At 34.0% G+C, this 69,698-nt stretch overlaps 4 protein-coding genes across 4 annotated transcripts in view; 2 read left to right on the top strand and 2 right to left on the bottom strand.

Annotated features, from left to right (window-relative positions):
• Positions 1–10,673, bottom strand: part of LOC128220790 (sterile alpha motif domain-containing protein 9-like) — a 14,837-nt gene extending 4,164 nt beyond the window's left edge. Inside the window, exons 1-7 of the mRNA XM_052929334.1 lie at positions 10,598–10,673; positions 9,175–9,280; positions 7,416–8,053; positions 6,940–7,221; positions 6,212–6,416; positions 6,046–6,104; positions 861–5,164 (exon numbers count right to left, since the gene is read on the bottom strand). Coding sequence (XP_052785294.1) covers positions 861–5,164; positions 6,046–6,104; positions 6,212–6,416; positions 6,940–7,221; positions 7,416–7,995 — 5,430 coding nt within the window. The 5' untranslated portion in view covers positions 7,996–8,053; positions 9,175–9,280; positions 10,598–10,673. The remainder of the gene's footprint in view (positions 1–860; positions 5,165–6,045; positions 6,105–6,211; positions 6,417–6,939; positions 7,222–7,415; positions 8,054–9,174; positions 9,281–10,597) is intronic.
• A 16,011-nt stretch (positions 10,674–26,684) lies between these two features.
• LOC128219346 (coiled-coil domain-containing protein 1-like) lies at positions 26,685–29,075 on the top strand. Its single transcript, XM_052927155.1, has 2 exons — positions 26,685–26,873; positions 28,671–29,075. The coding sequence occupies exons 1-2, from the start codon at positions 26,685–26,687 to the stop codon at positions 29,073–29,075; spliced, it is 594 nt and encodes a 197-aa protein (XP_052783115.1).
• LOC128220317 (autophagy-related protein 16-1-like) lies at positions 28,595–48,094 on the bottom strand. The gene is made up of 15 exons (XM_052928676.1): positions 47,985–48,094; positions 45,868–45,982; positions 44,666–44,771; positions 43,974–44,047; positions 43,122–43,212; positions 42,034–42,194; positions 41,159–41,224; positions 39,894–39,969; positions 38,774–38,879; positions 37,880–38,022; positions 37,430–37,550; positions 35,332–35,505; positions 33,160–33,244; positions 32,367–32,513; positions 28,595–31,264 (listed from the first exon to the last, which is right to left on the bottom strand). The coding sequence occupies exons 1-15, from the start codon at positions 48,079–48,081 to the stop codon at positions 31,171–31,173; spliced, it is 1,656 nt and encodes a 551-aa protein (XP_052784636.1). The 5' UTR covers positions 48,082–48,094; the 3' UTR covers positions 28,595–31,170.
• A 4,768-nt stretch (positions 48,095–52,862) lies between these two features.
• The window catches only part of LOC128220792 (autophagy-related protein 16-1-like), a 25,432-nt gene continuing 8,596 nt past the window's right edge, over positions 52,863–69,698 (top strand). The window contains exons 1-12 of the mRNA XM_052929335.1: positions 52,863–52,998; positions 56,619–56,749; positions 57,457–57,571; positions 58,446–58,551; positions 59,047–59,120; positions 59,722–59,812; positions 61,568–61,728; positions 62,570–62,635; positions 63,530–63,605; positions 65,877–65,988; positions 66,808–66,950; positions 69,484–69,604. Coding sequence (XP_052785295.1) covers positions 56,638–56,749; positions 57,457–57,571; positions 58,446–58,551; positions 59,047–59,120; positions 59,722–59,812; positions 61,568–61,728; positions 62,570–62,635; positions 63,530–63,605; positions 65,877–65,988; positions 66,808–66,950; positions 69,484–69,604 — 1,177 coding nt within the window. The 5' untranslated portion in view covers positions 52,863–52,998; positions 56,619–56,637. The remainder of the gene's footprint in view (positions 52,999–56,618; positions 56,750–57,456; positions 57,572–58,445; positions 58,552–59,046; positions 59,121–59,721; positions 59,813–61,567; positions 61,729–62,569; positions 62,636–63,529; positions 63,606–65,876; positions 65,989–66,807; positions 66,951–69,483; positions 69,605–69,698) is intronic.

The raw sequence follows: 69,698 nt of genomic DNA, 5'->3' as shown, positions 1-69,698 counted from the left end.
TCAGCATTTACTTTTGTGGATTTCTCGGCATCAGATATTTTTTAGGCTGAACAAGGTTGCTCTTAGCCTGAATTAAATTATACGACAATCGCATCCATCCGTCCGCCATATATTCTGCATTTACGGAATCTGGACGGTTTTACTAGAAGCCATTTTTAAAAATAATGTGTTCACTGCCTCTCCTTGAAGGGTATTGGATATTACCAAAACTCGGGCCGCCGTACGAAAATACACTTTGTTATTCGCATGTTGTGAACGGTTTAACAACATGTTAAAGTTAACTTTTGAACCAGTGTGTTAATATAAGGAAACATCTTCTATTCATGATAAAGATTTGAAATAAGTAGTTCATAATCAAAATCTAAATTTGATGAGTAAAACGTGATGTTTCGTGTAGGTTTCCTGAATAGAATGTTTAAAGAGATGTGGTTCTAACAGTGATTAAACCGAAAGTAACAAAATATGCAAATTCTTACTGTGTTTGACGGCACAATGTCAAAAAAGAAATTTCGTTAAAATATTGTACATGTTTTGATTCTTACTAGATACCATCTAAAAACATTTCTTGTTTTAACTTATCTCCTGTACTACAATTTTGCAATGCAGGTACCGCGGAAAATTTCATTGCTTTGTGGTATTCGGTGAAACAGGAAGGTAGATTTTGTTATTGTTGTTATTTTCGAAAAAAAAACATGTGGTTATACAATTTGACACTCGTCGGCATATAATACACAATTACATTCAACTCGTTCAGGAAATGTGTAAGTGAGTTCGCAAAAGTCTCGCTTACTAACATTGTTCTGGACTCGTTGAAAAGAAGTGTGTTTAATATGACGAGTCGCGACATATCCTATATATACCTGATGGTTGATGTGATTTCCAGTTCTGTCGACAACACCTTCTAATCGAACATACGTCTCGTTTCCGATTGTATGGTTCCAAATGTCATCGTCCATTACTTCCACTCTTGATTTACCTTCCTTTTCTCTTTCTTTTCTCCATGAATCTCTTATCATGTCCTGATCAACGAAATCATATCCGGGGTTGCCTTTTGCCAACGCAAAATATGTCGCTGCTTTAGTACGCGCTGATTCAATTCGTTTGGATACGAACCTCTCATCGTATATATTCTGCCATTCGTCTATTATTTCAGACAGGTTACCTAATCGACTGATCTTTGAGAAGTATTTTTCTCTTCGGTTTGGCAATGGCCAGTGAAGTAAAGCAAAGTACATATATGGTTCAATATAAACATTCCCACTGTTTCGATTTTTCTTTCGTTGTAGTTGCAAAAGTTTGTCGCTTAAAATTAACATGTATCCATATATGTCAACACTCTCATCAAGGTCATGCATCCCTCTCCGTTGCGAAATATCAATGATGTTGTATGCCAAAAATTTCATCAAATCTTTTTCACGGGCAATAGCTTTGGCAGATGATATCTTCCTTATCACTCTTTTCAAATTGTTCGGAAATCTTCTGTACGCATGTTGCATCGATTTAAAAGTTTCAGCCACCATGAATTTCTGATCCTCTTCTCCGTAGATGTATTCATACGTTTTACGTAAGTCCACTGCTTTCTTCTCATACTCCTTTTTACTTAAGGAATCTTTAAACGGTCGTTTTTTCATGAACAACTCATACTCTATCCGGATCAATGTGTTGGTCAAGTGGTTGTGTTGCTCACCTTCCCTACGAAACGTATCAATGTCTTCTCCTAAGTGATCAAACACATCGGTCTCATATCCATTCATGAATTTGTAAAACATTTGCTTATCACCGACTATTTTGTCCACATCCATAATATTTTCTAAGAATGAAAACGCTGTGTACAATTCCATGAAGTAAGAGGTCATGTCATTTATTACGTCGAGTTCCTGAGCTCTTCGAAAATGTCGAAGTGCTGTCAATGCCAATTTTAGAATATCCTGAATCTCACCAGAATAATCAATCTCTGCAGTTTTCTTTAGTACCTGTTCCATCTGCGATTTGTAGATTTGGCCGTAGGTATCAAACAATATGGATTTATATGGCACGCCACTATTCACTGCAATAGCACGTTCAATGGCTTCTTCAGCCTGTGAATAGCATCTGAAGGAGATGCATAGCCTCGCCAGATGTTGCCCTACGTAGGGGTTGTTTGAAATTTCGAAGCAGTATTTCATCAACTGGTATGCCCTTTTGTAAGCATCTTGCTTTGTTTCTTCTGGTCTGGTATCTATTAATGAATGGATGAGATTTGAAAAGTCTCGTCTTTCTTTTGTGTCCCCAGTCCTAGTTGTTGGTCGAGTAACAAACAGACCGGATATGGTATCTCTGAAATCAGACACTGCTTTCTCCTTCTCAGATGTATTTGTAAGCTTTGCTTTCAAAAAGTCTAGTAAATCTTGAACAACTACCTCAAGCGTCTTTGAATGCTTCTTCATCAGAGCTTTGAGAATTTCATCTACGATAACAGGTGATATTATTGTCACCCCACTAATCCCCTTCGTTTCTCTGTACTTAAGCAGAAGTTCAAGTGACTCTGTTGTTCTAACATTCCAAGTTTGTCGATAGCCAAGAGCTTTTCTGTGCCGTAGGTCAACTAAGCCGACTGGTTTTCCTCTCAGAAGCAGTTCATCAATATTGTAACGCGAACTCGATGAAGCGACACATCCCATCATCTCATCAAAAACACTTGTAGGAATTGCAGTACTAACATCAAACTTGCAGACCAACGAGATATGTTGCAGAGGCACCTCCTCTTTTTCTTTCAACCCTTCCATTATGTTATGCACTGTACTTCGAATATGTTCCTCGTTGAAGTTTTCCTTCATAACATTGAATGCAATGAGTGACTGCAAGTCTTCTACGTCTTTTGCGCGATCTTCAAATCGTGATATTTCTATCGCACTAAGGGAATGTCTTAATACATTACGTTTATTTTCATAAGACTTCGCCATAGTTATTCTTGACACCACGATAAGTATACAGAAGAGTTTTCCCGACTTAGACCCTCTTTTATATGACATAAAATCAAGATTGTCTTTAAGCACTTTGATGTCTTCATCCGTTTTGTTATCGGCTAGAATCAGTACCGGTTTGATGAGATTGTCGTCGTTCTCGCCGAAATGCCTGAATCGAGCTATTTCTTTTGCTGTCTTTTTCTCAACTACTCTTGTGACAATACAAGCTTTAAGTGCCTTCGAAGGATCATTTGTAAACTGACTAAAGTGCCAAATGAGTTGTTTACCGAGGGTTGTTCCTCCAGCCCCGTGCTGATGGAAAATATCTATGATTTCATACCGGTTTTTATCGGCTCCACTTTTGATCACGTCTTCAATATGACTAACAAAGTATTTAAGTAGATCCCTTTTGCAAACCTGACCCTTAAAGAAGAAATTCCACCATGAAACTTCGTTTCCTTTATAATAACTCTCTTCGGCTTCCTTCTTTTTGCTCTTTTGTTCATTATGACTCATCTCACCGAACTGGGCCACGCATTCGTCCCCGCTTATCAATTCAATGTCTGATATGTTTTCCTTTTCTTTCTCCAAAACTGTCATTAAAGTCACTGTTCCATCCCCTGTGGGTAATCTATAATGAGTTTTGGGGTTTCGTACAAATATTGCACTGAAGGCTTTTGCTAACTGACACCAAGAAAACCCGGTGTAGAAATTTAACTCGATGTCTTCATTTAAAAGCTCACGGACTTCATGCTGGAGCAATTTTACATTTTCTTGCTTGTCTGAAATAATACTGGTTCTGTCTTTGTATTTGCAGCAGAAGTCAAAGGCAATTCTATAAAGTGGGTCACATCTTTCTAGCTTTTGAAATATCAAGAATATAAACAAAATGCGTTCACCGTATGACATAACAAAATGTTCAACTGCATTGTTGAAACCCACGTAATGTGACTTGAACCATTTGTCGGAACCACCGTGGCAATCAAGCCACGCTATCTTTGATCCATCAACGCAGAATGTATTTTTATCCTGAGTGTTGTAGATATCAAAAACCAATTTCCCGTGTTCAATGTTGTTTCGAAGGTTTGTTGAATGGTCAAAATTAAATACAGCGCTTGCAGACAGAAACACAGATTCCATTGAAGACAATTCTGAGAGTAATTGTTCTGAGTCATTGGAATCGGAGTAATTTCCACAAATGATGTGAGGAAAGAAATGCGGGGTGACATATTTATTGCCTGAAGTCATTCGTTTCGCCAGATCTGATAAACGAGTTCTTACTGCCGTTTTTAAATGCATTTCAGATCCGTCAAGCATTCGCCTTTGTTCAAATGTATACGTAAAATCTATTTCTACTTCTTTCACTTTAAGTTGATTAATTGTTTCTATCGAGTCAAGACGGCATTCAGACGGTGTTTGCAAGAAGCATTTTTGCTGTTGATTTCCCCAAGGTGGAAAGTTTACTTGAATAAAGTTATCTTCAAGGTACCAGGAACATGGCTCAATATCAAGTTCTATAACGTTCTTGTCATTGGTCACATTAATTATTTGTAATGGACTTAGGCAACGCAAAATGCGTTTCCATTTGGAGCCAAAGCATCTCTTGATGCACGTGCGAAAGGTTGATTGGAGGGAAATGTGGTCAAAAAGAGAGCAAGGGACACCAACAATTGTCCCCGTGTTATTTTCCTTTGCTTTGATTCCAAAATGAAGTGTGCCATTTTGTCTCCCATTAATACTAGCACTAATGAATTTTATTGCTTCACTCATGAAGAATGCATGACTCAAGTCCCTTCGTTTTCTCGGATACACAAAATGATGAACAGTGTCAGTAAGACCAGCTGCATCATTTCTTACTGTACTTGACGCCGCATAACCATGTTTAACAGCAGTTTTGAATGGGCGAAATGACGCTAACTGGTCGCTCATTTTCTCGTTGCTTTTTTTAAGAACTTCCTCTTTAATAGAAATCAAGGTTTCTTTAATACCAATGCTCAAGTTATATCCCTCACTCTCGAGTTCAGTCTTGAAATGATCTAGCATTGTCTTTGATGGAATCATTGCAAACACTTTCGAAGAAATCATGCCATTGGTAATTATGTTTGAAATTGTGTTCACTATTCCATTCATCCTTGGGTCATTTGATAATTTCCGGACTTGCGTTGTTACAAACATAGAAAAATCTTCACTTTTCATATTCGTCAGCGGAAAGTTGTCATCTGAAATAAGGCTAGCGTAAATAAACGCAGAAAAAAAACCGTTACGAATATGGTATACCCTACCAATTGAATTTCCAAATGTTGTTTAATCCGATCAAGATATGTATGAATAGAGAGTTGGTTTAGTAACAATAATGACATTGAAATCCATAGTCGCCTATTTTTCAAACAGTAAATTGTTTTTGTTCAGAATGGTTTATAAAGCTTAAATGAAAGTGTAATTTGACAACCAATTTCCCATAATTGTAGCAAATATTTAACCGGCGAAAATGTCAAGATCATGTTGTCGACAAAAACATGATACTTTCAGGGTGGTTCTTCAGGTAGCATTGTTTTGTTCGATTTACCTTAAAAGATCGAAACAATTAAATATTTGTTTTTTAAACAAATTTAAATCGCTCTAAGTTTATAATTTTGTGTTTAAATTTATATTCGTCGTTGTTTATTGTGTTTTTACCTTAGCTCCGTAACAAAACAACATACATTTTTCGTCAGGTATAAAATATCGAAATAACTCAAATGTTCGAATATAAATATCATATAATGATCCTAATTAATGTATGCTCTGAAACGTAAATAAACAGGCACTCTTTCCGAAGACCACATTTGATATTACTTTCGGAATATATTCTTTACATTTATTTTTAACCAAAAGCATAAGTGATTCCCCTCTCAGTGCTATGATATTATCTTTAATACTAAATAAAATAGACACGCAAATGAATATTTTGATCTGAGTCTTTTGTTTAACTTTCACTGCATTAAAATCATAAACTTAATAGTCGAGATTTTAACGATTTATCTTGTCATGATCAATATTTCTCTTGAACGTAATTCTTACTTGGACACTTCAAACAAATAAAAAATGATCATACTCTTACTTTCAAGTTCAGATTCATCGTATGTGTTGATACTGCTCACCCAATTCAAACCCTGAAAACTAATAACGAAGAAAAATTTAACAATAATGTCGGAAAATCTGAGGAAAATAACTAATACACTTTCTGTTGCAAATACAGTACAGAAAATATGAAGTCTAACGCTAACCTGCTGAAGCTGTCCTCGAAGACAGTGTCTGTGAACTCGGCCAAAACACAATCTCTGACTGTTGAAAAAGGGGTTAAACAACGGCGCGCATTTTCTATGTATTCATGCACATCTTCACACTTTACTCTGCCCATGGGACTCTTTTCGAGCGACTTCTTGAGAATATCTCGTATTGCATCTCTCTCCATTTTTTTCAAGGTTTTGCCTGAAAAGACACCAACAGATTGATTGAATTACAACTAGTTGACTATTTTATCATCGTCAAACTGAACGTTCATACTGCAACGTCACTATATAGTTTGCGAGGTCATTGTGTCGTTATCAATGCACAACGAATGCATTTCGATAGAAAACTATTCTCTGTGTTGTCCAGTAAGCGCAGTGGTAAGCGCAATCGCTTCTCACCTAGGCGACCTGGGTTCGATTCCCGCACTAGGTGTATGTGAGATTGGTTTGTGGTCACCAAGCCGGACAAGTGGTGTTTTTCCGGTTACTCCGGTTTCCCCAAACAATACAAGAACACACTCTCGCGTAAGATTTTGTCAACGAGAATGATTAATATAATGGTGTGATAACTTGTTCACAACCGTTGCAACATAATTAAGTTTAAACTATACTGTGTTTATATTTAAACTTGCATATAATACAAATTCCTATTTTAATTTATATTATTCACATTTCATTGTTCCTTTGCGTAAACAAAGATCATATCATAATCCAAATACTACCTAAATTTGGCTGATTCTTGCACAGGATAGTTCCTAAACAATTGTTCATCTCACTGATGCAGTCGCAAAACAGCAAAACACGTTCGTGCTCTTCGTTCATCATGTGCATAACAAGAATGTATGCTTGGTCTTCGAAGTTGTGTTCACTGGTTACCTCCCTGTGAATCTCTTCGGTTATTAGTCCTTTATCAAGTAAATTCCTTGATAAAACGTCCACATCAATGTTTCGACCTATTTCCAACGCATATGCTGATAATCTAAACTTCAATTTCGTTTCTTGAACTAAAATTGTTAAACAAGCATGCAGAATTATGTTATCATTTACACAAAGTTAATCATATTTAGAAAATTAGATATCAAAAAGAGGATGCATTTATTGATTATCGGCCATTAAAACTTTAAATAATAGCTAAAATATCGTTTAAGATAACTAAACACTTTTTAAGTTAACAATAATTAGAAGCACAATCCCATACCGTTTTCGTTCTCCGAAGCCTTTAAGAGTTTATCCATTGCAGCCTCGTTCTGTAATGACAATATCATGTCGCAGCTCACCTTCGATAAAAGTTCATTCCCTTGCAATCTTTTGATGCAAATCTCGATCTCTTCTGCTCTTTCTTCCGTGAGTGCTGTGCAAATTGAATGAATGACAGTTTTTGTTCTGTCAAAAATATCATTGGATGTAAGTCTATATTTAGGAGCGTGCGCCAGTTCATTCCTTATGACTCTCAATTTATCAATATCAGCGTCTTCTTGAATGCTTAGAGGAATGAAATTTTTCAATATATATGTAAGAAGAGTAACGTCAAGATTGTCGACGGTTGTGGTTGGTGCATTCAGTAACTGGAATTGACTAGCAGCAAGTATTCCTCTCTTTTTATGAGCTTTGATCTCCGTTGATTTTGAGGCAAGAAACGCTGCTAACGAGATTAAGCTTGCTGAGAGTTTATTTTCAACCAGTTTTCTGAGGACATCGCTGGCAACGTCGACATTGAGTTGGTGTGCTTTTGAATACAGTAGAGATTCGTCTTTATCTGATAACACTATACTAGCCATTGTGTCTTGGTCTGTCTTCTACTTCTTTCTCTTAAAAATACTGCTATCTTCCTTTATTCTGCGATGTAGAAAAAGTAGTAACTCGAATATGAATGAGTCAGTTTTTACTATATGCTACATACTATGTATCTTACTACTAAGTTTAACACGCATACTGCGCATGCTTCACAACGGCTTTAATTCAGTCCGTGCTGTATTTAATGCGTTGTTACGTTGAGTAAATACCAACAGAAATTTGCAAACGAAAACAGGAAGAGTTATCTATGACAAGATAAGAATGTTTAACATAAAAGGATTTGAAGTTGCTAAGAATCATATTAAGTTGAGCCCATGAATATCCTGTAAATCGTTTATATATTAATTGCATGATTCTTCATATTGTTCATGTTTACTTTATAGTGCATACTTTGGAAGATCTTGAAGCTAAGTATTATTTTAACCTAATATGTTCACTGTTTGCAATCTAGATGTTTTGAAGCATTGACAAGTGGTGGCGTAAAAACACCATCGCTGCGCGGTAACAAAAATCACGACTTCAAGCCGTTTGAATGTTGAGTATGACTGTTATATTTTGAGCAATATTACATGTTCTTGGTGTCAGTGCATAATTGCAATGTTAACGTACTGTGTTTATTTGATTGACAGGCACGTAGCATTTAGCAAAGTGTATTTGCAAAATAAAAATTCATTAATAAGCATGACGTCTAATCTGCTTAAAGTGACTCCACAGTCAACCCGTAAAGTTCCAAGAAATGTAGCATTCTTAAAAACAAACCTTTAACAGTTGTATAAGAATTCTGCATTACTATGAATGTCACGGATCTATAACATAAGGTCCCCTTTCGTATGATCAAGCTCACACATTTATGTGAGCCCTTCGTCGCTATGAGTGTTACTTAACAAAATGACATAAATTTATTGGCGTAATGTATTGTTCCCCCAATCTCATTCGGATTGTTCTAATTAACCGCTTTTAAAAAAATATAGTCTAAAATTTGATTATTTGAAATACTACAATCAGACAAGACAATATTGAAGAAAAAAAATTATATAGAAAAAAACGTTAATTGCCTTAAAATTACACAGTCTGACACAACGGGCGGTGCGAGTCTATTTTACCCACAGAAAACTGGGGGGGGGGGGGGGGGGGCGCGCTCAAATGAAATAAACTATACAAACCTAATTAAGCTTGCCATAGTTCCAATTACAGCATTCTGTTATTCGAAAAGTTCCCTTGTCCGTTAAACGGCTCAAGTTTCTCACTGGGTTGTTATTTTACACAATCCTGAAATCAAATTACACGATTATTCACTTCTGTTCTATACGCATTATAAATAAGCTCATATTGCATCTTAAGTGGGGTGACTCTAATCAGAGTCAGAAAGATGCTTATAAAAGAGAGTAGGTAATAACAACAAGAGTCGAACAAAGGATTGTATATGTCAAAATGTTCAGCAAAGTTTGTAGTATCTGAAACTTTTAACTTGAGCAAATAAAACTAGTACGAAACCTACTTTTTGTTATAAAAGAGTTTTAAAAAGTAACTGGATATGGATAAAAAATATGACTGAAGATAAGAAGATAAAAATAAACGAGTTACTCCATTTTTGCTTACTTGGGTATTTTGACATTGAAATGACATCGTTCAGACGTCAATAATGTATATCAACATGGTTAAAGTATGAACTATATACAAGGCATTCATTGTTTAAGATAAACAGTCCCAAAACCTCATACAATTATTTTAGAAAAAATCAAGTTGGTGACCACCATAGGTTCAATGTGTTTGAAACATGATTATAGACTTTAAAATTATTTTATTTAACCAAAACATATGGCTTTAAATGCAGAAATATACACTTACAAATGGTGCCACCACATCATTCATTTCATAAAATTAATCATAAATAAACTTAAACTGACGTAAAACAAAATGAAGATAAATTCAAATACAAGGACATTTGTCGTACATTAAATGAAATGGCGCTGACCTTCAAATGGTCAAATGTGTATTTTTGTAGTCCATTTTCGGAGGAGTAAAATCCTTAATAGCATTTACAATGAAATAGCAATTCAGGGTGGCCACCCGGACGCCATCTTGGTAGTTATCAGCTCGCACCACATATTTGCACTCTATACACCACTGTCAAATATTTTTGAAGGTCAGACACCAATAATTAAATTCCCTACTAGATCCGCGAGATCATATCAGGCTGGAAATGTACAGAATCTTGGGCAATCCGAATCTACGTAACCACACCCTAGTCAAATGCATATCACGGATCAATCGCAGTACTTAAAAAAACAACTTTTCATCTCGTACCTGATAATTTTCCGTCTAAAATACTACAATTTAGATGATTGTTACAGAATGCATGCACTGATCTGAATACCTGTAACAATTGTATTTGCTAGAAACTCCTTGAGCTGAATGCAATATACTGAGTTCTGCTGAATATTATAAATTCTTATACAAATTATAATAAGGACATTGAAAATATTATCACAGACATTTATAATTACGTGTGTTGTTTATTTTGTTTCTATTCAATGACAGCAAGATGTTTGTAGAAAAACTCTAAAATAAAAAGTTCTATTTTACCTGCTGTAATAAGTCCATTATCTCTATTTGTGCACGGCAAAAGATCCGTTTTGTCTGATCAATCCGTATCTCTGAGTCATATACACAAGCAGATATTTGTCAAGTGCCAAAACATTGCATTATTTTAGAGTGGCCGCCTCGAAAACAGTATATATACTTAAAGATGTTTAACGAAGCGAATTCATCATATTAGTTTCAATAATTTGACCAATTTTTATAATTTGTTAAGTTTTCATGGAATATTCTTATCTTAAAAAAAAATCACACAATTAATGTCCATTATATTAAATAAACGCAATACTTTAATAGTTATTACTTTTATCACATTTTTCTCAATATTTTCCTTACTTCACGTTGTCACTATCACGGACCTATAAACCTAGTCCGTGTCACTATCTAGGGCTATTTTTGGAAAGCTATTTGTATCACGGACCTATAAACCATGGATTGGCAACTCTCGTCTGTGTTTATGCGATTAGCTCAAACTCACGCGTGCAGCGCGATTTCAATCCGAGATCTTACCGTGGTTTATAGGTCCGTGTTTGTATGGGGCTTTTAAATTGGTGGACCAAACACATATTTTGCACGAGATAAAACTTTATCATTTGGTTGAAACATCCTGGAAACTATTTCAGTTATATATATTAAAAAGGAAAGTTTTTAACACATTACGAATGACCACAAGGCATTCATGTTGTTGTTGCATTTGAATTAGTTGTTTTCTTACTGCGTATGTACTTTTTCACTGTAGGATTAAACTTTAAATGTTACCATGCTAACAAAGAAGACTCTGAAACGCATGCATATTTCGAAACCCTTCTTCGTTAAAAGTGTGAATACGTCCAACCCCTCCAAAGGGTAAACCCCGGTAATTAGAATAAAACGTTTAAAACGTCCAACCCCTCCAAAGGGTAAACCCCGGTAAACCCCGGTAATTAGAATAAAACGTTTAAAACGTCCAACCTCTCCAAAGGGTAAACGCCGGTAATTAGAATAAAACGTTTAAAACGTCCAACCCCTCCAAAGGGTAAACCCCGGTAATTAGAATAAAACGTTCAAAACGTCCAACCCCTCCAAAGGGTAAACCCCGGTAATTAGAATAAAACGTTTAAAACGTCCAACCCCTCCAAAGGGTAAACCCCGGTAATTAGAATTAAACGTTTAAAACGTCCAACCCCTCCAAAGGGTAAACGCCGGTAATTAGAATAAAACGTTTAAAACGTCCAACCCCTCCAAAGGGTAAACGCCGGTAATTAGAATAAAACGTTTAAAACGTCCAACCCCTCCAAAGGGTAAACCCCGGTAATAAGAATAAAACGTTTAAAACGTCCAACCCCTCCAAAGGGTAAACCCCGGTAATTAGAATAAAACGTTTAAAACGTCCAACCCCTCCAAAGGGTAAACCCCGGTAATTAGAATAAAACGTTTAAAACGTCCAACCCCTCCAAAAGGTAAACCCCGGTAATTAGAATAAAACGTTTATTACCAACAGGCTTAAGATTTCCCTATAATCGCATTCGACATGTAACTCTGCATTTGGTTGGAGAAAACACAAACTCATTATCTTTATCTAGTTTAATACTTATGTGAAAAACTACAGAAACAAGCTCAGTAGCCAAAAGTTTAAACATAAACCCCGTTTAATGGCACAGGGTCAACGCCAAAGACATAGAACACAAAAACAAAAAATCACAAACAAGAAACATAGAACAACAGCACAAAACTCCACAAACTTTATACTATATAAAAAACTAGGTAAGTTTATCAAGGACTTTTAGGTACCGCCTTGGAAGGGTCAGTAAAATGTAAATTTACTGGGGGTTTAAACCAGTTTACTTGCAAAAGCCTCACTCTTATCCCAACAATCTTGAATAAAGAAAAAAACGTAAAAGGTAAATCTTATCAATTATATTATTATTATTATTATTATTATTATTATTATTATTATTATTATTATTATTATTATTATTACTATGCAAGCGCCGGAAATTCCATAACTAGGCTTTAAAGTTTCCCGTTAACCAACCTAAAACACATAGCTGTATTGCTACATTTCTTAAGTGTTTGTTCAGTAGGCTTTATCACATAAGCAGTTTTTTTATTGTTTAAATCATATTGAGCAACTATAAAGTGGCTTTCATAAAATATCCATAGACAATGGTCGGTAATCCTGTATGAAATCGAATTATGAAAGATCACAGAATATGCATGTTTTCGTTGGTCCAATACAAGCTTATAAACTTCAACGTGAACATTATTTCATTTTATTTTATTTTTAATGTTCAGATATAGAACAGAACAGAACACAAGATTATTTCCACACATAACATCACACACATATATACATAAATGAAGTAGACTATGATAGTCCATGATCATTTTTCAGTATTAAACATTTGATTGGCGGTTTATTTAAGTGTTTTTAACTAGTTGAGCATATCAGTATATTTTATATGGGTCTGAGTTATGGGGACTCAAGAATATACAATGTATTGAAACTATTTATGTTAATGCGTATAAGAGATTTCTAAATGGGTCACCGAATGCTTATGCCGATGCAGTATTAGCTGATCTAGGAAGATGTTCTATGTATATAATGTCTGCACGGCGCTGTATGAAATATTGGATAATAATTTTGAGTTTGAAGAATGATAGCCTTTGTTCTATGACCATTTAGGCTTTGACTCTTTGGTGTCAAATGTAAAGAATAATTTGTATGTAAATGGTTTTGGATATGTGTGGGAGCGACAGAGTGTGGGTAATAAAAACACTGTTTTTCTATCAATATGTTCAAAGGCTTAAGGATCAGTATATGAAAACGTTTTCTCAAATAGAAATTTGTTTTATTATGCTAACTTTAAAAATAACAATGAAGTTGAATAATATGTGTATGTTATAGATATTAAAACAAATAGAAGCTGTTTTGCAACATTTAGGAGTTCACGTCATAATCTCATGATAGAAAAGGGAAGGCATTATAGAATCGATAAAGAATATCGCTATTGTCTATATTGTGAATGTATTGTAGAAGACGAATTTCATTTCCTACTTGTTTGTCCATTGTATTCAAGTATACGCGTTAAGTGCATACCAAGTTTGTATTACGACTATCCAACCTTACAAACATTCTACAATCTGTTGTCATGTCAAAATGAATTGATTATAAAAATACAGCTTTATTTGTATACTATGCTTTTAGTTTGGGAAATGAATCTTTTACAGATAACAGTATAAGCACCTGATAGTATTCGTATACTATTTATATAAGTTATAAAGTTTACTATAGCTAATACCTAAATTTATAACAACCTTGTTCTGCTAGATATGTGTATGTTTGTCTAATATTGTCATGCTTAAGTTTGAATTTGAATGACCAGTTATATCTGTTGGAATGATATATGCATTTGTTGTACAAATGAATGGGCCGGAGGCCATATATCATAATAAATATATTTATCCTGTCACTTGCATAGAAATCGGTCCAATAACAAGGTGCCGTGTAAATTTTAGTTTATTAGGTCAGTTGACCACGTGATGTCTATCTACAGTCAGTTGGTCATGTGACCACGAAATGGGACTATTTTCTATTCTGAAATGTCAGAGGAAATGCACAAATAGTGTTCTAGTATCTTATCAATAGTCCGCCAACAACTGACCTCAACAATCACTCGCCCATCACTCTGCATAATAATGACACTGACAAACAATCAATCGACCAGAAAATCTACATGTGACGTGAAAATCTTACCCCACCCGCACATGCTAGAAAGTGTGCAGCATTCAACGATAGTTAATTCCATTTCTGTGGTGAATGACAAAATCTCACTTACAACTGAAATGAATTATCTCTTTGCCTGTGCAGTTCTGAACATCCAACACTATCACCATAAATAAAATCCATTTAATATGTGGCGATTGTTTGTAAACACTCGTGATCTTGAACCGTGACCTGTGTACTGACTCTGTGACTTGCGGAATAATTGTTACATTATCAGATAATGTTTGGTGACTGAACCGTGTTTGTGCACTTTTAAAAGCTTTTTTTATGCCTTGAATTGAATTTTTCATATTAAAAGGCAATGACTTTGACTATAAGCGTATTGAAAAAAGTTGAACAATTTTAAGAACTATTTGGGGGGCGAATTAAACATGGATACCTATTATGCTGACGTCACCAGTGAAAAAACAGTTGTCCCCCTTATTTTTAAAGATACTTAATAATTTTAAGGTAATTTATAGTGTTAAAATAACAAAGTAACAGGGTAAATAGAATACTAGGTTAGTGCCGTGGATGGAGAAAGTTTATCTGGCTCGGCTACGAAACTTATCAATTCCTCCGCCTTGCCAGATAAACTTCCTCCATCCACGTCACTAACCTAGTATTCTCTATATCTATCTATAACACAATAGGTATAATAAGTTTGTAAATATTTAAATTTATTTGGTGATCCCTGATGGAAAACTGAAGATTTATAGGTAATCTACCCCCTTTCCTAAAAACCAGTATCTTTGTGTTGAATTGATTAACCTTAAGTTTCCATTTGTCCTTTAAATATATTAATGATCACTTGCAGTACTTCTGCTACATTTATAGCAAAAAATACAATATCGTCTGCTTATAAGAGTAGAAATAACTTGTCGACCCCTTTGGTCCCTTTGAGATGTAATACTTCCTCTTGATCGTTAATATACAATGAAAATAATAACGGCTATAGACATTCGCCTTTACGGACACCTAAATGACTTTCAAACACTGCACCTAACTCAAGTTTTACATTTATCGCGTAAAAACGTTTTCACTTTGCCATGAACATCTAAAATAAAGACACTATCTTTTGAAACACAAAAAGGAACGTTAGTTTTTTTATTCATTGTATGTTTGCTGCATTTAAAAAGTTCAATAGATTACTAGTATTTCATTCTTATTAGCTCAAGTTTTAAACTATAACCATTTTGATATATCCGGATTGCCAAAAAATGTAATGGTCTTATTTCAGTAGTACATAGTACATGTACATTTTCCAAGAATAATTTTTTACTAGTTTTCATATTTATATTAAAATATTCATAGCTGCAATCGCCTTAAATTACATGATAAGGTAACACTTGCAAAAGGTTCATCAGTGGTACACTATTTACTAAATAACTGCTTCCCGTAATAACCAAATACTTGTTTTTACTTTTTGCGATAGCAAAATACCACATTATCATAATTCAATAGTAAAGGGGCACACTAAAGGTTGATGTAAAACATTTTATTAAGTTGAATGCATTATTATGTTTAACACTTTTGTCTTTAATGATCAAAACAGCACATGATTTGTGAATGGATAAAAAATACGATAATGGGCGCTTTTTCAACTGATGTATTGTGGCTACATAACTAATAATTGAAAGAGAAATAAAAACATATATAAAGGCTAATATTCTTCATATCTGTACAGAAATCAAATTGGTCTTCTTCTTCTCTGATGTTTTGTGGCTACATAGCTAAAAAAAATTATTATTATTTTTATTTTTATTTTTTTTATATTTTTTTTGGGGGGGGGGATGTGGTATCATTAAAGTCCACACATGTGCAAAATATGTAATGACTTCATAACCAATGCTACTAGAAATTTTGGATAGTTTTTAGTTATACGTAGCTGATTAGGCACAATATTGCATTCTCTTAGTCATATTTTATCGGGATATTGTCGATAAAACCATAATGCAAAACGATCAATGACAGCGTTGCACAATAACAAATCCTACAATATTAAATTTCTATAAGTATAGAGTTATTCAATACACACGCACGCGTTTGATTAATTGTAGGTCAAATCCTTTATACTAGTATTGGACTAATATATATTTATTTGTCGTGTTATGCGCAATGGGAGACATTTTCAGTTGTTGTCGAGGTAAGTTTACTTAAAGTGTTTCAAGAGATTCACAGTTGAAATAAATGTATCTTCGTACTCTAAATTACACTTTTAACTTCCTTTCTCACTTAAGAGCATAAGGAAATTCTCATATTGTTTCTTAAAGGAACTCGTTCATGGTTTGTAAAATACACTTTTCACGAAAAAAGAAATATGACGAAATAGTGTGTGGTAAATCATTTCGAATGTTAAACGGAACAGACCAGATATTTTATTAAGACTTGTACCAAGTGCATCATATTCTTAACTACAAATGAATAATAAATAAACAAACACATGGTATAACATGGTTAAAACTAAGATACTGACAGCTGGATGTTGATAATTGCTCAAATATTGTCTTTGAAAACCACACTTTTGAAAAACGTTAGCAACGCGATTTGACACAGCGTTGTTGCATCATTGGTTGTATAAATTTGTAAAAAGTTCCGAAAGATTTTATTTCGCAACGTACATGTATAACGTCTTGCTGGTAATTATAACCTTGACATAGTTCTTTTTAAAAAATAACAAATAAGACTTGGGTGATAAAATAATTTACATTTACTTTAAAAGCTATATCTGAGATCAATAAACCCTCAAAATGTTTAAATGTATATGTCTATCTGGAAGGTTTGGAGTGAATAAAACATGTCGTTGTTTAATGATAAACCAGATCAATAAACCCTACTTCATGGAGGCGATAGTGACGGCTGTCTCGTAATCTCGGTACTCACAGACTATCATTGTATTTATTCAATTTTGATACAAACATATTCAATGCAGTTTTACCACTTTAACAGTTAGATAAGATAAATATGGTATTATAAGCTCATTTACAGGGTCCGTGGCAAGGCTGTTATCTTACATATGAAAGTTAAGATAAATATGGTATTATTAGCTCATTTACGGGGTCCGTGGCAAGGCTGTTATCTTACATATGAAAGTTAAGATAAATATGGTACTATATGCTCATAAACAGGGTCCTCGACAAGGCGGTTATCTTACTGGCACCAGATTTTCAAACTCATCATTTCTTTTAAAAATCTTACATCTTACACCACCATGTAAGATGAGTTATGCGCCACAACGCGCTACTTCTTATTTCTTTTATTGTATGGTTTATGAAAAGTACATTATTTCATTTCAATAAAGCGCAATCAATTATAAGTATGCAATTTATTTAAAAAGATAATGAACAATCGTAATAACGCGATTTAAATAGTTACTATTTGACATCAATAATGATTTAAAATTACTGCGCTTTATGACGTCAGTAAACAACGTTTCACGCGCTTTTTGGTAAAATGTACAAAAGTGCGTTTTTTACCTCAATTCTTCCACAAATTGATAATTTTAGATATGCAAGAAAAAAATATCAATCATGTTTTTCCGGTACTGAAAGAAAAATTGGTCCTTCGGTCACGCTACGTGGCCGGTAACTCGGTAAACCTCTTTACCGGCTTACGCGCGTGCACTCGGGTCGTATTTTCTATCCGTACCGGACACACATGATAGATACTTATATTTATATGGTAAAATTAACAGCACCTAGCCGTTTGTTTTCGAAATAGTTTTCAGTAAGGTTAAGGTAGTTCGCGTAGAAGTTTGTTTCCGCAAGTAGTATGCATAACCAGCATACTGTTCAATGAATGATAAACATAGCAACTGTTGTATTCATTCCAAAAGCGTTAACTTTTTATATTACTTCGAGTGCAAAACATACTCGATAGCGCCACCACTAGGGCAACAGCGCCACCACTTTTATAAATATGTGCATTTTTCCTTTTTAAGAAGTGCTTATTAGTTTTGTTGTGTTCCGGCATAAGTACTATACATAACAGTTATGTTTGCATGCGTGAGAATGTTCTTACGGGGTGTGTAAGCACCTAAATGTTCTTGCTATGCAATCAGATCACAAAATATGCACAAGTCCGATTCGGGAGGAAAGCTCCTGACACCACAGTTTGCAAAATATTGAAACGAAATAGTAACCAGCCTACAGTATAAGTGTTCTTACACGGTACCACATTCTCCGATTTTCGAAATATGTCAGTAAAATGAAATTATCAAATAAAATATAAATCATACTCACGTTTGTTCATGTAAACATAGGGCACAGCTTCACCACAGAAGTGTCGACAGCTCTTTTTCTTTGCACCACCGTAAAGTGGTGGAGCTGGCGTTTACAGGCCGTGTAGTAGTATAGCTTGCCTTCAACATAATTGCCTTATCCAAAATCTAATTTTGCCAGATTGCGATGCTTCTAGTTTAAAACTGCACACTCATAGACTGACCGTTCTGTCATTTTTTTAATATATTTTTTGTTATGGAATCAAGGAATCTTTACGCAAATATCTGAAAGGCAATGATATAAGACTTGTGATAAAATGTCAGATTGCAGTTTTTGATATTTACGTTCGAAAATTAAAGTTTTGTGGCTAAAAGCGTTACTTACATTTTAAGAAAAATTAGTTTTTCAGCAAACAACATCGATTTTCGAACTTACATAAGAAAACTGCGAGCTATTCTTTGTCAGCAGTCCATTTTTTAACTTGTTCGTAGACATGTACGCAAAAATTAGCTCAATGTATAACAAAAATCAAAAAAAGTTATCAAACAGTCGATCTGTGAGAGTGCAACAAGAGACCTCCAATTTTGCTGAGGTTTTAAATTCAGTGGTATATTTCTTACACTATTATGACATGCGTTGTTCTGTGTTTGACCCTAACAAACATGAACGAGTTTCTTGGGGTGAGAAGGTATATTGAATTTAATAATATTATGATTAATTGCAGAAGATGACGACGAAAATACCTTTTCGGATGCCATACACCAACCTACAGGCAAGAATGGCACATTTCGTGCCCCGATTTCTCTTTATATCTTATGCGTAACATGTTTTATTAATGGTACACAATAAAGGTTGATGAAAAAATGCATTTTCATGTTTAACTCATTTGACTTAAAATGTAAAGACCAAAAACAGTACATGATTTAGGTACATATAAAAATACTAACCTTTATAATGTTTTTTTAATGAATACATGTAGCTAAGTGGCCACAAATTTTTCAGTTTAAAAAGTGCCAAAATATCGCTAATATTTTTAATCAGTACCTAAATCATACTAGTTTGTTTTTGTTTTATTTTGATCATAAAAAAACATGATAATGCATTAAAATTGAAACTTTTTTTGGCATCCACCTACATTGTACGAAAATACGAATTATATTTAATTTGGCCAAATAACTTGCTAAGACTTCATTGTATAAATCAAAACTTTTTTATGTTTACAATAAAATTCCTTATAATTATTTAAAGGGGGATTTTTCGCAGGTTATACCAAACAAAAATAGTGAGCTGAGCTTGATCCTGTTACAAAGGACTTGAAATTGCTGGATAATTTGAGTCGTAGGCTGGTGTTCAATATTCAACTCATGTTAATCTTATGGTCATACATCATTAACTTCATTCACTCTATTGGTCAGTTATGAATAACAATAATAATAATAAAATCCGATAAGCTACATCGTTCTTAAATTCAATTGAGACCAAAAGTTAATATCAGCCAAGGCCATCATCATAATCACAAAATAAAAACTGTTTTTACTTACATTAAAATTTAATTATGAAAACGAAAACGAATCCTTAGTTGTTATTTGTTGATAAGATATTTTACCCAAAGTAGATAATTTAAAGTAAATGAAGAAAACACCTTAAAAATAACCGCTTTTCCATGATCAAGTTAAACATATTGTGTGTAGTATAATATCTGGCTCATCTGGCTTACTTTGCTGAATCTGAGATGAGAAACAAGTTTGTGGAAGAAGTTCTTCTATGTTTAGGTTTGGAAAACAACCATGGACAAACTGCTTCGGACCTGGAAAAAACAGTGAAAGAAGGTATGTATATTCTGTGTACATTTATCTGTTTTCGTTTACTTAACTTACCTTTTCGCTATTCAAGTGATACTCTTATTCGGGCGGGAATTAAGGTAAACACTATTGAAAAGAACTCACTTGATATTGATTCAAACCAATTCAGGTTATAAAATAGTTCATCCTTAATAGGAAATAAAACTCGATCATAACAAAAAGAAATGGTTGGAAATGTAACAGCGAGTTGAAAAAAGAAGGCACCAATTTAAATCAGTCTTGCAGTTTTATAAAAAGACAATAGTAGTAACATTTTTCAAATTATCGTCATTGAAAGTTATACCGATATATTGGTGCCAATTAATTGCGTACATTTAACATGGCAAATTAATTCATCAATGTGAACTATTTTCTAATGTAATTTTCTAAAATAATGATTTGCATTGTTTTCCAATATATGAATATGGTACCATATAACTTTAGCGGAATTGATTGTTTTTCATATATTTGATAGACACCATCATTCCACAAAGATATGATCCATCCGCTACCGTACCAATGCATCCACGACCACAGCCACATCCCAATCCTCAACCACCAGTGCCACCAGCACCTATAGTGGACGTGCCAGTCTCAAGTGGACCTGCAATGCCCATGCCAAACTATAACAAATAAGGTCACAATGAGTGCAGATTACAGTGGAACAATTTATGACGCAATAAGTGTATAGATACAGTAACTGTGATTTGGAAAAGTAGTCCGTTTAATGTTTGGTCGGAAAAATGGTCTGTTTAATGTTTGATTGGAAAAGTGGTTCGTTTAATGTTTGGTTGGAAAAGTGGTATGTTTAATATTTGATCGGAAAAGTGGTCTGATTAATATTTTACCTGAAACACTGGTCCTTTTATGTTCGATCAGGAAGTGGCTCATGTTTGATGTAGTAATACCTATAATCAATGCATGTGAGGTGAAAAGGGAAACTTGGAGAATAGTTTTTTGTCAATGTATGACTAAAATTATATATTTTGGACACACTTTAAATAGCAATACTAATGCAGTGGAAAAAAGAAACAGCCGAAACAATACGCAGGGCATGTAAAGACGTTAGTTCATTGTGACAGTGTGTAATTTGGTGAAAAAAGTTCGTTTCATGTTTGAACTCACAAAAGGAGTCCGTTTCATGTTTGAATTGACAAAAGAAGTCCGTTTCATTATTATCTTACAAAAGTAGTCTATTTCATGTTTGATCTGACAAAAGTAGTCTACTTCATGTTTGATCTGACAAAAGCAGTCTATTTCATGTTTGATCTGACAAAAGTAGTCCGTTTCATGTTTGATCTGACAAAAGCAGTCTATTTCATGTTGAATCTGACAAAAGCAGTTTATTTCAAGTTTGATCTGACAAAAGCAGTCTATTTCATGTTTGACCTGAAAAAATAGTCCGTTTCATGTTTGAACTGACAAAAGCAGTCTATTTCATATTTGTTCTTACAAAAGTAGTCCGTTTCATTATTGATCTGACAAAAGTAATCTATTTTATATTTGTTCTTACAAAAGTAGTCCGTTTCATGTTTGTTCTAGCAAAAATAGTCCGTTTCATGTTTGATCTGACAAAAGAAGCCTATTTCATTTTGATCTGACAAAAGTAGTCCGTTTTATGTTTGATCTGACAAAAAGCAGTCTATTATATATGTGTTCTTACAAATGTAGTCCCTTTCATGTTTGATCTTACAAATGTAGTCCGTTTCATGTTTGATCTGACAAAAGTCGTCCGTTTCTTGTTTGATGTGACAAAAGTAGTCCATTTCATGTGTGATCTAAAAAAAGTAGTTTATTTCATGTTTGATCTGACAAAAGTAGTCTATTTAATGTTTGATCAAACAAAAGTAGTCTATTTCATGTTTGTTCTGAGTAGTCTGTTTTATTTTGATCCGACAAAAGTAGTCTTTTTCATTTGATCTGGCAAAAGTGGTCTATTTCATTTTGATCTGACAAGAGTAGTCTTTTTCATGATTGATCCCACAAAAGTAGTCCGTTTCATGTTTGATCTGACAAAAGTAGTCCGTTTCATGTTTGATCTTACAAAAGTAGTCCGTTTTATGTTTGATATGACAAAAGTAGTCCGTTTCATGTTTGATCTTACAAAAGTAGTTTATTTCATGTTTGATCTTACAAAAGTAGTTTATTTCATGTTTGATCGAACAAAAGTAGTCTTTTTCATGTTTGATCTGACAAAAGTTGTCCGCTTCATGTTTGATCTGTCAAAATATTGCAAACGTTTGCTCTGAAAAAGAGGTCCGTTTTATGTTTGATTTGAAAAAGAAATGCATTTAATCACGTAGTCAGTGGTTTCTTTTAATCTGGTAATAGTTGTTTGAGTATAAATGCTGTATATACGTTTAAGTAAAATATGTGTTGCTTGTGGGCCACTGCATGTCATTGTGTGCAAAAGTAAATCATTGGTCAAACAGTTATATACGGATGCCATTATTAAGACATAGCTCATACAGTCATAGGATAGGATCCCTTAGGAGTGACACATTTCAGCTGACTCCAGATGAAGCACCCAGAGCCTGGTCGGCACAAAATAAACCGGGACATATTACTATATCTTCTTTTTATTTGGTTGTAAAGCCCTTTGCTGTCATTGTCGTTGTTACTCAGACGTTGTTACAATGTCCTTTGAGAATGAGTGTTAATTTCCCCTGGAATGCGTTGTTCAAGCTATAATACACCCAAAAGTTTGTTCCAACACCAAAGAAACAAATGCAAAATAGAAATCAGCCGATTCGGAATATAATCCTCTGGTCAAATGGCATCACTATCAAAAGATGAAACGTAACGATAAACAAAATATATTCTTTCTTTATCATTGTTTATCATTTAAGGGCTCGATTGTCGCCTTTGTGAAAAACAGGGGGGTTCAGTTAGATTTGCCCCCACCCCCATCTTATATATAATTCATCGCTTGTAATGAGCTACATGCTCAATGCTGGTTGTTATTATACCTTTCAATTGACTTGTAAATATTTTATTTTATTTTGTCAATAAATAACTCATGGTTTTATTATCAAATGAGTAATTATTTCCTCCTCTTAACCAAGCCTTCTACAACTGACCAGGGACAACTGGCTTAGAAGAGACAGGCTCCCATTGAAATCATATTAATATCTTTTTTAAAGCTGCACTCTCACAGATTGACAGTTTTGATTTTTTTTCAGTTTTTGTCTCAGAATCAGGCCCCAATTTCTCAAAACTTCTTAAGTCCCTTATAACAGGATTATAATGATTTTAGCTGCAAAAATGTTACTTCTTGAACGTTAATATGAAAAAAGTGCAATCTGACAGCAGTCTTAAATCCTTGGTTTCACTACATTTTTGTAAAACTTGGCTCATTTACATAAAAACAAGAGATGTCACAAAGACAGCGCGCTTGACTATTCCGCCGCTTTTCAGTGTAAGGATTGAAAAGTTTTGGCGAAACATGCATGGATTACTGATAGGTCTCAATTCAATTAATCAAGTTGTTTGTGAGATATTAACCTAGTCCAATAATAAAGGGCCATTATTTGCAAAATAAAGTTATCTAACTTGGTTGTTCAAGTAGGTTCGGTGGTTGAATACCATTGTTTTAAGTCTCAATGCAATACATCAAGTAGTTGCTGAGATATTAACCTATGTGTGCTTACATGCAAAACTTTAACCAGAATTTCTAAGTCAAATAATAAAGGCCCATTTTTGCATTATGTTCTTTATCTAACTTCATTAATTTAGTAGGTTAGATAGTTGGGAATAGAAATCCAAAGTTCCAATGCAATAAATGATGTATTTACTGAGATAATGACTTAAAGGCGCTTACATGCAAAACGTTAACCAAGGTGTGACGCCGACGCGGACGCTGAAGCTAGGGTGAGTAGTATAGCTCTTCTTATTCTTCGAATAGTTCGAAACGGTCAATCTGTGAGAGTGAAGCTTTACGGCTTTAAATGTTCTTCTCAATAGAATAAAACAAAGAACTGATTATTATGCATTTTATTCATCTCTCATCGATACAGTATAATCATAATAGTTATATTATCACAGAAAATAACAAAATAGACAAACATTAGAGCAAGAAAGAAATGCTAGAACAAGATATTTACATGATTTAATATAATCTAAAACAACATTATAATCAACAGATAAAAAATCTTTAACAACATCAATTTCACCTATTAGCATACCAGACCATCTTCTTGATGAATATTGCTTTGAAAAGCAATATAACTTTGCTTTAAAGCTGCACTCTAACAGATTGAACGTTTTGACAACTTTTTTATTTATTGTCTTGTCTTGGAACCAGCCAAATTTGGCGAAAATTCATGGAAACTAGTTATATAAGACTGCTGAAAAAAAATTAGATCGTAGATTTTTATATTTTATTTCAAAAATTGATGTCTTATGCATTTTTCTTAAACCGTGTTTAAGCCATAGAAAATAAATTTCGAATGGAAATATGAAAATCTGCCATCTGATTTTTTGTCAACAGTCTTATATCATTGGTTTGCAGATATTTATGCAAAGATTGCTCTTTCCAAGACAAAAATTAAAAAAAAAGTTGTAAAAATGGTATATCTGTGAGAGTGCAGCTTTAAGCTGGTTCATTAAATTATGAAAACTTTTACAAGTGAAAGAAGTGGGAATATTTACAAGCAATACAAATGTAAGGGACCTGAATTTCCCCAGGAATTCCAAAGTTAGTGGGGAGAAAAACATTAAAACGCTTTATATAAGTCTTGAGGTACAATTAATACTTTGCAAGAGTTAAAAACACGTCATTTTTGGTGTTACATGTATAAGGAGTTCATTAAATTTTACAAATGAATATTGTCTCACAAATTTTGAAATTCCATTAAGATTTTAACTGAAGTCTTGTGTCAAAATGTTCAGGGCTATTTCAAATCAATAATCAAAAAAGATATATCAGGGCCATGATTACGAACAGACTCAAGTTTTAAGTTCAGACTCAAGTCTTAAAACTGCAAATCTTCTCTTCATTGCAACTTCCCTTTTAGTTGAGTTTTTATGATGAAATTTTGTGAATTTTTATTTCTATTTGAAATTAACTATTATTAACACTTATTCTTGTAAAACTAGCCTAAAAGAAGATTCTCTATTTAATTGGGGTGCTTTTCTGAGTCTGAGGTCTGACTTAGACTTTAGACCGTTAGTAGCCACTGCCCCATGATTATGAACGGTCTCAAGTGTGACTTAAGACTTAAGTTACACAACTGCAGTTGTTCATTGTTCAAAGTTAGGATGATGGAATTTGATGAACTCTATTAATATTTGAATTTTAACAATGATCTAATGTACATCAAAGTTTGTAAAACCTTCCAAAAAAAGAAGATGACTCTTTGTAATTTGAAAAAAGCATTTTTTCTGAGTCTGATTCCACACTCTGACTGTTTGAAGTCACTGCCCCAGTCTAGGTTCATACTCAAATGGCAAAAGCTTAATTTCATTGTTACGAGTTTTGATGATGAAATTAATGAATTTAATTATTCAAAATTGTACTATTGTACCATGAGCTACAATGTTTTATAAAAGATTTCTCAAGACTTCTTTATTTCAAGATAATTTTATGTTTGTTAGTAATAGTGAATGTATGATGCATTGCCATGACAACGGTTTAAACAATGCACACTGATTTTTAATGTTTCTTTGTAATAATGTTATATTGCCATGAGAATGGTTTATACAATGCACACTGAATTTTAATGTTTTTTTGTAATAATGTTGCATTGCCATGACAACGGTTTAAACAATGCACACTGAATTTTAATGTTTGTTTGTAATAATGTTGCATTGCCATGACAACGGTATAAACAATGCACACTGAATTTTAATGTTTATTTGTAATAATGTTGCATTACCATGACAACGGTTTAAACAATGCACACTGAATTTTAATGTTTGTTTGTAATAATGTTGCATTGCCATGACAACGGTATAAACAATGAACACTGAATTTTAATGTTTGTTGGATTCAGTTTGAGAAATGCAGTGTATTTCACTGAGTGAGTAACAAAAGAAATATTTCACAAATGGCTTTGTCACGGGTAAAAAATTTTCTTTTGGTGTTCACAAAGTGATATATTGCAATTCTTACATTGAAACAAACAATTTTGCATTTCTTTTTTTCATGCATTTAACTTTTCTTCTCATTTCATGCATATAATGCAACGAAAGGAATTTAATGGATATTAAATAGGAAAACTGTGCGAAACACCAACCAAATGATTTCATACCGGAAACAAAGTGAAATGATGTCTTACCGGAAACAAAGTGAAATGATGTCATACCAGAAACAAAGTGAAATGATGTCATACCGGAAACAAAGTGAAATGATGTCATACCGGAAACAAAGTGAAATGATGTCATACCAGAAAGAAAGGGAAATGATGTCATACCAGAAAGAAAGTGAAATGACGCCATTGCATTTTCTTCCCAGCATCGTAAGTGCTTATTTTACCATTTTTACAACAAAATGGTTTAATAAAAAAAAAAAATATATATATTTCGATAAACACACTTTTTCAAAAAGTGAGTTTATCGAGACATAATATACAGTTATATTTCAATTCATAGAATAGATTGAATATCAAAAAAATATGCAATGTTTTCTCCATAATTGTAAGCTAATGTGCCTATTTTGCCAACAATGGTAATTCATATGATCTCTTTTCAAATCAATATTTCCATGAAGTAATAAGATCTATTTTTAAAGTATTGATGTCGTTTAAAGTATTAATGTCGTTTTTTTTTTCATGATTTTTATGCAAATCCAGTTGCAAACTGAAAACCCAGCCAAATTATGATTGGCCAAAGTTGGCAAAATGTTTTGTACAGGACTATATGGTGGAATCATTTTAAATAATTAGTGGTCAACATATTCTTTTGTCAAATGAAAAGGCAGTATATTTCAAGTTTTCAAATACATTTATTTCTGTTGATCAGCAGTCAGACATTATTGATTTAGTGAAATATATAAACAGAGGCAGGTCCATTTAGAAGGAAGTTTACATAACAAAATGTAGACCACTAAAAAAGTTAAAGGTTGCATCGCATCAAATCAAATTTTTTGTGTAATTACATACAAACAACCTTAAATCCTTAAAAAATTAACTCAAGAGCATAATATTATTTATGATATGAATTATGTATGGATTAAAGCTATACACCAAGTGGAACCATTTGTTGTAGATTTTTAAAATGAATTAAAAATAATGAGCAAAACACTTCAGCATTTAGACAGTCTGAGGGGTTATGAGTTAAGAATCTTCCATGGCCAAGAGTTAAAGATAAGAACATCCCAACCTGAGCGTAAGGTCTTTTTGCAGAATACTCTGCACGAGGGTTGGGATGAACCAATCATACACAAGGGGCCATGGTAGATGCTTTTATTTCCAACCCAAGTTAAACAAAATATAGTTGAAATATAGTAATATTATTTTCGTGTCCATAGTTTAAATAAAAGTAAATCCATACAGGCACTTTTTTATTTTTGCCCAAGGGCAAGATAAGGCTTTCGAGCATGGCCAAATATTTTGATCAACTTATCTTGGGTGGGAGAAAATAGGTTCTTAGCCACATCAAATAAAAAAGCAGTCAGAATTTCAGAGATGTGATAACCAGACAGCTGAAGGGCTGAAACAATTTTGGTGATAGGTTTTGATGGTGCTTTAGACCCCTAATGGGGGTCAAAGGGGCTAATTCACCCTGCCACCTGGTAGTGATCATCTAAAACACTTGTAAGAAAATTAAAAAAAACAAATATACAATAACAAAACTTTTACAGACGCCGAAAATATTCATTTCAACCTTTAAAACTTTGTGTCTAATCCATGTCTTACAAAGTAAAAAATATGCAATTTCTGAAGGAAAAAACAACAACAATACATGTCAACAAAATATGGTGGTCACAACAGCATAATTTAACAAGAGAGCCACAAGCAAACGCTCCTCTGTTTTTGAAATCATTCAAATAAAGGGCATTAGTGGACAGTCGACCGAAAAAGGGAAATAACTCAACAATTATTCAAGTCAGAGTTATGGGCCTTGTTTACATACACTGTCACTGGTAATATAGCATGTAAAAGTTTCATGTATTGATTTTAAAAGGTTATAATGGATTTGTATAATATTTTGCTTTATTATTCTAAATATCAAGGGGCATTACTTAGCAATAATTAATGCCACAGTTATCAGGTTGTATGCATATTGTCAATAAAAGGTTTTGTGTTATGGCAAAGGTTCAAGTTTTGTTCTATGACAATAATGAAACAGACAACGACACTGACAACAATACAGACAATGTCTCAGACCATGACATAGATGATGACACAGATGATGTCACAGAGGTTGTCACAGACCATGACATAGACGATGAAACAGACGATGTCACAGAAGATGACACAGACAATGACACAGATGATGTAACAGACGATGTCACAGAGGTTGTCACAGATGATGTAACAGAAGATGACACAGACAATGACACAGACGATGTAACAGATGATGTCACTGACAATGACACAGACGATTTTACAGATGATGTCACTGACAATGACAAAGACGTTGACATAGAAGATGCCACAGATGGAGATGCAGATGATACCACAGATGATGATACAGAAGATGACGCAGACAACACCTAGGCTATGACAAAAACTCTACTTTTTACATTGATAACCAGAAGAGCTAAATTTCAATGTCAATCAGTGATGAAGATCACTAAATCTTACCCTCAAAACCCTCATGAGTCAATACATTCCGTATAAAAATTAGCAACATGAAAAAGCCTTGGAGAAAAAATATATAGGATAGAAAATAGCACACTTTGTAATACATTTCAATGAACACATCAACATGAATGTCATGTAATTGAACAGGGCCAAAATTCACAATATCTGGAGAAGTGAATTCTTGAATGTTTCGAAATATCTTTAATATAACTATTTTTGACAAAAGATGTGTGGTCAATGTTGAACAGGTCTTTTGGAACAGATACGGCTTTTTGACCGTTATTGATCTAATAAGAGCCGATTTACAACAAAATTAAAATATACAGTTTTGAATCTTGAGTCTGAAGCACAGGCCCCAGACGGCAGTGAAAATGAGGAAAGTACCCTTTTCAAGCCTTTTTCATACATAATTATATCAAGCACTTGGAAAACTTGCGTTTCTTCAGTAAAAATATCATTTAAATCTGAACAAAACCTTAAAATGCTAGCCAATATGACAACTACATGTAGTATCATGTGAAATAATTTTCAAATTTGTAATTTGTCTTGAAATAAGGTCCAATATGGAATATCTATTACCAAACAGATTACATTGTACACAAAACTTTGCTGAGTAATATTTGACAACACTATCAAGATTAATTCAATCTTACCAAAAATGAAATGGTTACAATAATGTTAAATATAGATGCCTTTTGACCCCATATAATTTCAGTATCAATTTACAGGTAAATGCTTTATCTATCAAATGGGTTTTCTCCGGGTGCTCCGGTTTCCCCCACAACACAAGACCACACTCTTGCACAACATCTTGCCAATAAGAGTGATTTAGTATAAGTTATCAGAACTTTCTAGACAATTGTTGTAAAAAATATAATGTTTAAATAAATGTTTAATGAAAAACAAACTGAAATTGGAAGTGAATTGATTCATGTCAAAATCGTTCAAGGCCAATTTATCTGTCTTTTCTAATCCTCAAACACAATGTGATGTAATTCATTTCTATACAAATAACGTATGAATGTTTGTTTTATAATCAAATAAGGCCAAAAAAAAAAAAAATGTTTGTTTAGGGTAACCTTCCCAAAATTTCTAGGTAGGGTAGGTAGGGATTTTTTAATTTTTTTTTCAAAATCTGTCGTAAGTTCAGAGTGTTTTCTTGCACATGGAAGTCTTTCCTACATTACTGTCATTACCTGACTTTGTTTTATCATATAAACAATAATTCTGATTAAAACCTGCATTTATCCGCCCTTTGTAACTCTCTATTCGCTAACAAATTATTTTTTTGCTCAGAAACGGAAAAAAATAGTTAGGGTCGGCACATTTTTAAAGGTACGGTCAGGGTTTTTTTAGGCCTAAATAAAGTTTAAACTAATAAACCTGTCTTGTCAATCTCTTCTGCAAAGGAGATTTATGAATGCATCTATTTTAGGTATATTCTTTATCTGCATATAAATCCCTTTCAAACAAAACCAAATTAACCCTTAGGCTGCTGATGGCGATTTTAAAGGCTTTGCAAACAGCTTGGAACCAGACCAGACGCCGAGTAACTCAGCGCCTGGTCAGGTTCCAAGCTGTTTGCCACTCAGTCAATATATCCACAAAGTTTTAAGTAAATTGAAAGAAATTTAGAATAAACCAGACGACATTTTTGAGCAGACGACAATTTACCCAGCATGCAAAGGGTTAATATGGGGTCACCAAGCATCCAAATATCACATAATTGTTAATCATATACCTTCAATAATTTGGCAAGATATATTTCCATAAAACATGTGGCCATTCTTAATCAGAAAGGACTTTCAATCTAAAAACATATTATATTGATGAAAGAATGCTTGATTTTATAGTCATCCTTAATTAATTGAATAAAATACTTTTTATTAAAATCACTAAGTGATGTAATTTTAAAAAGCTTTATTGTGGTGCACAAATGTGTTCCAAACCCATGAAATGTGAGACTTAAAGCTGAGTCCATTTGTGTATGAGATCAGAAGAGTCCTGGCTAGATGTCTGACCATAGAACAACTTTCTTCTGTTTCTCGGAACTGAGAATGTACGAGCCAGCTGGATGCCAGGAACAGGCCAGGATTGAGTGCCTGAAAATACATATGCATACTTTCTGTAGGAATATTATATCTTTGATATTATATATTGACAGGGCAATATTGTAAGCTACGAGGTAAGTATGTGACCTGATATGGGATATATGGAGCACAGGAAACCATATCTGATGAGAGCAAGCTTGAACCCAAATATGGTTTCCTGAGCCCCGTATATCCCACAGCGGGTCACCCAATAACCCTGTAATGTATAAATCACGTCGACAACCTGTTTACATAGATTAAGATGCCATTTAATCATCTCAATCGATAAATAGACCAGATCTTGATTCAAAATAAGTGACCCAATATGGAAAAATATGGGGTCACCGTGTAACCAGTTCTTGACCAATGGTGTTGTGTCATTCATGTTGCAGCATGATATACATGTTTGCATGAAAGATTGAAATTAACAATCACAGGCCAAGTGCAGAAACTGCTAACAAGATTTGCCAATTTCTTGTTTCAAACATATTAATACACCTATAATCACTAATTTGCAAAACGATATGGTATGAGTTTGTTATGAGACAGTATACTGCTTCGACCCAATACTGCCCAAATAGACCCTGTCATACATTTCTGTGTTCATTGATAATTTTGTTTAACTAAACTAAATGGTAATAATAGCAAGACTCGACTACCGACAATACATAGGTGTGTTCCTTAAGATATACATGTATACATGAGGTATTGAAATTAACAATCAGAGGGCCATTGCGAAACTGGTAACAAAACCTACCTATAGTTTGTTTTTAATAAAAAATATAAAACCTACAAACACATTTGCAATATGATGTACCATTTGATATTTTGACTATAAGATTACATGTACGCAGGAATAATTAAAAGTTACAACCACTGGTTACCAGAAGGCAATAGCAGAAACCATGCTTACTTTTATCTCGTTAAAAAAGAAAGAAAAAAGATACATCTACGAACACAAATACTTAACATGATGGGTATGAGTCGCTAACCCTAAACTACCTACAAAAAACCCTCTTCATACTCATGTGTTTCTGTATGATTTTGTTCCTATGTAAAATTTATGAACAACTAAACATGCACTCCTAATAATTATACATGACTCAATACATACGTATGTTCCTTAAGAGTTTTCTCCACCTTGCCTCGTGCGATGTTCCAGATGAAGAGCGTCCCGTCACTGGACCCTGCACACGCATACGTGCCATCCGGGCTGAACACCGCACGTGACCAGTCGTAGCCCACTTTGAAATTGTCATCACTGTGGATGGAAAAAAAAAAAAGTCTATTATATATCATTCATGTTCATTTAAAATTGAAACAAAGGAGTCAACATATTCCAGTATGAACTCAAAATATGATGAACAAGCAACAGTTTGATTTTGAGTTGGCAACAAATCATAAATTTGATCATAATTGGCGTAGTTTGGCTTATGGCTGCTCTCTCACAGATTTACCATTTTTACAACTTTTTAATTTTTTGTCTTAGAAAGGGCAAATTTTGCGTAGGTATCTGCAAACCAATGATATAAGACTGCTGACAAAAAATCAGATCGTAGATTTTTATATTTCCGTTCGAAAATTAATGTTAAATGGCTTAAACTGTTACTAACCGTTTAAGAAAAAATACATAAAACATCAATTTTTGAACTTAAATATAAACATCTGCATTCTTATTTTTTGTCAGGAGTCTTATATAACTGGTTTCCATGGATTTTCGCAAAAATTGGCTCGTTCCAAGACAATAAATAAAAAAGTTGTCAAAACGTTTAATCTGTGAGAGTGCAGCTTTAAAAAGATGAGTGCGTAAGCCGGTTTTATTGCTTACTATGAAAACATACATAAATATAGCCTGACAAAATGATACGCATTTAATTGAACCGTGGAATTTAATAAATGTCACTCACCATAGAGTATAAATAACTTGATTTTGGCGTAAATCTATCACTTTTAAGGTGTCTTCTCGTGTACAAACTAATAATGATGTGCGGTCTGAAAAAAAGGAACACATGATAATTGTTAGGGTGACATTTTGTTTTGATAGTTAATGAATGGACAAGATGTTTGAATGAAATGGACTTTGTTTGTTTATTTGAGTTAATCAAGGTCTGCTCGCGCCCATTGGCTGCATCATGGCTTGACCCCGCTGTGACACCATCACGACTTAAATTGTGTTTAAACGCCATAAGTGACATGAAATAGAAGTGGCAGCAATTCGCAGTCAAATCCAGACATTGGAAGATTTGAAGAAACAGAGTGAGATACATGAGAATCGGTTGTACCCTAGCTCTTTGCCAAGAGACCTCTTGGTTCTTTAACGTATACACAGGATACAACTTTCCTGGGTTTAACCAGTACTGAGTACACCACTTTTCCAAGCACTACCCTTTAAATGCCGAGCACTAGGCAAGGGAGCTACTTGTACCAACTTTGGATGGAACAGTTGAAGAAACGTTTGTGTTTAAAAAGGCTGTTAAATGTCAAGAAAATGCAAAAACAGTTAGTTGAAAATAACCTCTATAACGGGTGCTTGTATGACGTCATGAGTGATGTCATTGAAGAAGTTTTACATTAAGCTTGATTCGGGCCGCAACATAACTCGGCAGCTGCATTTTGTTTCGACGCCATTTTTGCAGTGTTCATTCGTTTTGAAAGTGATGTTTTTTCGAAAATTGACTGGATTACTGGGATTATTTACACACAATACCTATTGGGTAATCAATTAATTACCGATATAGTCCTACTTTAACCATTATTTGTTTTGATTACTAATTTAAGCCTGAAAATTTTGTTGAAAACATGTTCTTGATAAAATGTACAGACCATCTTCGATCAGCATTAGAGAAAAAAATATTTGAAATTTCTTTGTTCATTGCATACGACGTAATGGAATCATGTCCATATAAGTCGTATGTTCTGAATAAAATCTACAGAAATAACTAAAGTTCGAAGGAGTTAGTCGTTTTAGACATAATTGAGTGCTTTATATAGTCGAAACAATTGCAGAAAAAGCTATTTAGTAAACACATCAGCTTGCCAGGAAAAGACAACTCAGCAGAAAATATGTAAGTTATATGTGGTTTATTTCATGTTCTGGTATTTGTATGCAGCTACATTATATATGCTAAAATATGATTTTGTGCAAAAGTTTGCATCATTGACCAACTTTCGGTCAGAAGGTCACTCAGCCTTCATTGTTATGATGCGAGCCCTGATAGCGCAAGCATATGTTAAACAAAAAAACGGTCATTAATGGCACGTGAATGTACTGAATAATGCACATTTTCTACCGATAATGCCCGGGTTTTGTGTTTTAATACACGACGATAACAGACCGAAAACACACATTTTAAGCAATAATACGTATTTATAATATTCTTGACATTGAAAAGATAGAAAATAAACATATGAATAAGGAACTATTTTATCTGTGCATTCATTGTCGTATAAAATTAGGTTACGATAGCTGTTCTAATAAACCCTACGTTGAGAACAACGAGAGAAAGAAAAAAGAGAAAATGCTCTTGAAAAATCAATTTATTTTAGCAGAAATGTAGCTTTAAATAAATAAAAGTATTGAAATTCGACATGTTGCATTTTGTTGGGGTATGTTATGCAATGGCGCAGTTCAAAATGCTGGTGGAGTTCTATGGACTCCACCCATTTTGAACAGCCCCATTGCATACCATACCCCAATAAAATGCAACATGTTGAATTTTAATCCTTAAATAGTAGACCACAGTAAATCTTTCAGCATTCACAAATCATTTAATATTTTTGTGCTTTATGCTATTAAATACACTGTTCCAATCCTGTTATCAGTAATTAATATTTTCCATAAATGCATTATTTAGTAAGTAGTTAAAGGTTTATCAGTCAAAATTGATGTTTGTTATATATGTGTATGCATTGATTTTGAATAAGAGTGTCACTTTAATTAATATAAATTTATCATAAAAATAATCTCGATGTTAATATCTATAATTCTCTGGTATATTTTTTCGTCCTAATTATGGACGGCTTATAATATCTTAAGGTAAGTGTAATCAGATTGCTACATATTCTACGATTTGACTCACCCGGTGACAAAGCAAGGGAGGTAATTCTGCCATGAAGTCCTATCTCGTTGCTCGTGTTATCTGATTTTGTGTCCCAGAACCGTACACGCTTGTCAAAATGGCCGCTGATTATGTGCGTCCCATGTAGCGTGACTAAATCATTGCAACTTGACCCGGCAAATATGGTTTTAATACCTGTGTGCAAGAAAACAGTAGTACAAAATTAACACTTTTAAGCCATTTTTTTTTGTTTTTAATCATAATCATGTTAAACTCATTGGATAACAAGATCAAAGCCAAAAAAATGTGTGTGATAAAGGTACAGATAAAATATAATTTAATTAATAGCTAAGTAGCCACACAAATTCCACAGTAAATCTAAATGCATAATCATGTTTAACTCATTGGATTTATGTAATCAAAATCAAAAATATGTGTGTGGCTTAGCTACAGATAACAAATATCATTTAAATTAAGTGCTACATAGTCACAAATTCCGCAGTTTAAGAAACGCCTAAATATCACTCATGAATATGTTTTTTATCTGTATCTAGAATGAACACATTTCTTGTTTTGAGCATTAATGTCATAGGAGTTAAACACGATAATGCACTAAAATAAACGAATATAAAAAGGGCATTAACCTATATTGTGGGACTATAAGATATAAAATGGAGAGATGCTATTATTTTATTTCAGTATGATTAACAAAACAACCTACATGCTTAAGTATGGAATACAGAACCTACATGCTTTAGTATGGATTACAGAACCTACATGCTTTAGTATGGATTGCAGAACCTACATGTTTTAGTATGGGTTACAAAACCTACATGCTTTAATATAGATTGCAGAACCTACATGCTTTAGTATGGATAACAGAACCTACATGCTTTAGTATGGATTTCAGAACCTACATGCTTTAGTATGGATTACAGAACCTACATGCTTTAGTATGGATTGCAGAACCTACATGTTTTAGTATGGGTTACAAAACCTACATGCTTTAATATAGATTGCAGAACCTACATGCTTTAGTATGGATAACAGAACCTACATGCTTTAGTATGGATTTCAGAACCTACATGCTTTAGTATGGATTACAGAACCTACATGCTTTTGTGTGGATTACAGAACCTACATGCTTTAGTGTGGATTACAGTACCTACATGCTTTAGTATGGATTACAGACCCTACATTTTTAGTGTGGATTACAGAATCTACAAGCTACAGTATGGATTACAGAACCTACATGTTTTAGTGTGGATTACAGAATCTACATACTTTAGTGTGGATTACAGAACCTACAAGCTACAGTATGGATTACAGAACCTACATGTTTTAGTGTGGATTACAGAACCTACATACTTTAGTGTGGATTACTGAACCTACATGCTACAGTATGGATTACAGAACCTACATGCTTTAGTGTGGATTACAGAACCTACATACTTTAGTGTGGAATACAGAACCTACATGCTACAGTATGGATAACAGAACCTACATGCATTTGTATGGATTACAGAACCTACATGCTTTAGTATGGATTACAGAACCTACATGCTTTTGTGTGGATTACAGAACCTACATGCTTTAGTGTGGATTACAGTACCTACATGCTTTAGTATGGATTACAGACCCTACATTTTTAGTGTGGATTACAGAATCTACAAGCTACAGTATGGATTACAGAACCTACATGCTTTAGTGTGGATTACAGAACCTACATACTTTAGTGTGGAATACAGAACCTACATGCTACAGTATGGATAACAGAACCTACATGCATTTGTATGGATTACAGAACCTACATGCTTTAGTATGGATTACAGAACCTACATGCTTTAGTGTGGATTACAGAACCTACATGCTTTAGTGTGGATTACAGAACCTACAAGCTTAAGTGTGGATTACAGAACATACATACTTTAGTATGGATTTCAGAACCTACATGCTTTAGTATGGATTACAGAACCTACATTCTTTAGTGTAGATTTCAGAACCTATATACTTTAGTATGGATTACAGAACCTACAGGCTTTAGTGTGGATTACAGAACCTACATGCTTTAGTGTGGATTACAGAACCTACATGCTTTAGTATGGATTACAGAACCTACATGCTTTAGTATGGAGGTCCCATATTTTGAGTGTCCTGTCATGGCTGCCTGACACAACCTTGCTATTTTCTCCAAGGAATTTTGCTGACAAAACTTTTCCACTATGGCCCGTCAATGTGTGCTGAAACGAAACAATAAAATATATGCATAGGCCACACCACATTCTCTTTTGACTTTGGGCAAAAAAAAATTGAAAACAAAAATACATTTTTCTCATTTTGTTATCAAACAGGAGCAGACAATTAACACTCTAAATAGAGATAATGAACAATTATCCAATCTGAGTTCATTTTCAAACTCGAATAGTAATGTAAAAAAAAGAACATACCCCTTGCAAGTGACCAAAGCAGACATTCATTATCATTTGACACTCTGACTTTATGGCTTTTATCGAAGTCATACTCCAGACTAGTTATACCTGTGTGATAAAATGTGAAACAAAGCACTAACCCGCAATCTCTGGTCTGCAATTGACCAAAGCCTACACGCGTAATCGTTTGACGCTCCGAGTATATGGCTCTCATCAAGGTCATATTCAAGACTAGTAATACCTGCGTTACTTCCCGTCAACATGCCTTTACATGAACACTGACCTGAAACATTTCACTAAATTACCTAAACTAAACTGACTTAACATAATTTAAATTTAAGCATGACAGAATGGTTTCATAATAATTTAAAAACAGGCCAAAAGTCAGTTTAAAAGATTACAGAATTTTATCAGTAAGAACTCAAAGTTAGAATTCAGTGTTTTTTCAGCCTTTTTTGGGGTCCAAATCAGCCCCATTCCCTCCCTGAAAAAGATTACAATTTTCCCCAACCAAGGTTAAAAAATCCCTTTAATTTTTTATACTTTCTTTCGAAGAAGAGCATTGACCTCTTAACATTTAGCAAATGTAGCAATATAGTGCTATTCATGAATATTTCAACAGGTTTGTTGAATAAAAGGTTTGAAAACGACTTGAACATAATATAAATCATGTAAGTATTTTTTCCTCTTTTTGCCATTTTTGCCAAAATGACACTATTTTTCCCTAAGCGCCAACCACTATTCCCTTAAAAGTGAAAAAAACAACAATGGATCAAATTAATGCCATTTTCTTAGTATTTTTCTTCAACATTAAGGTCATTGATATGACACTTGGGATTATGATGGACCTTAATTGTTTAACAAAATAATATAATTAATTCAATTCAACATGCATTTGTTTGTCAAGGGTGATCATGTGACTTGAAAATCTCACCAATGGTTGAACAATTATTAATATCAATATCAGGGTGGTTTGACATCATGTCAATTATGTTACAAAAACAAAATACCGTAACTAGATACAAATATCTCACCAGCATTGTAGTCCCAAAGTTTAATTTTTCGGTCGGAGCCGCCGGTGGCAAACATGCTGCCTGTTGGACTCCACAATACGGCGTTTACTTCACCGTCGTGGGCGTCCTAGAGAGAGATAGAAACAGAAGTTAAAGAGGAAAGGGAAAGATATTTCTCCTTCCACGATAAGTAGATCCAAATATTTGGCTATGCTGGAAATCTTTATCTTGCCCATGGGCAAAAATAAAAAGTACCCATATGGAACTATTTTTTATTCCAATACACACAAAAGAGTTCCAGTAAAAAATATATTTTTACTTTATTTTGTTAATATACTTTTTACTATTTTTTGATTAACTGAGGTGGGAGAAAAAGCATCTATCATGGCTGCTTATGTAAGACAGATTCATCCCAACCCTCACGCAGGGTGTTCTGCAAACTTGGTCAACCTTGTTTATGCAAAAAAACTAGGCTCAGGCTGGGTTGAACCTATCTTACACTCTTGGCCATGGAAGATACTTATAATTAGAAAGCCAAATAAGGATAATTGTTAGTTAAAACCCTAAACTTCCACTCCTTAAACACTACAAGATCACTGTAAAGCAAAAACTATGCTCCTAAGTTCTTGCTTATACAGTCAGACAAATGACATAGCTCAATGACTATTAAAGCCAGATTTGTTTACTTGACTTTATCAAGGTCTGCCCGCACCTATTGGCTGCATTATGGCTTGACCCCGCCTAAACGCCATCATGACTTAGATTGTGTTAAACGCGACATGAATAGAAAATGACTGCAATTTTCAGTCAAATCAAGACATGTGAAGACTTAAACAAACACAGTGAGATTCAAGAGATCTGGGGGCAATACCCTAGCTCATTGAAAAGACCTCTTGGTTTTTCAACGGGCAAAGTGTATAGCACGAAACCATGGGATAGAACTTTTCTTGGTTTTAACCAGTACTGAGTATACATCTCCCAACACTTCCCTTTACATGCCGAGCACTAGGCAAGGGGGCTACTAATATCATATTTCAACGCCTTTCAGCAAAAGTCAGAGTCTACTCATTGGATCAATTAAAACTGAAGACGCTTGGGCATATTGTCAACACTTGACATTCTCATCTGTCTACTGTCTTACCAGTTTGCATTGAGCTTTTGTAGGTATGGAAGCACTAAGGCAGATCTGTGGAATCCCCCTTATGTTCTCATCTCCTCTGAAACACAAGTATGGTTGAATAATAATTGAAGTTTAACATGTATGGTTGGGTAATAATTGAAGTTTATCATGTATGGTTGGGTAATAATTGAAGTTTATCATGTATGGTTGAATAATAATTGAAGTTTATCATGTATGGTTGGGTAATAATTGAAGTTTATCATGTATGGTTGAATAATAATTGAAGTTTATCATGTATGGTTGGGTTATAATTGAAGTTTATCATGTATGGTTGGGTAATAATTGAAGTTTATCATGTATGGTTGGGTAATAATTGAAGTTTATCATGTATGGTTGGGTAATAATTGAAGTTTATCATGTATGGTTGGGTAATAATTGAAGTTTATCATGTATGGTTGGGTAATAATTGAAGTTTATCATGTATGGTTGGGTAATAATTGAAGTTTATCATGTATGGTTGGGTAATAATTGAAGTTTATCATGTATGGTTGGGTAATAATTGAAGTTTCTCATGTATGGTCGAGTAAAAACTGTAGTTTGTAGTTTAGTTGTTAATGTTGTTTCAAGTATTGTTATGAACTAAATGGTTGAGAAATAAATGTAGTTTATCAAACACATTTGAGTAATTATGTAGTTTATCGAGTATGGTTGAGTAATAAATAAAGTTTATCAAAAATTGGCGAGTAATAAATGTAGTTAATCAAATACATTTGAGTAATAATAAATGTTGTTTATCAAGTATTGTTCAGTTATAAATGTTGTTTATCAAGTACTGTCCAGTAATTAAAGTAGTTTTGTTGAGAATTGCCAATAAATAAATGTAGTTTGTCGAGTATTGTTCAGTTATAAATGTAGTTTATTGAGAATTGTCAATTAATAAAAATTTAAAATTTATATAGTTTATCAACTATGGTTGAGCAATAAAGTTTCATAGTTTTATTTCAAACACATTAAGGCCATAGGCACATGGGAATACAGGAATTATGCATGTATACACTTATCATGACAATTCATAGATCAGTGGTCAAATACAATTTCATAGTTACAAAATTTTACAATAAATAACACTATATTATTATATAATACAAACTATTATATAATCATATAATACTATAACATAGTTCAATAAATGCTGATTAATTATGAAACAAATTTGAACAAGTTACTATGGGAGGAGGTCCTTGCCCATATTAAATGTTCTTCATTACAATAGCTTGATGACTTACTCAGGGACATTCACATTTTCTTTAGCTGCCTCGGCCAATTCCTTTTGTAGAAGTAATTGTCTGTGTCTTTGAAAAAAGAATACAACATTATAAGTAAAGATATATCATAGGACTTCTTTCCTTAAAAGAAAAGACATGAAATTAGCAATTCATTTAGGAAGTAAGACATTCATTTCAGAAATAAGACATTAATTCAGGAAATAAGACATTCATCTATGAAGCAAGACATTAATTCAGGAAATAAGACATTCATTTAGGAAATAAGACATTCATCTGGGAAAATAGACATTAATTTAGAAAATAAAACATCATCTAGGAAAATAGCAATTAATTTAGAAAATAATACATTCATCTTGAAAATAAAACATTTATTTAGAAAATAATTCATTCATCTTGAAAGACATTAACTTAGAAAATAATACATTCATCTAGGAAATTAGACATTTATTTAGAAAAAAATCGTTTATAAAGGAAATTAGACATTTATTTAGAAAATATTACATTCAGCTAGGAAATCTGACATTCATCTTTGAAATAAGACATTAAGTTAGCTAAGGTCAATCATAAAGCAACATATTATGATCATATTAAATTATGTAGCTTATACTCCACATTAAGCCCCAAATTATATGTGAAAAGTGACATTTTTTTTACATTGCAATTATGCAAGTAACATCAGCTCTGAAGATATTTTAGAAGTTGATGAACATATAATGAGAACTGTATTCAGTTTTAAAATTTACCATTCTTGGCTGATAACCAGAACTAATCACCAGCCAAATTCTTATTCAGAGTCTGACAACCTGGCCATCAACTTGGCTAGCAACTTGGCCATTGGCATCAAAAAATATTGTTTGCTATCAACCAGTACATACTTTATAAAGTTGTCATTTTCACGATTTAAAACTTCGGCCTGTTCCATCTTTTGTTGAAGCCATCGCGCCATAAGTTCATCATTGTCACTCTGGAGTTTGCGAAATTTCTCCTCAAGGGATGTAAACGCCATTTGTAGTGCCTGGTGTTCATCTTTAAGGGTCTGAAATGAGCATTTATAGCTCAAATTAGGGAGTCAAGTAGACCTTGAGAGACATTAATGCCATTTGTAGTTCCTGGCATTCATCTTTAAGGGTTTGAAATGATCATTGATAACTCACATTAGGGAGCCAGGTAGACCACGAGGGACTTAAGGCTATTTATGCCTTTCGGGATTTTCTAATATTTTTAAAACTGCAGTAATTCAAAGTAATTTCATGCTAGATCGTTGGTAGGAGTGATACCTTTGATAAATCTGAAGAAAAAAAACAAACACTTATAGGTTAAATATCACTAAATTGTATACATGTAATATGACACTAAAGCAGGAGTTCATTCCCATCAAACAACTATCAGTATGATTAGTTTGTAGTCCAAATACACCTAAAGCTTCTTGCTATGCAACCATTCAACGCTGTGAAATAAGTTCTTTTCTGCTTTCAATGACCAAGAGTGTCTCATATTTATGTAAAATTTTAACTTAAGTGAAAAATTTGTGATTGTGATATTTCTTTAGAAAATTTATTATTTAAAATGAATTTTTCATTTTTTTAAAAACTTGAGTTTCAATATTTTAATTGCAGAATATGCACTAAGCAAGGTACAATTTTAACTTAAGATGCGTCTATACTGTCTTAAATGTACTCCGATTTGATATCCATAACCTTTGTGTTTCAATGTATATATATATATATATATATATATATATATATATATATATATATATATTATTATTATTTTAACCAATAAACGGGCCATCGGAAATGGTTCCAAAAAGAAAAGATGCGTCTATAATATTGCCCAAGATATATAAAAAGGAAAACCCCATGAATAAGCTTGACTTTTGACGTCACCTCATTTGATTAAAGATAATATCATATAAGTATGACATCTAAAAAAATATCAGAAAATCCTTGTCGATAAAACAAACCTGGTTTGTAGCCTCCAACTCTGTAATGGTTCTCTCCAAATGTTTCATCTCTGCTCGTAGACTGTTCTCTACAGCCAAAGCATCCATCAGCCTAAAATCATACAAACCATATAAAAGAGACTGACCAACATCTTCATTATAATCACTGTTTTCACACTTCATAATTGAAATCTTCCTCTACGAATCATAGGAGGAAAAACACACAAAATACAATATTAAATTATACGATACTACATTATTCATGTTATTCATTTGTTCATATATAATATAGTCTAGTATAATAGGCATTGTCATAAAATTTATAAGTTAATATGTTACCGCACAAGTACATATTATTTGTATTTGTCACCATTGTGCACTTTATGCCTCATGGGTCTATAAGCTTCTGGTTCATTATAAATAAAACTTGAAAACTTGAAAAACATATATCAGTTACTTCTTCATACATATTTGTATGTTGTATGCAATGTTGTCATCTATTCCACTCAACTTTTTAACTATTTATTAATGGTTGTCCAGTTAGCGTAGTGATTAGCGCACTACTCACTTCTCTGCATGATGACCTGGGTTCGATTCCTGGCCTTGGAGATTGTGAGTTTGGTTGGTGGTAATCAAGCCGGACAAATAGGGTTTCCCAGGTTTCTCCCACAACACAAGACCACCCATTTTAAGAACATCGTGCCAATGAATGTTACTTTGTAATTGTTAATATAACCTTTTTCATTGTAACATTGTAAAAATATATAGTTTATTTAACACTACCCTCCAGCTTTTACCAAAATCTTTCAAATCAAACTGTTACAGGATTCATTTTAAACTGGCACATTTTCTTGCACATTAAACAAATCTTACTTGGCATCTTTTGTTTGAAGTTCTTTCTCTTTTTCTTTCATGGCAGCAGTTAGGTCTATGATTTGTTGAGCATTCTGAAAAGAATGATTGTTCATGGATACATTGTCTTAAATATATGACTGTTATACATAACAAAATATTCACTAATATAATAATAAAAGAAATATGATTCTTACATCTTGGCCATCATTGAGATTTTAAAAAAGCAATAATGCAAATAGTATGCACTCAGTTTATGTTTGTCTTCCAAAAATAATAGTAACTATAAATAGCATGTTAGCATAATTATACATGTACAGTATGGCCTGTCAATCGAATGATACAACACAACATAGTTTAAACTTTTTTTATTTCACAACAACCAGTAATTACAATATTATATGAATCAGTATCGTTGGCATATACTAATTAGCCATTCAGCTTATATCCCCAATAATTATCTTAACTGCCCAGTGAAGCCTTGAACTGAAGCCACTGACAACACAAAACCTATCTAGGCTTATCTTCCCCAAATTTGGCTTACCGGTAACTACATAAGACTTTCTTCACTACTTTTTGCTGAAAAAACACACACCTATTTTAACTTCACTAAATTTTGATTAAGTACATAAGCTTTTGCTTACATAATCCAAGGGTTTATTTAAACTTCCAAAGAAAGAGCTTTAATATACAGATATGACTTATCTACCCACCTCCCCTCTTCGCCTGTGCATCTCTGTCAGCTCCTCGCTTAGTTTCCAGAGTCTCTGCTCCAGGAGTGCCACTTTCTCACTGCCACCAGGGCCCCCTCCTCCTCCACTGCAAGATAGATTACGAGAGAACTGTATGGGGGTACAACACTGCTCTGTTTTTCTCTTTTGACTAAGGGACATTAATATCAAACCTTAGAGCTGTCTGTTCATTGAATCAGTCTGTGAAGTCACTCAATCTATGAGTTAATTAGACTCTTGCGCTTGCAGTCATCAACATTTGGCATTAGGATGAAGAAGCCTGAATTTTTAGCATCAACATTTTAATAAGCCTGCTATATGAATTCCAGAATTTGAGCAAGCCTGAAAAACATTTGATTAGTGCAGGCCTACACGGCTATTGCTCAATTGGACCAATAGCTTGAAAGTTAATGTATCATGTATTCATTTGCGAGTCTATATAGTTTTAATTTATATGAATTCACAACAATGACAATCCCCGGTCAATTTCTGGTAGTTTCAGGCTCTTAGATTACTGGCTATTCTTTCTATTTTGGCAGACATTTTTAACATCTGAATATCTTTAAAGCTGTATTATTTTAAAATTAATAAAAAGAAACATGTTGCTTGTGAAAATACGCTAAAATGGCTATCTAACCCTAGTGTCACTCATTGTAGTGCTATATGCTAATCTCTTGTATGGTACATTTCATTGTTTACTGTAATGTTATGCAAACTACATTTAAAGGAATGTTCATCGCATTGCTCACTGTAATGTAATGCAAATATACATTTAAAGTAATGTGAAATAGATCTTAAGGAAGGTATATAGCATAACTCAAAATGATTCTAGGAACTTTTTTTACCAGTTATGGGGGAGACACCCTTGCCCATTTTGTGGGGGGAAAAAAGCGTGTTTTATTCAACTCTGGCGAAAAATTCTCAGTAACAAACAATTTGGACAATTCATCTAAAATGTCCTTGTATAGCATTACTCGCATTAATTCTATGTACAGATACTAAAATACATGTAAAAGGAAGATATTTATAACAAGCCATTGATGGAACAATGGCAGAAAAGATGTAAAATATAACATTTTTCAAAAATGTGAATTTTAGACTTTCTGGGGTTGAGAATGGGGCCCAATTTCGGCCCAATTTCAGGAAGAGTAAAATACCGAATGCATTTGTAATAGTACTCTTACCCACTGTCTGCTCGTATCTGCAAGCTGAGATTGTCTGACTTGAGTCTCTCTGTCTCAATGGTGAGCTGCATATTCCTGGTCTTGAGAGAGGCCACTTGCTCAAACAACTTATTTTCTGTGGTCAACATAAACAAACACAGTCATGCATTTAATAGATTATCATGATGCCTTAACATGTATATTGTCATTTGTCAGTATTTTTCACTTTCGTATTCCTGATCCTAGCATCCTCCATAATATATTTGGTTATCAGTGGCAAACCTTTGTTATTTGTACAGGGTTCTCTATAAGTTTCGGTTGAACCATCTCAAATAGTAAAGTAACTGACCAGCTACTACTTATTCTATTTAAAATACATTTAGTTTTCCAAATTTGAACCGGCCCAATTGTCATTTGAACCCTCCATTTTGGCCGGCAGCCGGTTCTTATTGAGAACACTGTTTGAAGGAAACCCTTGCCATTATATTCTCCACTACAGAGGACATATAAAACAGATGAATCAAGGCAAAAGATCACTGTCTCTATACAAGAGTGCAAAACAATGCGCATCATTTCATCATTGGTGGGGTGGATTAAAAGATATTTTATCACCATTATACATCCTAATTTGTGTATTGTTATTTGTCTCATTATACACATTAAACTATTTTCCCAAAAACAGCCTGGCAAAATGATATTATTTCATATTTAGGACACATACATACAGTGCTACACAATGGTGACCACTTTTGCTATTCTAAAGAAAGGTTGAAGTTTGAATGAGATCATTTGTTCCTTAATGCTACTTGCTCATGGTTTTGAAAATGCTCTTCAGAATGTTTTGATGATATGGTTCAATGCGACGACTGCAACAAATGGTACCACAAATATTGTGTAAATGCGCCATTTGACGTTTCGCTAGCAAATGCCGAGTATATGTGTGGTCTTTGTAAATAAATTTAACAGAAATGAGTCCAATAAAGCATTATTAAATATAAGGTACTTTATTTGTTATTTCAATAACATTTATACCGTACATTATAATTCCCGAGATATTTCTTCATCCAAAATGATTTCGTAATTGCGCCATGTGTACAACGCCTTTCATATAAAAAAGTTTTTTTATGTATCATATTTTCCAATACGTTTTATTTTCATATCGATTATGCATCTGTTTATGAAATATATGTCAAATGACACTCTTGAAATATTGAAAAGTAGTGTATTTTGATCATACTTTGTTCATACTGTTATGTTATTACATGCTCGTTCTTCATAAATCCCTCTGTCATTTGTTTATATTTGTTCAATAAATAATGTACATTTCTCAAATATCTCTGTCAATATGTTATTTTTTTTAAGAATGACACTAAATAAATGAATTCAAAGTTTGTTTGTTTAATCAATGACACTTGTACCCTGTAACAGGGCCATTAACACCTTTTCCCTATATGGCTATATTGGCTGCGCTACTGCTGCGTTTTCCCTATATGTTTATATTGGCTGCGTAAATCCCTGCGTTTTATACCGACCCCAAATTAAAGATTAAAAACTAAAAACAAAAAGCTGGATTCCTTCAGCAAAAGTTGACATTTGCTCAAATTTCATAATTGCACTTGACTGACACCAAAATACTTTTTAATACTATAAATGTATTTTTCTGCAATTTGATATCATACCAGTAGAGTAAAATAAAATAAATGTTTTCCGATGCCCAACCAGGAAACAACATGAGTGAGTCTCTTTAAAGCATAAACATAATGCAAGAATATAGATGGTCTATACCTTTTCAATAAATGTTCATTAGGTACAACATAGTAACATTTTTGAGGGTGTTAATGAATTATGTGGTTACAAAGCACTAGTTGTGGGAAACAGACAGGCAGGCACATATATTTTAAAGGCAATTAAGAGTTTGAATAAGCATATGGCCATAAATATAATGTGCAGACTGAAAATTGCTTCTGACTGATATTGTTCAACTGATTTTAATCTGTTTAAAGATATGAAACAATGACAATTTGCGAATTGAAAAGATAGGGGTTGTTCTTTGACAGTCACGAAATTGTATGACAAGTTGATTTTTTTTCGTTTGTACGTTGTTGCACTCATTGACAATTGGTGGGATTTATACTTACGTGATTCAATTAAATCTGCGAATTCATGTCGCTCTTTTTTATTTCGTAATTTCAAACTCTGTGATATATTTTTCTTCCAATCAGTCGACTTCGCCATTTTGCAATTTGACATTTAGCCGCATATTCGTATCACAAAATTTAGCAAAAGAAATATATCGTTTTCAGTTACTATTTTGTTATATAAGTTTAACTTTTAAGATATTTTCAGACATTCTTATGCGGAATCAGAAGAGATATACATCTCCTAAAGAAAATTCGCATAATTGGAACACGTAGGCTACATACCACTATTTTTAGAAACTACTGCTATATTCTGTGTTCCATCCCCTGTCATTACGCTGTTCTTGTTTAACTTGTTCCCACCTGAAAAATAGCGTTTGCATTTTGGGCAGGTTTATATATAGGTGGAGAAATTATGAGTAAAAATTCATCTTATGTAATTTGCTGATGGCATGAAAGAAAATCTTAATGGCAATCACGGACAAAACTTATCATGTATGTATGCCAGATTTATATTGAAAAAGAATACCCTTTACGCCTGTACTTGGTGACGTATCTTAACTTTCAATAAACAGTTTCAATCGTGTCAAGAGTGTTGTCACAGTTTGTGCTATCTTCCAGAATGAACATGCTGATGTATTTCAGAATACTTGATTTGTAGCTACAAATAGGTGCTTTGTTATTGATCGGTAATGGTTAGACGTATACATGTGAATTATTCATAATTCAATATTTCTTAAAAGTCGGTTATGGAACAACAGTAAACATAAGTTATGATTAGCTTTTGACAAACATGTCAAAGGAAGGAGTGATTCAGAACACACTCTTATATTTTTCCTCTATTAGCCAACGAAATATCCATAGTTTGTCGGAGATGACCGAACAGCTACGATAGCGTATGCATATGACGTACATGTAGGGCAAAATTAAGAAGTCTACAAAACCTGTATCATTACCGAACTTATGAATAGAGCAGGGAAATCAAGTTTAAGAAGTTTGCTCCTGACACAATTTGTTCTTTCTTATTTCATCTACATTAGAATTAAAAATTGACAAATATGAGAAGTAAATGACGGGTCCCCTTGTCTTTAGTAACTGGCCCATAAAATGAATTACATCATTAAGTCATCAATAAATACAGTATACTAAAATATTTTATCACAAGTTAAACAATGAACTGGTAGAGGAAATGATCTCATCAGTGAATTTAAATCAATACAGTAAGGTCAATCTGAGTGGACCAGAAAAAATCAATACTGGCTTATCTAATAAACTATAGAATACGTTAGACTACGTTAGTTTATCAATAGTGCACATCTCGTTCACTAATAGTGCACTCCAAGTGCACAAAGTGTAAAGTTTGGTCTTAACAGTACTGTAGGGCAAAATTAACAAGTGTACAAAACCTCTATCATTACCGAACTTGAGAATAGAGCAGGGAAATCAAGTTTAAGAAGTTTGCTCCTGACGCAGTTTGTTCTTTGATGATACATGCATGTACTGCTTTAATGATCCATGAGTAAAATATGAATATAATTAATGAGTCCAATTTAAATAAACGCGGGAATGGCAATCGCTCGGATTACTGTCATGATTACAAAGCTTGGCATAAGGGGGTGTCAATTTGTTAGACTTACATACAAAGGGACAAAAAACTCTTAACTACTTTCGAACACAATGGCTAATACCACACGGTCAGACAAGTGAACAAAAAAGAGAGTAATTTCGACTCTACTCTCAACCGCTTATGAATCCTCTCTTCTACATGTACACAAATGTCTTTCAGACATTACAACCCTCTCCTGCCGGACCAAACCATTTTAGAAGGATAACTACGTGGATTGAAATGACTGATGGTTTTTCTTTGAATACGACACAATGCAGATATTGTTGAATACAGAGGAATTTAAAGAGAAAATATCACCAATCGGTAAAAAAATCAGACTATAATGTGAATTTTGTAAGGAATAGGCCATCAGAAACACATCAAATGAAAACCATGGTAATACATCGAACAGTTAAATAAGTGGAAAGAGAACTTAACGTTGATCCCAAAAGTGATTACGGAAGACAACGAAATGAAAAAATACAAAGTTAAAATTCTCAAATACAACGCAATAAAACAGACACTAATAAAACCACTGGAAACGTAGCTTACCAAATGATAAAAGTAGAAAATGTTTAAAACAACCACTCGCTACTCTGAACAATGACCAACACATCCAAGACATCAAGTGATTTTGCTGAATTGATAATAAATGTGTTTTGGGCAGGGACAAAACTGACAGTCTAGGCGAACTATACGTGACACGTACAGTCTACAAATACATGCATATTACAAAATGAAAAGCAGGAGCACCCATTGATTATACATGCAAACTCGTCAACTTTAGCATACTCGTCCTTCCTGGAACATTGATTACGAACAGTCTCAAGTCCAAGTCTAGACTCCAATTCAGAGAACTTTTTTTTTTGAAGGAACAAAATATCTTATTTATTTCATTCCTTTTACAAACATTTACGTAAATAATAGAACAAAACTCATATAGTAATTAATTTCAGAAAAATTCACCATAAATGCTTTGCTAGAAGGAAATGTAGAATGAAATTAAGTTTTGACATATTGAGTCTTGAGTCTGAACTCAGACTTGAGACTGTTCGTAATCACTGCCCCTGATGTCATGTCCGGTGAGCGGACAGATGGTGAAACCAATAATCTTACGATCGATACATGTGTGGAACTTGTGTTTAAATATATACTAGTATTTGAATAATGTTTTATGTCTGCCCGGAGCGACTCATGAATTGTGTGCAAATCATCTGAAAGAATACATCCAGATGTATGGAAAATATCACGGGTATCAAAGAAAAAAACGAGATTACAGAGTCAATCGAAGGCCTTCTAAATTCAACAAATCATGATGCATTTGTGGCTGAAACCAGCGCCTCTCAGCGTCAATTGCTGCAAGAGACAACGAAGTAGGCGAACGAAAGTTCCTGTCTTTATTCACCAAGAAGCTGGAAACACACCAATGGAACCATTCAAACAATTGCAAAATAACTTCCTTGTCACGGGAGGAATAACAATGGTTAATGTGTAAACAGCATTCGGAAACAACCAACACAATGGAAATCATACCGACTGTGGAAGAAATTTAAGCAACTACGTTATCTCTGTAGCTGGAACGAGATCAACAACCCGCACACCTACTGTAACAGGTGGATGGAAACCTCATCAAAGGAAAAGGTCTCGACCAGACGTATAGGGTGTTGTCGGCAAGGGGTGGTACTGGTATTCTTCACCAGGAGACTTACAACCCGACTACAACCACACATTAATTCATTAGTCGTGAAGTGGAGCGTATGTTTACCGGATGCCTTACACACCGACTTCAACTACGCATTAATTAATTCGTTCATTTATTAGCCGGGAATGGGAGCTAATGCTTCGCCGGGTGTCTTACACACCGACTACAGCTACACATTAAATCATAAGCCGGAAAGGGGAGCTAATTCTTCGCCGGGTGTGTTACACACCGACTTCAACATTCGGAACTCCTCGGCCATTTTTTTCAAAAACAACCTCGGATGTATTTGGACGGTTTACATACTCAAAAAGTGGTACGTTTAAGTCCGCTGCAAGTAGATCGTGTAGTAATTTTATTTAGCAGTTAAACTTTGTGACTTAACTCTAGGAATTCTTAATTATGTTTGCAATAATTCAATTCAATGGCAATCAATTTAAACTTAGATCAATAAATACAACTCTGAAACACTACATTTAATTAATGATATAATTCAAAATTTTACGAACTACTTCAACTGATGTACCTGCATACATCCGAGGTTGTTTTCGATAAAATGGCCGAGGAGTTCCGAATGCGACTTCAAATGCGCATTAATTAATTCGTTCATTCATTGGTCGGAAAGGGGAGCTAATTCTTCGCCGGGTGTGTTACACACCGACTTCAAATGCGCATTAATTAATTCGTTTATTCATTAGTCGGGAAGGGGAGCTAATTCTTCGCCGGGTGTGTTACACACCGACTTCAAATGCGCATTAATCAATTCGTTTATTCATTAGTCGGGAAGGGGAGCTAATGCTTCGCCGGGTGTGTTACACACCGACTTCAAATGCGCATTAATTAATTCGTTTATTCATTAGTCGGGAAGGGGAGCTAATGCTTCGCCGGGTGTGTTACACACCGACAACAACTACACATTAATTAATTCATTCATTAGCCTGGAATGGGAGCTTACATGTATGCTCACCGGGTGAATTACACACCGACCCTCAACTACGAAATAAATCATTCATTAGCCCGGAAGGGGAACTAATGTATTGCCGGGTGTCTTACACACCGACTACGGCTACGCCATGATTAAATACTTCATTTATTCATAATTAGTCGGGAAGGGGAGCCAATGCTTCGCCGGGAGTCTTACATACCGACTATAACCACACATTAATTCATTCATTTGGCGATGTATGTGTATAAAGCGTTTGAATTACGAAAAACTTTTCATATATAAGTAGAAAACATGCATATCCTCTTTTCGCTGTTAATACATCATGACTAACGACCTATGACTTATTTGTATAACAATGTTCCTTTTATAATGTGTATACTCATGGACATACATGTATTGTCTAATGTACATGTATTATGAAATAAACTTCATTCGTTCGACATACATGTAATGGACAGTTTTCGGCATTTCACCCTTACATTATGCATTATAAAAGTGTGTACCTATAATACACGGTTGATATAAAGAAGAACGGAAAAGAAACAAGCCATACTCAGTAAACTTCCTGTTATTTTATCCGTTAATGTGCGAATAAATATTGTTACCATACTCGCGAAAATGCACAGAAATTACTTCCCGATCTCTTTTTACGCTTTCTCGCGTTCAAAGAAATAAGGAAGTTATTTCTGAATTATTTATTATTTAATTCGATCTTGGAATGTCTTGTTTCTTCACGTTTCTTCTTTATTGTTACTAGTATAAGGTAAGTACATTTTTATATTGCATAATTACTGATTATTTCGTTGTTGGACTAATTATCCACGAAATGAAAATTAGAAAAAAGGTAGGTCACAGAACACTGTCTTTGGGGACTTTGTAACGGCAGTATTCAGCTTTAATTTAGTTAATAAAACGTATTTCTGAAACAAATTTTGGATAACAGAGATAAAAGTCAGTTGAGTTATGGTTGTATGTGTCCTAAACTTATTATTTAATCATAATAAAAGTTATTTCCCTTGTCATAAACCTTACCACTAATTATTTGGATTTTTTGTCTACACATGATACGATTTCAGGCTAAATTTCTTTAACAAACGATGTTTATTCATATAAACTAGGAATAAATTAAATCATTCAAACAAATCCGAAAGCTTATGATCAGGAATATAACAAAAACACCTTATATTCTTCATAGCATCCACATCGACAGTACAGTAAAATGAGAAACATTGACTAAGAAAAAGTGCTGAATTTTAGTGAAAATAATCAGTGCTCATCATTGACATCAAAATGCAAAGTTCACAAATCACTTAACTCAGTACGGAAAGATAAAGTACAGGGGCGGATCCAGGAATCAATGTTAGAGGGGGCGTAACTTAGGGGCGCTTGTGCCTGGCCTCCCTCAGAACCAAAAAACATGGATGATTTTAGAGGGGGCGCGTGCCAGGAAAAACTATCTATCAATCCATAAATAAAGACATCATTCTGTGAATGTTGTAGGGAAGTTAGGTTCAATAATGTGTAAATATTAGAATGTTTTAATCAAAATGTCTTTAGCACCAAAACACACTAAATCAGAGTTTGCAGACAATTTTTTTAAAGGTAAACCTGCAAGTTCACAATTTTTTTGTAAAAAGTAGTTCTTCCTAAGCTAGGGCGTAAAAAAAAAAATTGTGTGTTTCCGGTTACCCGGCCGTGTCTGTTCCGCGCTCGCCGACCGTAATTTTTTTATCCTACCCAAATATTCCTCAATGTCGTCAGACGCTTTAAACGTGTATTTTATTCATCCCGGAAAAATCGATAGAGCGTCTGAGCGCACTGAGTAGGAGTAAGCAGGCGACAGATACAGTGTTCGAAATTCGCGGTAGCCCGATAGCCCGAGGCTACCAAATTTTCCACAGAAACTAGCCCGACCGGGCTACCGTTTTTTTCCTAATGTGATTTAAAAAAAAAAACACATACCAATTAAACGCGTAACACATCATATTTTTAATACGCAAAACCTTATTATTTAAGAACGCGTTCTTCAGGGCGACTGGAACGACTAAGTCGCCTTGACAACGGCGAAGTCTGATTCGCCGAAATTTACGATGATCAAAAAGCTTATTGCTCTGCGATTCAGGGCTCAAGCCATGTGCTGAATGTTTGTTTATTTAATCAATGAATATAATAAACACATGTCAAAATTAATTAACGCCTGAAGTGACAAGTTATTATCGATCAGTTTCTAACCAGTAAGTGTGTCTATTTATAGCCGCAGTCAAACTCTATGACGTCAATAACTCCGCCCATTATGTAAATTAACGGATAACATCGGCAGTTTCGACAACTTTGATGACAATGCAAATCAACAATGCTAAAATAGCAATATCAACATTGATATTTTATTTATTTCGTTTAAATATATTTTATTTATTTGCTGAAATAAAAAGAAAGATATTTAAGTTTTTAATGCGAACACAAAATAACCATTCTATAAGCATCGTCTTAAATGCACAGAAAACAGGTGCCCGTTTACTTCTGACAAATTTAATCAAAGTGAAAGGAAAACTGTCGGATAAAGTACTCGTTGTCAGTGTACAGTACAGTAAGGTTCTATTTTATACCTTTGAATTGCTTTGCCATTTATTTTAAAGAACAATTATAGAAATATTGGCAATATAAACATCGATATATTTTTGTTGTTTCTTCCGAAACTTCAAAGTGAAACTGAAAGTTGAAAAGAGAAAAATGTCATTGCACAATTGCTGGTGGATATCGGATTTGACAAGGATGCATTGGATAACGGAACTTACAGTACATGCATAATTTTTTCCATTTAATAAATGATATGTTCAGAAACTAATAAATGATATGTTCAGAAAATATTTTTCTCTTTTTATCACCTTTTTGAAAACTTTATTAGTTACTGAACTTTGGATGACGACACTAATATATGTATGACTATAATTTATTATTGACGCATTGTTCAGATTGGGGAACATTTATTGAAACTGTATGAATGTGCTTGATTAGATGATCAAAATCGTTGTGGAATCGTATTTAAACTTCCAAAAATTATTATGAACAAGTGATACTTTATAATATTTAAGTTTGGGCTAGTGAAATTGGTTTTGGGCTAGTAAAATTTCCTATCTGGTAGCCCGAATGGGCTAGTGGAATCAAATCCGAAATTCGTACACTGCAGATAATGGCGTCTGCTATTCTGTCACTCAACATAAAGAAATGTCCCTATTACGAGGGCATTCGATGCTTAAGAAGTGTAAACCAAAGCCACCAAATAGGGCAGATTTGGCGAGGTTATAAGCGGAGTTAACTGTTTTGCAGAAAGCTGCATTGTTTTTTAAATGTATGAAAGCAACACATACCCTTTTTGTTTGAATTAATAACATATACTTGTGTTGGAATTGTGAAGTGTGAAATACTGTGCACAGCCTTATCAAGTAACTGGAGTTAGGGCTATATATCTTTGACAAAGCTGCATGAAAGCTAAATGTATATTTTACTGACTCTACATTTAATCCTTTAATAATAATATTTAACATTAAAAACACAATACAAAACATTCATAATTGGCATTTTATTTTTTCCCATAAAATTCCAATTAATTATTATGAATGTTTTGTATTTAATAATATGGGAAATGGAGCATTTGCTCCTCAGGAGCAAATGCTCAGTTTTCGATAATATTTGCAAGAGTGATCAAAATTAGAATACAATGCATTTTTTTTTTTAAATGTAGCATACATGGAGTCAAGGGTTAATGGATAAAATAAGCCTTTCTGATTTCACAGTGTTGGTTTATTGATAGTAATAAAGAAACAAAGAAATAAAAATACAAGTTGTTTGTTTTTAATATTGATCTTTTAGCAAGAAAAATGACAGGATAATAGTACTAATTTGGTGTTTCCACAGACATCCTAACAGAAACTGACAAACATAAACATGTGCAGCATCTTGTTTCCTTTGGTTTGCTGTAATTGGTTGTATGGGTCTTCATTTAAATATTGTACATGTATGGTCCTGAAAGTGCACCAATTAAATTATTATAATGTTATAAAATATTCAAAACATCGAAAAATGGCATCTTTAATGGCATCATATAGTAGTTGTCAAAGATACCAAATATGTGACGGTATAAAAAAAAAGAAAAAAAAAAGAAGCCTGCCTACCGTCCCTATTTTTTTTGATCATGTAACCTGAAACACACATATTTTTTTTTTTTGGCCTAGAGTAATCATTCACCGTTGCTCTTTTTGTCATGTTTTCTTTGCATGAGTTTAGATGAATAAACTTGTAAACCTATATTTTCGACTGTTTCACCCATATGCATGAAATCAAACCTGATTTGTTTGTACTTGACTCCAAATTCTTACTTTTCAGTCCTACACATTGCAGCTAAATGTCAGATTCCAAAATGGTGAAGTCCACAGATTGGAAAAAAAGTATATCACAGAGTTTGAAGTTACGCAATAAAAAAGAGCGACATGAATTTGCAGATTTAATTGAATCACGTAAGTATAAATCCCATCAGTTGTCAATGAACACAACAAAGAATAAACAATTTTTTGAACAAATTTGGGACTGTTGAAGAAACATATTATGAAAACATAAGTAACATATTACAGTGTGGGTATACCACGTGATAAATTGCGTCATATATGCTACGTCAGAAGGCAATATTTTGCTCCAAATGAAGACTTAAACCAAAGATAACTTTTCTTTAAGTAAACCTTTTTGAATGAAACAAAGGGCAGTATAAGCCGTGTAAAGAGCCACGCCTTCATTTTATTACCGGAGTTTGATAAGGTGATAAGTTTCATCAAATACTTCGACAAACCTGTTTCCAAAATAATGTTTTGACAGTGCTCCGTCAGACGGCCGAATTGCGAAAAGGTTTGTCGAAATGTTTTAAGAAACTACACTCTCAATCAAACTTTGGTAAAAGGCCAAAGGCTGGGCTCTGTAAGCGGCGTAGACTGCGCTAGGTTTCATTTTAAATGGTGAAGAAATAGGAAAGTTATCATTGTTTTAAGTCTTCATTCGAAGCAAAATAATGCTTTCCGAAGTAGCATTTATGACGCAATTTATCACATGGTATACACACACTGTATTAAACATACTTATTTATACTTGAAACAGTTATGTAGTGGACAAGTGACAGTAAACATGTTGTAGAATCATGATAGTTCATGATTGTATTTGATTATCTTTACCACAGAAAATAAATTGTTTGAGCAAGTGGCTTCTCTCAAGACCAGGAATATGCAGCTCACTGTTGAGACGGAGAGACTCAAGGCAGACAATCTAAGCTTACAGATTCGAGCGGACAGTGGGTAAGAGTGTTACAGCCCTTTCGTTTCATCATAAAGATTAACGCACAAAAAAAGATTATACTGGCTCTTGTATAAATGAGCTGTTTATAGATATATATATATATAGAGAGTGCACTTAACTAATGGTAACCAATTACGCTGTGCTTACCTTCCCGACAATTGCTCTTATTTGGAACAGCACAATCCATATTCTTGCGAAGGATTACTGGGGGTATCGCTATTCTACTGGTGGTGTGTTATAATTATGTTAGAACAAGTATTATTTTATTTCCTTTCTTCGTTGTAATTTAGTATTATTTGCATTTATTTGATAATGATATATTTTCTTTTGGTATATTTTTTTTAATATTGTAAACACTGTTAATGCAGGATTTTTTATTATTCAGAAAAAGAAACAAAACCATCTGTCATATGAGAACTATTTCAGATATATTCAGTGTTTTTTACCTAGAAAAACAGCCCAAATTTGGCCCTTTTCATTTGTTCTTTTTAGCAAAGCATTACAGTGAGCAATGCTTAGTAACATTCATTGCTATACACATATTTAAGCATTGCATTACTGTAGGCAATGCTATATATCTTCCTTTGGATGTATTTTTGCACAGCATTACAATAAGCAATGCTGTTCATCTTCCTTTAGATGTGTTTTAGCATTACATCTAAATAAGCATAACTATATTCCTTCATTCCTTCCTGTAGATGTATCTTAGCATATAGCATTACAGGAAGAAATGCTATATTGTTTATACCTTCCTAAATATGTATTTTAGCAAAGCATTACAGTGGGCAATTCTATATACCTCCCTTAAGATGTACAGAGATAAACAGACCAGTGTTATACCCCCATACAGTTTTCTTGTTATATATCTTGCAGTGGAGAAGGAGGAAGTCCTGGTGGCAATGTCAAAGTGGCGCTCCTGGAGCAGAGACTCTGGAAACTCAGTGAGGAGCTGACAGAGATGCACAGGCGGAGAGGGGAGGTTGTTAAGTCAAATCTTTGAATTAAATCTCATTTTTTTGGTAAAAAAAACTTAAGGTATTTAAGCAAAATCTTGGGAACTTAAGCACAATAAAGGTTGGTTAAAGCATGTGTTCAGTTTTTAAGCAAAAGGTAGTTGAGGAAAGTCTTATATAGTTAAGCCAAAATTGGGGAAGATAAGCCTAGAGTGTTTTTGAGCTATAAGTGGCTCTATTGCGGTAAGCGCATTCACTGGACCCAGTACAGTGCAAAATTGGAGAGAGGAGCTGGTAGTTTAAGTAAAGTTTAAAGCAGTAAGGATTAGTCTTAAGTACTGTAGTTTGCTTTCACATGTATGGGAAATTATTTCATTGGATGGAAATACTGAAGATATACATGTACTTGCTGTTTGATCTTGGAAGATATGAGATATAAAGTTTCTGAGCAAACTTGCCTATGTTAGTCATTACAACTTTAAATATAAGGTTATGTTTCCATGAAAAATAAATCTTTTCAGAATGCCCAACAAATCATAGACCTAACTGCTGCCATGAAAGAAAAGGAAAAACAACTTCAAGCAAAAGACAGCAAGTAAGATTTGTTTTATTTCATGTATGTCACCAGGAAAGTATAAGGATTATTTTGTCCTGTGTTTTATGTGTATCTGTCACAATTTTGTTTTCGAACAATAACTTTTGAATGACTTTTGAAGTCTTTGAACTTTGTGTACACTTGGTATTGGTAAAGGGGATAACCCAACCTCTAATGAATTTTGGGCTTGAAGGTCAAAGGACAAGGTGAAAATGGTAGGTGCTTTTGACAGTAAATTACTCTGATCCACAGAATTCTAGTATATGTGTTTTACTTTACACACACATTTCCAGTTTTCAAGTCTGAATTGAAAGGCATTGGTTTTGAAGGTGGGGATTAATAGTTGAGTAGAATAGATGACAGCATTGCATATAACAAACAAATTAGTATGAAAAAATATCTGTTCTATATTAACAAATGTTTTACATGTATAATTTATGAAAAATTCAATATCATATTTAAAATAATTTTGTAAAATATGTGTTTTTCCTCCTGTACTTCCTATAAAAAGATTTCAGTTATGATATTCGAAAACAATGATCGTAATAAAGATGTTGTTCAATCTACTATACATGTATCATCATTGATTGGTGGATTTTAGGCTGATGGATGCTTTGGCTGTAGAGAACAGTCTACAAGCAGAGATAAAACATTTGGAGAGAACCATCGGAGAATTGAAGGAGACTAATCAGGTTTATTTATATTGTCTTGATCGTTTTTAAATGTCAAACTAAAATGATATTGTTTTGAATTAATTGAGTAAATAACATACATGCTATATTTTTGAAAGGCTCATCAGGGGATTATGTTCAGAATTCGAGGGGATTTGAGTCACAAACCAGGGGATTTTCATCATCGCCATTTAGTGCTTTGGCGCGGGTACCATTTCATTTTTTTGACCTTTTGCAACATCCAAAAGTGTTTTATTTACACTTTTTAAGTCACTTATATTTATGAGACACTGTATTCACTGATGAGTGTATGTCATATACAGATATGATTCTCTTGCATAGAAAAATATTTCATAGAAAAAGATATATATATATATGAGAAACAATTTAATAGGCTTATCTTCTTATAATGTTGATAAAAAAAATCTGCCTACTTTCAGAAACGATGACTTTCAGATTATTAGAGAGAATGGAATGAATATTAATATTTTTCATTTCTTCCAATTCCCAAATAGTCACATTTGTTTGCATTTGATCATTACAAGATGTCATTTCATCCCTTTCTGTAATTTGATCATTACAAGATGTCATTTCATCCCTTTCTGTAATTTGATCATTACAAGATGTCATTTCATCCCTTTCTGTAAAAATTCATTAACATGTTTACTTAATTGTTTTACAATCATTAAAGATATTACCTTAAAACTTCTTGAACTTATTCAGAGTAACAGTGTGCTCAATTGTGACAAGTTTTATTACTCCAACTTAAATATTGAAAGAGTTATGGCCCTGGTAACATTTGAAACAAATACATATTTTTAATGTTTTTTATAAATCCGTTTAAAACCAGCGACATGTGGGTGGGATGCGTCAAGTTTGTTGTTCGATCAATAACATTAGAACCCTTTGTCCAATCAGTTGAGTGATATGGGAAATTCATGGCTCTCTTATTTATTTGTGTAATGTGATGATGAGCTGATAATGGTTAAGTCGAAAATGAATTTTCTGATCTGTCTATTTTTTAATTGCTTCTTTCTAAATGAAAGACAGTTTGCTGCAGTTGACACACTATCTACTTTTTAAAAAATTCTTAGAAATTATTATTACAGTAACTGTTAAGATGAGTGGAGGGGTATTTTATTCCGATTTAATACCTATTGTTAAAAAACACTCCTAGGGCTTTTTCAGTTAAATTTCAAGGTGGCTTTGCCTATACCATTTGGGATTTTTTTTGGCCTGCGTTAAGCAGGTGAAACAGACCTGTCTCTTAGGTACAAAAAATTCTCCAAGGGTTCATGACATAAGATAAAACTTTTTACCCCCTAATTTTTGTTTAAACTAGTTTCTTAATCTTGGTTGTGATTTAAGCTTATAGAATCACACTCCAGTCAATTTTTTAGGTAGAAACCAGTCAGATGTCTATTTTTGGATGCTATGAGAATGTTCAAACCCATGACTTTTAGGGTGAGGGGCAGACAACACTCTTGGGGTTAGTAGCAGACAACATTCTTGGGTTAGAGGTAGACACCATACTACTAATCCACTTGACTCCCTTACTTGAGTAATGAGTTATCATTTCAGAAATTCAGACCCCTAACGATGAACACTAGATGCTACAAATGGTGTTTACGTCCCTCGAGTCCACTTGACTCCCTAACTTGAGTAATGAGTTATAATTTTGGACCCATAAAGATGAACGCCAGGCACTACAAATGGCATTTGCATCCCTTGAGGTCCACTTGACTCCCTAACTTAAGTAATGAGTTATCATTTCAGACCGTTAAAGATGAGCACCAGGCCCTACAAGTGTTGTTTGAAGATCTCACGGAGAAACATTGCAAGCTCCAGAGAGACAAGGATGAACTAACAGCGCGATTGGTGCAACAACAAATGGAACAGGCTGACATTTTAAATCGGGAACTTGCCAACTTTATAGAGTGTGTACTGGTTGATTGCAAACAAAAGTTATAGAAGTGCTCTAGGTGAGCTTTTGTGATCGGTCTTTGTCCGTCGTCCGTCTGTCAGTCCGTCCGTCCGTCAACAATTGCTTAAAAAACATCTCCTTTGAAACTACCTGGCCAAATTCAATGAAACTTCACAGGAAGCTTCCTTGGGTGACCCTCTACAAAAATACAACAAGGGGTCAAGTTTGATCAACAACAACAACAACAACAAAATGGCCAAATTCCTGTTTTGATATAAAAAAGATCTCCTCTAAAACTACTAGTCCAAATTCAGTGAGACTTTACAGCAAGCTTCCTTAGGTAACCTTCTACAAAAAAACAACAAGGGGGTCACGATTGATCAACAACAACAACAATCTGGTCAACTTCCTGTTTTGCTTTAAAACACATCACCTCCGAAACTACCAGGCCAAATTCACTGAAACTTTACAGAAAGCTTCATTGCATGACCCTCTACAAAAATACAACAAGGCATTGAGATTGATCAACAACAACAACAAAATGGCCAACTTCCTGTTTTGCGTTAATAAATCTTTGAATCTACCAGGCCAAATTCAATGAAACTTTACAAGTAGCTGCATTACATGACTCTGTACAAATATAAAACAAGGCATTGTCATCAGTAAAAATATGTTTAAATTGCAACATTTATAATAATGCTTTATCACAGAGTTGTGGCCCTTTGCTTAGGTGAGCGTTTTAGGGCCATCATGGCCCTCTTTTCCTAAATTGATGTCTTATTTCTGCAATTTCTTCTCAGAAAAGAAGTCCCTTGATGTTGATGCGCCTAAAATTGTCTTTTCTTTTTTCACAGGGAAAGACAGTTACGTCTTCAAGAGGAACTGGCCGAGGCAGCTCAAGCAAATGTGATGGTCTCAGGGTATGTCATCGTCAAAATATTTGAAAGAAAAACATTGACTTTAAAAAGAACTTGCTTGCTTTTAAAGAGTTTAAAATGTGATTAAGGTAACGCTGGTTGTTATTCAACCATACAGTTTAGAATTGACAAATAAATATTTTGATTATATTTTGTCAGTAAAAAAATAGCACATGATTGTACATTATTCAAATGTATTTCTATGACCTAGCCTGACAAAAAAAACACCCTTAGACAAGTGACCTGAAGCAGAGCGCATTTTGTATAAGTATGGTTATTTACCTATGAACAGAGCATTAAAAACCATATGCTTTGTCAATAACTGTAGTTTTGTTAAGCTTACATGTCCAAACATACAAAATACGAACTAACTGAGGTTGCAATCTCTCGAATTCATGAGAGCAAAGCATGGTCCGCTGTGATCCTGAACATTGTGTCATTGGTGTTGTCAAATCTGTAGCGATGTTTCAATGATCAATTATAATTTGAAATTGATCTGGTTGGGACTTAAATCGATAACAATCGATTGTAGCTTGTCATAATAAATAATTTAAAGATTAAAACTACAATTAAGGTATTGCTAAAAATCGATTGTACTATCAGAAATCGGTTACTTGAGTGGAACCAATTATCGATAGTCAAACTGGAACCAATTCCCAACACTACAAACCAGTAAGGTGACCTTATTGTCGTCATTTGTTTGGTTTACCTGAACTTTACATTGGACTTTGTTTGGACATTAACAAAGAGAGGGCTGTATTGTAAAATGTAAATATCTTGCAGATTTAAAGAAAAGCTCATTGGCGTCTAAGACAAAGACCAACACTGGGTCAGTAACTCATTAAATTTTGTTTGACAATGAACTACATTTATTACTCACCCATAATTGTGTTTCAGAGGCGATCGAACATCACGAAGGTTTCCACAGATCTGCCTTCGTGCTACCATACCTACCAAAGCTCAATGTAAACTGGTAAGACTTGCACTTTCTATGTAGATCCAAAAGTCAGTATTGACCAAGAATGCCTTCAGATAAATAATAATTTCATTTCATCCAATAAAAATATTTTTATGCATAGTAAACAGAAACTGTTAACCTATGTCCAGCTTCTTTTCTTGGCAATTGTCACCATTCAATTTTGTGTAAGTAATTAATACAGTAAGAGTTTTTCTTCAAAAGTGTCTTCTTACGTAAGAAGCCGTTTCGCTAGAACGAACACGAAATTGGTGCTTGTCACTAGATATTTGAATGATATGTTAGTGTCCTCTTACAGACGTAAGAAGCAGTTTTGCTAGGACGAACACAAAATTGATCTTTTGAAGAAAAAATGAGTAATTGTATTTGACTTATATGATGATAAGTGTATGGCATATATTAGTGAGCATAATTACAGATTTATAAATAGATAAATAGAACTATTTTTCCGAATGATAAACGTCAGGCCCCAATTTCTCGAAACTTCTTAAGTCCCTTAAAACAGGATTAAGCTAAGCTCTCTATTTTTGGTTTACAATAAATTGTGTAATATTAACTTTTTAAGAGTTTTTATACCTTGGATAGGAATTATCATTACAAAAATCACATTAAACCATTTTTCATTTATCAAGATTCAATTTCAGTATGTATTTGGCTAATTGAAATAAGCTACTTAAGCCTGTTAAGCTTAAGAAGTTTTGAGAAATTGGGACCAGATTATTTTCATGACCTTTTTAATAAATGCAATGTATCAGCTAAGTGGGATAACTCGAAATTCTCGTGCATGGTCCGCTTACAACTGTAAGAAGACACTTTCAATAGCTCTGCTGGGGGTATAGTCATATAACAATGAATTGAATAACTATTTATATCACTGAATTAAGAAAATACTTATCTACTAAGCTTGGTTGCGAAGGTAGCTATAAGCTTACTGCTGGGTACAATTCAAGGGCCATGATTACGAACAGTCAGTTCAGACTGAAGTGGCAAAACCGTAAATCTTCATGTAATTGTAAATTACCTTCATGATGAGCATTCATGATGAAATTTGTTCAGTGTTATATCTATTTGAACAGGACAGTTATTTTAATAAAACAAATGAAGTAAAGTTGCCAGACAGGTTTTTTTAGTTTGATTAAAGTGCTTTTCTGAGGCTAAGAAACTAGATGCTGAAGAACAATCGTTCTATTTTAGAGATATTAAGAATGCAGTGGGGCTTCAACCACCTCTAATGCACCAGTCAATTGTAACCACGGCCCACAGGTCCGGGGAATAGCGGGGGCCTTTGTACTTTCGGTTGAGCCAACCCCGGGTAAAATCTCCGCCCTGCGGGGACGAACTGATGGTCAAATCCCCGCGAAATGCCCCCGCACCCCAGGGAGCCTAAGTAAGGCAAATTCCCCACTATATTTTGCGCAAAGACAAAACCACCGTATTCACCCGGCACTACGGGGTCACCTGAAAGGTAAAAACAGGGCCCATTTTCCCGGCTATCCCTGGTATACCCCCGGACCTGGGGGGCCGTGGTTACAATTGACTGGTGCATAAGGTGAGAGCTTAAGGGCCCTGAGTTTTAATTAAGATCGTAGGCAAGTTATGATCACAAATTGCCAGGCGTAACACAATTTGAAGGGAAAAATAATTAAGTAGTTGTAATAGTTAAGTAATTGTAAGAACATTTATTACATATATTTTGCCTGTAATTTTAAGGGTTTTGCCAAGCTCTCTTGGGTGTCCCTGGAAGTCCAAAGAATTGTTAGGTTTAATACGACTAAGATATCTTACTGAAACAGGCCCCTTGCCCCAACATGTTTATCATATCGCCCTCTGAATTTAAAGTCAGTTTTAGTTAAAGTTTTAGAAGTCATAGTAAACTATTATCATTGGCTCTAGTAATAGCTAGGGCATACCCGGTTAATTTTCTATTTATTCAACCAAAAAACATCTAATATTAGATTACTGATTTTGACATTCGAATACCAAACATTCGAATGAATATTCAAGTATTCATTTGCATCTGTAGTTACTAAAGTTTGTGTGTAACAAATATGATAAGTCTTAACTTGACCTTTCCTTCTTCCATCTCTGTCTAGGACACCCATGATGGTTAGAAAAATTGAATATTCAAATACCGATTTTGACATTCGAATACCAAACGTTTGATCGAATATTTGAGTATTTGTTTGCATCCATAGTTATTAAAGTTTGGGTGTAACTTTTGTCATGATAAATCTTAACTTGACCTTTCCTATTTCTATCTCTGTCTAGGATGCCCATGATGGTGAGGTTAATGCTGTATTGTGGAGTCCGACAGGCAGTACGTTTGCCACAGGCAGTGGTGGCGTTGACGGAACGATCAAACTATGGAACTACTATGCTGGTGAGACTGGCAAAATTGCAAATTGAATATTTTATTTCTGTGACATAATAACATGATGCCAAACCATCTCTATGCAAATATTTATTTCTGTTAAACCTGACTGGTGTGATAACCCTCGACAAGCCAATACACATATATGAACAATAAGTAAGGCCTGATGGTGTTTATACTTTAGGTCTTAAGATCATTGATAAGTCTAGCCAGATGTTGTTGATCCTTCAGGTCATAAGATTTGTAACCGCGGCTCTTCGGGCTTGAGGTGTGGACGGAAGTGTATGTTTTTAATCTCTTTAGGAAAAGGAAAACTAGACATATAACTCTTTTAAGTATTTAATTTCATCGCTACAACCCCCCCTTTAATATCAATTACAACCTGTAATAACTAAACCAATGCGAGAATTAAAACCTCTTTGATCCTTTGGAGCGAGATGGTGATACAAGGATTCGGGACCCTTCACAAGCTCAACTCCCTGATTGCAATTTAATAGGGTATTAAATATACATACAAATAAACATTGTCAAAACAATATAATTATAATAAATATAAAATGGTTCATAAGTTTTAACAATAAATATATATTTTGTATGTATTATCTTATAATTTTATAAGAACATGGAAGGGACATAATAACATTATCAAACACGAAACCAATACTGAAGGACATGTAAAGCTACAGATATGTAAAGCTACGAGCCACATGAAATGATGACAGAAATACTGAATGTAAGTTACTTTAATATAGATTAAAAGCATAATTTAAGTGGACTACATTTATTACAGATTGTTGATAAATCTGGCCCAATGGTGTTATATTTCAGGTCAGTGTACATGTAAAGGCATATTGACGGGCAGTAACGCGGGTATAACTAGCCTCGAATATGACCCGGAGGAGAACTATATACTCGGAGCGTCAAACGATAATGCGTGTAGACTGTGGTCAATCGACACCCAGAGGTTATGGGTGAGTGGTTCTTTATATAATAACAAGGTATATAGTCAGTCTTGAATAAAACTCGGAGGAGAGAGCCATGTCATTGGAGTGATGAACGGTTATGCATGTTGGCTGTGGTCATTTGCAGACCAGAGGTAATATATCTAGCCTGGAACTCACATAACTGGGATTTCCCATGCTGGTACAAATAAAAGGTGAATTTCGAGCTATTGAAAATCATGTAACAGACCAATGACTCTATTGTTTCCAAAGTTACGTGGGTACATTAAAACGGTATAATTTTGTTTGTACTGGAGGATTAGCTTGGGAAAACCAGAATATCTATAATTCCGGGCTTAAACTATTGGCATGTGGTCTTTTTACATATCATAATGTGGGTGTGGCTTAAGTCTTGAATATGACCCGTCATAAACTCATCATATGTCAAGTGTCAAACAGTTGAGTGTTTCAGTCAATACAGTCAATTGCTGATCAGAGAATGTTGGTTAGTGTTTTGTTTTACACAATATAATATTATCTCTTAATAGTCAGGAATATGACCTAAACAAGAGCCATATATACTGTGAAATGTTCGTGGGGCATTAATGTTCATGGTTTTCATGGGTTGGGTGATCCACCAATTCAAGATCCCATGAAATATAGACCCTTTATTCACTTTTTCAATTCCCATGTTATGTACATACTCTAGTTTATTCGTTACAGAGGCCGCAGTATCATCGTAAATATCCGTCTCACTGTATATCTTGTTATCATTGTTTTGTTAATATATTATATCTGCCTTTAACAAATAATAAACCAAATCATTTTAATGGGTTTTTATGAACCAAATGACAGAAGCACGTGCCTAAACATGTGCTGTTCATGAAAATCATCAGTTTTACAAGATGTGAGTGATGAGTGTCGGTTATCGATTTTTTCTTTAAGGAAATAATTAATCGATTACATTGGAGGTTATTGAGCACCCAATGTGACAATGTACAAAACAACGCATTCAACACACTTCTTCAACAAAAACGTGTGAATAAATATTGAAATGAGATGATATTCGAAAGTGATTGAATTTGTAAACATCAGCTATCTTTAGGGATTGTTTACTCAAATATACGGACCTTCTCGATGTTTTCACAGTTTGCAAAACTCTTAATTGGCATTCAATGGCTTCGTCTATCTGTATTTAGGATCAGGGTACATCCTCTTTTATGACCTTAATTTTCAATTAAATCGATCATTGACATGGATATATGCACTAATTCGCATGTCGTACCACTTTAGCGAGTGTCATAAACCGAGTGACGTAGAAGACGGAAACCACGGGCCAGCGCGTGGAGATAATGCAGACGATTGCAGTTTCGATTTTTTTTTTTCAAAAATGAAAAACCACGAATTCAAGTTCACACGAAATTGTAACTTTTCGGCAAACCACGAAATTTTATGCCAACGAATATAAATGATTTCACAGTATACGTTTTTTATAGATTATAACCAATGTAGGCTCTGATCTTGATTGACTTTTTTTAGGCTTTGTTTGTATTATTGTAGACGAATCTTTATGAAAAGTGTTTATTCTGACCGTTGCAACATGCTTCCCTCTTATCTTGTCCTATAACTGGGAGCCTCGCCATTTTCCATTGACAGCTTTAACTGTTTCTGTGTCAAGAGCTTACAACCTTTTTTTATCATAATCGATAATTCTAAATCTGATCTGATTGGGTTGTGCCAAATATTGGAAAGTCACCATTAGGTGGAGCTATTGAAAGTCAACCAATCAGACTGTACATTTACAACACCCCCATCAAATGGTATGCGATAAAAAAGCAGGAAATGATGAAAGAAAGAAACAATGAGTATTGTATTTTACAAACTAGAAAGCATTTTTAAGCATCGTTGCTTTTAAGCAGACAGTCACCAATGCATTTTAAACATTAGCTAGGTTACACTACAAAAATGATATACATCACTTGCATTGGCAAATGTTTGATTTTTTTTATGGGAAATTTTAACATTATAAATTTGCTTTGTAACCACAAAAATAGTTTTTATGCTTTATGTAACATTCAGTAACAATATTTTACTTATTGTCCAGTAAGGGCAATGGTTAGTGCATGCTTTTCTCAGCTAGGCGACCCGGGTCCGATACCTGACCTGGACGTGACCTGTCAGTTTGGTTTTTTGGGCACCAAGGCGATGACAAGAAGGTTTCCTCCGGGTACTCTGTAACTCTGGTACACAAGACAACTTTCCCACAAAATCATGGCAATGAGAGTGATTGATAATATCTTATAATAAATTGCTTCAAATTTGTTGTAAAATGAAAAAAGTTTAAACAACTTCTTTGAAATATTGAAAGTTTCATAATAACTAAAACATGTTTGAAATAAACGACAACAGCATGATTTTAAACGCACTTGCTTGATTTGGATTCTGACCATGTGATATGTGTAGCCGCAGAGATAACTGTAAAGGTAAGTAATCAGTTTCGCATCTTTAAACCTCGGAATGGAAAGGGACATAATCTTTATTTATCATGTGTGTCATTTTTCAGCTCACATTGACTGGCCATATGAGGAGGGTTTCGTCAGCCAAGTTCCTCAGAGAAAATAGCAAAGTTGTGTCAGGCAGCTATGACAGGACACTCAAAATATGGGACCTCCATACTAAAGCGTGTAGGTTACAAAATCTAAACTTAAGCATGTAGATTCTGTTATCCATACCACGGACCTATAAACCATGGATTGGCAACTCTCCTCTGTTAATGCG

This window comes from Mya arenaria, chromosome 15 (assembly GCF_026914265.1).
Source record: "Mya arenaria isolate MELC-2E11 chromosome 15, ASM2691426v1".
In the NCBI taxonomy this organism is placed as follows: domain Eukaryota; kingdom Metazoa; phylum Mollusca; class Bivalvia; order Myida; family Myidae; genus Mya; species Mya arenaria.
The sequence above is the reverse complement of the archived record's forward strand: the minus strand, read 5'-3'. Positions and strand labels throughout refer to the sequence as shown.

Coding starts and splice junctions, on each gene's coding strand:
- LOC128220317 (XM_052928676.1), bottom strand. CDS start 48,081: ATGGCGAAGTCGACTGATTGGAAGAAAAATATATCACAGAGTTTGAAA. Junction 38,880..39,893: donor CAAAAGCTCAATGCAAACTG/GTAAGACAGTAG, acceptor ATCTCTCTCTAG/GACGCCCACGACGGTGAAGT. Junction 37,551..37,879: donor TTGCAGACCAGAGATTGCGG/GTTAGTGCTTTG, acceptor GTTTCGTTTCAG/CACACATTGACGGGCCATAG.
- LOC128219346 (XM_052927155.1), top strand. CDS start 26,685: ATGTCTTACCGGAAACAAAGTGAAATGATGTCATACCAGAAACAAAGT. Junction 26,874..28,670: donor TGCATTTTCTTCCCAGCATC/GTAAGTGCTTAT, acceptor GTTATGGCAAAG/GTTCAAGTTTTGTTCTATGA.